General features: G+C 42.6%; 4 protein-coding genes across 6 annotated transcripts in view; 2 read left to right on the top strand and 2 right to left on the bottom strand.

The window, feature by feature from the left end:
• Window positions 1-5700, top strand: part of LOC308317858 (uncharacterized protein) — a 6462-nt gene extending 762 nt beyond the window's left edge. The window contains exons 2-7 of the mRNA XM_080767181.1: window positions 338-2311; window positions 2577-2740; window positions 2818-3038; window positions 4006-4150; window positions 4339-4445; window positions 4945-5700. Coding sequence (XP_080623307.1) covers window positions 2827-3038; window positions 4006-4150; window positions 4339-4445; window positions 4945-5140 — 660 coding nt within the window. The 5' untranslated portion in view covers window positions 338-2311; window positions 2577-2740; window positions 2818-2826 and the 3' untranslated portion in view covers window positions 5141-5700. The remainder of the gene's footprint in view (window positions 1-337; window positions 2312-2576; window positions 2741-2817; window positions 3039-4005; window positions 4151-4338; window positions 4446-4944) is intronic.
• Window positions 5701-5857: 157 nt separating this feature from the next.
• Window positions 5858-18863, bottom strand: dapk2a (death-associated protein kinase 2a). 3 transcript variants are annotated; one of them, XM_080767151.1, is made up of 11 exons: window positions 18818-18863; window positions 17057-17157; window positions 14237-14458; window positions 12601-12739; window positions 11616-11745; window positions 11086-11161; window positions 9190-9342; window positions 8889-8934; window positions 8385-8537; window positions 7027-7233; window positions 5858-6647 (listed from the first exon to the last, which is right to left on the bottom strand). In XM_080767151.1, exons 2-11 carry the CDS (start codon window positions 17116-17118, stop codon window positions 6327-6329), a joined length of 1509 nt encoding a protein of 502 aa, XP_080623277.1. In that variant the 5' UTR covers window positions 17119-17157; window positions 18818-18863; the 3' UTR covers window positions 5858-6326. The 3 variants fall into 3 exon arrangements, with proteins under 3 accessions (XP_080623277.1, XP_080623276.1, XP_080623278.1); XM_080767150.1 differs by having other exon boundaries at window positions 17057-17132; window positions 18818-18857; XM_080767152.1 differs by lacking the exon at window positions 18818-18863 and adding an exon at window positions 17783-17877 and having other exon boundaries at window positions 17057-17132.
• Window positions 18864-22772: 3909 nt separating this feature from the next.
• LOC308312719 (CD81 protein-like) lies at window positions 22773-59059 on the top strand. The gene is made up of 8 exons (XM_080759422.1): window positions 22773-22980; window positions 35024-35138; window positions 48211-48308; window positions 50663-50737; window positions 51527-51640; window positions 52289-52390; window positions 52908-52991; window positions 54707-59059. The coding sequence occupies exons 1-8, from the start codon at window positions 22915-22917 to the stop codon at window positions 54767-54769; spliced, it is 717 nt and encodes a 238-aa protein (XP_080615548.1). The 5' UTR covers window positions 22773-22914; the 3' UTR covers window positions 54770-59059.
• A 1013-nt stretch (window positions 59060-60072) lies between these two features.
• On the bottom strand, window positions 60073-62109 carry LOC308319453 (transmembrane and coiled-coil domain-containing protein 4-like; the record flags this gene model as incomplete). The annotated part of the gene is made up of 1 exon (XM_080769549.1): window positions 60073-62109. The coding sequence occupies one exon, from the start codon at window positions 62107-62109 to the stop codon at window positions 60073-60075; it is 2037 nt and encodes a 678-aa protein (XP_080625675.1).
• Window positions 62110-72089: the final 9980 nt, after the last annotated feature.

Raw genomic sequence — 72089 nt, 5'->3', positions numbered from 1 at the left:
AGTGCTGTGTTTTATGACAACTAAGGTCCTCTTATCGAAGTTCAAAGTCCAATGTTTTCTCTAGATAACAAGTGATTGTGTCATATAAGTAGGTTTCATAACAGACTTTGCACACTTTATTTCAATTGCAAGTACTTCAAATCAACCATGCTGCTTTCAGGCTGTACCCTGGTAGTAGTTAAAATGACCCAAAACAAGTTTTAATGTGAACTATACACTTTAGCAAATGTACACTTGGTTTCCACACTGTCCCATCTTTATCGAGTGTAGAGCTTCGGTTATATACATAACGCATACTAAATGTATTTAACTCAATGTATTTTTTTTGTCACCACAGTTATCCTGAAGCAAAGAAATGGATCTGCTTGCACAGGGCATGAATATTGAGTTCCGATTGGTTCCTCCAGGGACCACAGCTGAACCAAGAGAAACACATCCCATAATACAGCTCATTAAGAGTGGCAACCTCAAGAAGCTCGAGAAATCAATCAAAGACACAGACATTACTGAGTGTTACCCATTCAAGGAGTTCAACGATGATATACCTCTTTTGACTGCTGCTGTAGCATTTCACAAGGAAGACATTTGTGTCTTTCTTCTGAGAAAGCATGCAAACCCAGGTCATTTATCCAAAAATAACTGGAGCCCTTTGCATTATGCCTCTTTTTTCAAAACACCACTTGATTTTGTGCAGAGACTGCTTAAGGCAGGAGCAGATCCAAATACTCCCTTCGCTATGATGACACCACTTCAAGCTGCTGCCATCAATGACAGGAGTGACATTGTTGAAGTCCTAATCAAAGCTGGAGGGTTTTTAAATCAAATCCCTGCTACACATCCTCAACATGTTAGTTTAAATTCTAAACTATCTGAAACAATGGACAAGCTCGCAATCAGTGGTGGTGACCTTTATTCTAAAATAAAACGTTTTATAGACCTGGGCATTGCTGTACAACAGAAAACAACAAGAGAAGTTTTCAGCAACTTTCAGCATTATATGCTGGAAGAGAATCCTCAGACCCATCTGACCATGATTGACACACTCTTTAATGTTAACGGACCAACAGCAGAAGAGTATCGCCAGAGAACTATTAAGTGGTTGAAGGACAATGACAAGCTGAACTTCTACATTGAAGATGCAGACAAGCGGCTTCCAAAGGTTCCTAGTGCAAACCTGCAGTATTGTATTGCTTCAAGTCTACATGCAGTTTCCTGCACAGTGAAAGAGATACCCAGTGAGGTATCACTGTCTATGATCCCCAAGCTGCTGAAACTCCTTTCTGCAAGCACTCAATTTCCTCCAATGCAGCATCAGGTTCTGATAACTCTATATGTGATTGCACAAAAAACAAGGGTCAAAGATGACTGGAATCAGAACCTCATGCATACATTATGCACAACGATTGTTCCTTTTGTGAAGAAAGAGCACTCCTCTGAGATGAGAGTGTATACCTATGGCATACTGGCAAACCTGCTTCCATGTGAACGTGCCACTGAAATCTTTGCATCAGTGGGAATAGATTGTGTGCCTGGGGATATAATGGCTGCTGCAGAAATGAGGATGGATAATAACCTGAAAGAAGAGCTTACAGAACTGGAAAGGTATCTAAACCAGCCAAGCTCAGAGTGTGATGTTTCCACAACTGCCAATACAGAGCCATCAGGATCCAAAAATAAGAAGAAGAGAAGAAGGAGAAAAAAATCAGGAAAGCAAGAGGAACTGAATGATGAAGTTCATGTTGATGCAGATATGCCAACAACTGTTCTAGTTGAGGAATTTGGTCGTCTGACTGTAGGTTCATATGTGCAACCTATCCACCCCGTGGCCAGTGTGTCACCAAAACCACGAAAATGGCACCAAATCAGTCAAAGATGGAAGAAAGATTTAGAGAAGCTTGCAAACATAGATGAAAGTAAAGTGACCAAAGTTGGGAGTCTTGTGTTTGTTAAAGATGAATTAATCGCGAAGGGAAGTGATGGAACTGAGGTCTTCTTGGGGTTAAGAGATGACGGCACTGAAATCGCTGTTAAGAGAATGTCCAAATCCAACTACCAAGTGCTGAAGAATGAAGAAGGCTTTTTACGTCTTCCAAAGCTTGACAATCGTTCAATTGTACGATATGTCGACTTTGCAGAGGATGAGAACTTTGGTTACCTTGCGCTTCAGTTATGTGAATACACACTGGAAGAATACATCAAAGGTGACAAATGTGAATCGATCAGTGATCTTGCAAATCAGCTTCTCAATAGCTTAAGTGTCAGAATCCTCAAATTCTCCACCGGGATATCAAGCCCCAGAATGTCTTGATTGGTAAGATACTGAACAAATTAAGAGCAAACAGTTTCATACTGTAGATTGAAACAACATACATCTCATTTTCTTTCCATCGATCTGTGTGTGTGTGTGTGTGTGTGTGTGTGTGTGTGTGTGTGTGTGTGTGTGTGTGTGTGTGTGTGTGTGTGTGTGTGTGTGTGTGTGTGTGTGTGTGTGTGTGTGTGTGTGTGTGTGTGTGTGTGTGTGTGTGTGTGTGTGTGTGTGTGTGTGTGCGGCGCGCCCTACCCAATTTGCCTTGCAGATGTAGAAAATAAGGCGAGATTAGCGGATTTTGGAATAAGCCGTCGGTTACCCAAAGGACAAACAACCCTACGTACAAGCAGTGCAGGAACGAAATGCTGGAAGGCAAAGGAGACCTTGAACGAAGACAGTGATATTTCATATAAAAGAAGCACTGATATCCAGGTCTGTGTGAGACATTTGTAATAAATAAGCACAAAAAACAAGATAATCTTACTCATTTTCATGCTCCTTTTTTTTAGGTGGCTGGGATGTTGACGTATTACATCCTTTCTGGAGGACACCATCCATTTGGCACAGGTGTTGAATGTGAATATAACATCTACAAAGGAATCTACAACCTGGATCAAGTTCAGGATGTGGTTGCCAAGGATCTCATCGAGAGGATGATCAATGAAGACCCAAAGAAAAGACCTAAAGTGGAGGAATGCTTGGCTCATCCCTACTTCTGGACAAACAAAAAGTACTAGAAATAAGTATATATTTTCCATTACACATACAGTAGTAGTAGTAGTGTTATTACCAGTAAGACACCCTGAGGTCGCGTGCGCGCGTCCGCCTGAGTGACAGCAGACTGCTGGGCGAGTGCTGGTGCTTTGGCATGGGGGGTCAGATCAACATATGGAATGAATTCTGTACTGGTGAGTTACTCACTGGGGTGAGTAACTAACTGACAGACGGGAGATACATGTTTTCATAGTAAATGCGACCTAGGGTCGCTATTATTATTTCTTTATTATTATTGTGACTGTAGGTCGCAGATTTCTATGAAAACCTGCAAAACCCGTCGCTCAGTCATGTCACCATAAATGGCTGTCAGTCCCCCCCATATATGGTCGAATATGAAGATCCCGCCACTGACCTCATCAAACCCTGGATAGCCAATGACCATATTTGGAGGTGTGAACGTGTGATGTCACGAGGCATGAGCTTAAATGGAGGCGTGGGGTGACTAACTAACTGACAGACGGACGGGAGATGCAGGTTTTCATAGTAAATTATTATTTATTTATTACTTGCACAAGCAGAGCGCGCAACTACTAGTTTCGCCCTGGACTCGTATGCACCGTCGTCATGAGCGGGACTCGAACACTCGACACGCTGTCAGCCTATGTGGCATGCGCCTGGACCACTAGGCCAGCGGGCACCCCATTTTAACCTCTTAAGCTGTGGTTTCAACAGTGCAAATAGCCGATCTAGTATAAGCACAACGGCGGGTCACACATTGGGAGCATGTAGATCAGCTAATTTGGCTATTTATTTAAAATTTCTTACATTTCTCTTACATTTTCTGCATCATGCCCAAAATATGGAGTTTCTGCCAGTTTTAAAGTAAACATTTTGAACCAACAGTATAGGTTTTCTACCAACAGGATGTCTTTAAAGTGATGTTTTTTCAGTAAAATATTTGAGTTTGTAAATTCTTCCAGGAGAATTGATTTCCTGCAAAAGGTTGCAAATGAAAAGGAAATTGACAAGCACTATGAACTTGAAGACCAGAACGTCATGGCGGTATGGAACCAGTGTGCTGAGGGCAGACTGTTCAGCACATGGAAAGACACAATGAAAGACAAGGTGACAAAATCATGTTTGGTTCAGGTGTGTCTGTTAGACTAAATCATGTGGGGTTCAGGTGTGTCTTTGTGTCTGTTAGACTAAATCATGTGGGGTTCAGGTGTGTCTTCGTGGCCGTTAGACTAAATCATGTGGGGTTCAGGTGTGTCTGTGTCCATTAGACAACTTTAAGTTGTGTGTTTTTCCAGTTGCCACAGGAGGTGTTTGAGGAGATGGAGAAGAGGAGGAAGAAGTATCCCTACCATGATGATGGGTTTGGACTCCTGCGCTTCATACGTAATCTCCATCAGCACCAGTAAGTTGAATCGGATTCAAACAAAACATATAGTGTAGCAGCTAAAATTCACCCTCAAATCATATTATATTTTCTATTTGTATTACCTAAAGTGTGATCACTTCTCTGGGTGTGGATCCAAAAAGAAAAGTTCAAAGTCACAATCAAGAGACACAGAGGTAGTGTTGAAGTGCCCTTGAGCAAGGGGGAAGAGGACTAGGTCTAGGACGTGTGGAGTGTTGCCCAGTATATTTTAGGGAAGGGGGAAGAGTATAGGACGTGTGGAGCGTTGTCCAGGGTGTTTTAGGAAAGGGAGAATGGTATAGGACATGTAGAGCGTTGTCCAGGGTGTTTTAGGGATAGGAGCTGAACATAGGAGCTATAAAGCTAAATTAGATTTAATTAAATAATCGTTTGGATAGATGTGTGTGTTCATTACTTTATAAAGCAGCAGTTGGACAGATATCAGTGCGTTCATCCTAACATTTAGTGTTCAGTGACCACTGCTGTGTGTTTACAGTGCTGATGCTGCTGCTGACATTGACCTGATGAAGATGTTTCCTGCTCTCATCGTAACTGTCTACAAGTTTACTCTGAACCAAGACTGGAACACACGGATCACCCTGGAAGATTTTTATTTCACAAAGTCCACAAATCATAAGGACACTAGTGGTTCTACCTTTGATGCCCCCCCGGGCAAACTCTCCCTGTTGTAACTTAATGGGTTAGTCTTGCCCAAAAGGTAGATCTACCAGTAGATCACAAAGGCTGTACAGGTAAAACAAAAATCCTGTCAAGTCATTTTGATCGTAGTTAATCTACCCTCCCTTTATTCCCCCTAAACAAAATACACAGAAAGTTCAGCATTTGTTTGTTTATTAGCTTTCATTTTGTACGTTGTTTCACATGAATTGTAGATGAACTACACATATTTTGCATTACATTGTATACTTTATGAGCTATAAAAACTGTATATGTGATTCCTGAGTTGATGAGAGATGTGATGCTGGAGACACAACTGTTAATTTCTTTGTCAGAACAGGACCAACATTTGTGCCTTAATTCCTCAATTCCATTTGTTGTACATGGAATGTGTTGTTTAAAACAACACATTCCATGTACAACATTCAGTTAATGTGCTTAACTGAATGATAAAATAAATATTGTGTACAGATATCTCAGTTATCTTCAGTCATGTATACTCTACATTAAATATTAATGCTGTCAGGTGGAAACCGTGTATGTCCAAAACCTTCACTTTTTTTTTATTTTTATTTTTATTTATGATAAAAAAAAGTAAACATAACAGATCTACAGGCTACCCATGACAGTTATAAGAAGTATTCACCTCTGCATTGCAGAGAAGACATCATTGCACATAACCACACCAAGGGGCCTAATGAAGTACTGTCACCTTATAAATAAACACGTCCAAAAGTGCACCTTTATTTTATTAACTTGACAGAAAAGTGAATAACTATTGCTATTATTTACACTCTTAAAGTTAAATTAACAATGAGGATTTGATCAGTGTAGATCGGTGTGCCAGAAAAAACAAGAAAAAAAAATCGTATCAAATGGGGGTCCATGGTCTATTGCATAATGACCTGCTTTGTACTGTGGTTCTCAAACATTGTCATTTCAAGGACTAAATTGTATGTTATATATATTTGGCCGCGGACCTCCTCATCAGAAAATGTTTTGTGCCGGGGACCCCCAGAAGAGAAGATTTGTGTACAAGCTTTGCTGTGAGTTTGTACAGTACGTCTGCTTTTTCCCTTATTAATAGCCAACATATAGTGAGTATACTGTATAGTTTTGCAGAGGACCCCCTGGATGAACCCCTCCCCCATTGAGAATGGCTGATATAAACAATCATCAGGCTCCATGGATCATGCTTCATTATCTCTGCTGGCCGGCCTCTGTGAGGTCCAGGTTGATGCCGGACGACAGAAGTTCTCCGCCGCACGAGCGATTCAGCAGCTCCTTGAGCGCCTCGTTCACCTCGTTGTTGTTGAAGACCACCATGGAGAAGCTGCAGTTGGGCCCACCGCCCCCTCCTCCCCCGTCCCCCCCCGCGGGTGGGGGGAAGGAGCCCAGGGCCTCCTGCACCCACTTCAGCTCATTGCTGAGCTCCTGGCGCAGGGCGTCGAAGTGGCTCCGCCTCTCCTGGTAGCGGCTGCTCACGGCGCCGAGGCTGGCGCTGAACGCCCGCATGTCGTCCTATTGGCACATGATTCATATTGCAGAAGTATAGTTTCTGTTTTATAGCAGTGGTTCTCAAACCGACCCTCCAAAATAATCCTATTTGAACTGGGGGGCCCCCAAAAAAATTGTATTTTGAACTGAGGACCCCCAAAATAATCATATTTGAACTGGGGATCACACACACACACGCTCTTGGGAAACAATACATTTAGTTTGACTCGGTACTACAGCTAAAAATTGTGAAAATAGCCAGTAGATCCCAATAGTTATTTGTGCCTCTAATATTTGACAATTTGGCCAATGTTTGACTTTTTTTTTTACAGTATACCGGTACTTTGTTGATTTCTTTTTGACACGGTAATGGTGTAATAATCCATAGTTTGATCTCCATTACCTGCAGGCTCCTCTTCATGGCCTCCACCTTGCGGAACTCGTAGCGGATCTGGGAGAGCTCGTGGCGCACGCCCTCGCTCTCCTCCTTGTAGCACGCCTCCTTCTCGTTGTAGACGGACACCATGGCGTCCATGTCCTCCTGCAGGGCGTCGTGGGCCAGCGCCAGGCTGCAGAAGGAGCCCTCCATTTGGCCAATGTCCTCCACCACCTGCATTACATGGGTAATTACTACAGGTCCATTTGGCCAATGTCCTCCACCACCTGCATCACATGGGCACGTTAATGTCCTCCACCACCTGCATCACATGGGCACGTTGGGGCGTTTTGATGCCCAGTTTAGTCATAGTCTTTTTTTTATTACTTTTTTTGAAAAACAGTCTACCGTATTTAGTTTTTAGTCACATTTAAACCTACAGGTCCATTTGGACAATAAGTCCAAGTGGACCTGTAGGTCTGTATCTCTGAGTGGATACAGAGTGGATAATCGTGGGTTTCAAATAGAACCTACTACTACTTCCATTTGGTTTAATGTACACTGACAGAGTTAACCCATTCAATCTGGGAAAGCATTTGTCTCATAGTAAGTGCTCAGTGCATTCGCAATAATATATATATATATATATATATATATATACTTGGTCGTTTTAACTAAAATAATTTCTTTAGTTTGAAGTTAATTTGTTGATTATTGCTTATTTTATTTACTTTATTTTGAAAATAACTGTTCCTACGTCCAAAATGCACATAGCTGAAGCATGCAAGCTTCACTCACCTACTCGCCAGTGACAGAGGGGAAGATAAACCAGTTTTTATAATTTACTGTATACTAGAGCGGTGCCTGTGGGGCCTCTACAGCTGTGCGCGTTGGACACTGGCCCACCCAGATATTATGAGTTGCATGCCCCACCCAGATATTATGTCTGTGTCCATTTTATGCCCATATATGGAGTCTGGTCCAGGCAGAGGCCTTTTGAGACCCGGCAGAAGCCTTTTGTTGTGGTTCTGGACAACCCTGGGTCCAACCGACTCGACACCAGGCATTGCACTCCCTGTGGGGGTGTGGAACACGTGTATCGAATTTGAAGTCTGTGGGGCGAACGGTTCTCGAGTTACGTGGATTACAGACGTACAAGCGTACAGAGACTTGGTTCATTTATAGTTAGATATACAGTATATGCCATTTTTTTAATCGGCCTCAGGTCTAAAAAGTGCTTCAAATCTTCTTTGCACGACTATTTATGTGTGTGTGTGTGTGTGTGTGTGTGTGTGTGTGTGTGTGTGTGTGTGTGTGTGTGTGTGTGTGTGTGTGTGTGTGTGTGTGTGTGTGTGTGTGTGTGTGCGTGCGTGCGTGTGCACAACCTGGGCGAAGCGCTCCATGTTGACGTAGGTGTTGTTGGGGGGCATGCTGGAGTGGGACTTGATGGTGTACTCCCTCAGGCGCTTGGTCTTCAGCTGCCTGCGCTCACGTTTCTTGGTCTCGCGGGCCTTGGGCTCCTCCTTGCATTCGTTGGACTGTTGTTAGGGTCAGAGAAAACAGCAGAATATATCAGCACCACTGGCTTAAACATAGTCTCTGTCGGATGGAAACCTCATACGTCCAAAACCTTTGTAATTCATTTAAAAAAGAAGCAAATGTAGCATCAAAGCTCAAAATGGGGCATAGGGCATTAATTTCCCCAAACAAACAAGTTACAATATGGAGATCATCATGGAGATATTCGAGATAAGAGGTTTCTATCGGGCAGAAACGAGGCAGAAACCCGGGAGGAAGTGGACTACGAAAGGTGAGGAGCGAATGTTGTTTATAAAACTGCATGACTGATATGATGGACTCATGAAGGTGAAACAGTGTTGTGTTCATACCTTTATCCAGGGGTGATTCAGAGCATCTTGGATAGTTAACCTTTTCCTGCAGGAAACAAATGTATACAGTATAATGACCTCAATTACCATATTTATCACCAAGGGATGATTGTGTTCCAACAGTAAAATGTCGAACTATGGCTCCCTTCCTGTTGCTAAATGATAAGCTAGCTCAGTCGGTAGAGTACTCGCCTTTCGTAGACAATGCATTCAATTAAAACCTCATCATTTTCTCAGAAGAACACAGAATTAGCAGCATTATAGCCTACTACAGCTGAATTTGGTGTATTTAAGCACTCACATCTTGTCCCTCTCTAGCAGCTGCCTGATGAATCTCTTGGCCAGTTCGCTGGTGTGACAGAAGAACTCCTCGTCAAAGTCATAGTTTATTGCTGAGATGTTCTTCAGTGTGTCTTTCTTGGTCTCCCCGAGAAATGGCGACGCACCACTTAGTCTGAAACAGAAGAGATGGGGATTTTAGTATGATGTGCTCTATTTAAAGTGCTCACACACACATCATATTCATTCAGCTCCATAAACCAATGCGCAATTTCATGCACATGTACGCACCATAGGTGTTGCATATAGGTAATGACTGATTGACAAACATCAGCCTCAGCGTTGAATTCAGACACGCAATGCATTTGTTCATGTTTTCTGATTGGTTAGGTGAGCATGTTCACACAATAAACGTCTACGGTTTATGCAACCACTGAAAACAACTATTATTATTTTAATTCTAGTGAATGATGAAAACCGGGACATAGAAAGTAAGTCCTGAGTCCACAGGCTACATGCAGTGGCGGTGCGTCCATAGGGGGCGCTGGTGCGCCGCACCACCATGCCCACCCCCTGAATAAAACGTGAATAAGAATGACTGAGAAACGAAATCTACAGCCTGTAATTTATTTAAAATTAGCAATCCAGAAACGTTAATATTATATAATATAAGTAGCCACTAACCAAAGGCAGTGTTTAAAAGTTGTAATATGCTGCCACGTTAGTATTATGCCTCCATGAAATGTCAAATGTTATTTACGTTGTATGACGTTTCTGATTGGTTAGTGTGTGTCACGTGTTGGTGCGCGAGCGGCGATCATCTGGAGCTATATTCTCAGCACTGAAGAGTAATGCATTGCGGTACACAGGTCTTCAATACAAACTATAGGAAGCCACTGGGTCGCGAAATATGTGCGATCCATGACGTTATTTACACCACAAAACACTTGGGGGCAGCATACACATCACAGCACAGTTTGACATAGGGTTTAACACACAGCCACAACAACATACGCTAGAAAAACGAGGGATGAGACAGATGAATGGAGCCAGGTAAAGTCAATATAATAATAGTTTAATTCACTTGCATAATGGAAAAATAAGAGGAAAAATAAAACTCTGTGAAATCACTGCAGAAAACACCATTTGAGAGAAGGACACTGCAAGAAAGAGAGCTGGGTCCAGACAAACCTGATGTAATCATCACAAATGTATGTACAAAAAGTAAAAATTAAGCCATAAGGTGGCAGAGTCATGGCTTTGAGGGTTATTTTATAAGGACGTTTTGTTTATGTTTTTGTTAATGTTAAAGCCACTGTAGCAAGGTCATGTGGCTTTGAGCCATTGCACTTTTTTATGGCACTGGTCCTTCTGTCTCAGGTTTGTTTCTTTAACCCTATATGAACCTTTTGTTACATTTTGATGTATTTAATAAACCTTAGACAGGCTCCCTTAGTAGATATATTTAATAAACTTTAGACAGGCTCCCTCAGTAGATATTTAATCTATGATACCTAGTGCATGTTTTCTTGATTTTGTTATAGCGCCCTCCCTAGGACAAATGTCACCGGCCGCCACTGGCTACATGGTACCTCAGTTGCAACTGTCCGTGGTAAAACATTTTCACTCCACCCCAAATCTCTGCACCAAAAAGTGTTGTACAAGCGAGTTGTACAAGCTCACAACTGAGCTGTGGTTCAAGTGGTTAAGAATATAGCAAACATTTGGCCAATCAGATTCGACTATATAAGTTCTTAGTCGGAGACAGGCCTAGAGAGGTTTCTGCCCGACAGCAAGGAAGAGACATTTCTGTTAGTTTTATCCAGCTGTTTTATACAGATAAAAGGAAACTATTGTAACCATTATATAGGCACAATCAAATTATTATGATGGGGTGATGATGTAATAATAAACTCACAGGATGTAGGTGATGACTCCGATGCTCCACATGTCCGCTTCTAAACCCAGAGGCTCATAGTTGACGATCTCTGGTGCTGAGAATGGCAGATGGCAAGGACAATACACCATTTACATGACTGTAGAGTCTAGACAGTTATACTGTAGCGTCTGAGGTGTAGGGCTTAAGACTCTCTTTATAAAGACAAGAATTGAGGAACGTCCAGCAGAAAAGAGGACCCCCAAAAAGGATGGTGCGTATATCAAACCTGGACAAACAGACATTCAAAAGGTTGCATAACAATGCAAGAACTATTATATTACTAAAAAAACACTACTAATAAATAGTGCTGTAGAATAAAATGCAGTAGGAGAGGCTGAACAAACAACCAAAAAGGACACGCACATCTATATACAGTACCTATATAGGCTGTGTGCTGGATCAAAATAAAGTCAAATGAAGAAATGAAAAAATCCGCACACCATTTGATGCTCCCAATAATATTTACTGAAGTTGTGAGTAAAATGCATTTGTGCTGTATCATGACTCACCCACAAACTCGGGCGTTCCGAAGATGTTTTTAAATTCGACGCCAGCTTCTATCTTGTGGGCTAGTCCAAAATCAATGAGTTTGATCCTTGGCAAGGGAACGTTCTTGTCCAGGAGCATGATGTTCTCAGGCTGCGGAGCACAAAGCAATGACATGGTTTATGCTGAGCAGATTGATACACATGCGATGAGACTCATTGTGAGCTTGTAGATCTGCTATTTTCAAATTTGAAAACTTGAGATGGGAAATTCTCTATGAGTACTTTTACTTTTGGTACTTTAACCCATTTAGGCCTGACGTCGAAATAAAAACGTTCGCTCTGAAAGAAAATATATTCAAAGATTTGTGCCGCATTTTTACGATTTTTCAAAAATAGCAGACCTACAAGCTCGTAGCGCGCCACTCGGTGGCAAGCTATGAGCTTGTAGATCTGCTATTTTTCAATAGCATTTTTCAACATAATGCTTAGTTAAAACACCAGTACATTTTGAAGCCAAACCTTTTGTACTTTTACTCAAGTAGGCCTACGTTATGAATTCCTGGACCTTTACTTGTAACAGAGTATTTCTACATTGCAGTATTGATACTTTTCCTTAAGTAAAATATTATATGTTTATTTATTTATTTTTTATTTTTACGAATTTGTAACCCATTTTTTCCACCCAGTGTCAATTATCTAATAAGATCCTGGGCTACAATTCCTCTGCCAACCTGGGGGGGGGGGGGGCGGGGGCAGCGGACTGACCTCATGCTTCCTTCTATGCATGAGGAGTCCAAGCTGCTTCTTTTCACCTGACGGGGGGGCGGGGGGGTTCCCGGCCGGACGTAGCGCGTGAAAGGAACGCGTTATTCCGACCAATTCCTTTCCCCTCCATCAGGCACCCCGGCTGGCCAGGGGGAGGTGTAGTTTAGAGGATTACTGCATGTTTTTGTGAGGGTACCTACCCTAGGGGACACAGGGAGAACATGCAAACAGACAGACAGACCTTGAGGTCAAAGTGGGCGATCTTCCTGGAGTGAAGGTAGTAAACTCCTTCTAAGATCTGTTTGATGAACTGTGTGGCCTCCTCCTCACTCAGAGACTCCTTCTGGGCCAGAAAGTCAAACAGCTCTCCACCTGATACCCTGCAACTCACACATGCATCACGCACACACGCACACACGCACACACACACACACACACACACACACACACACACACACACATAAACACTATATCAAATATTGCTGTTGCTACCGAGTATACAATACATTTTGATTTAGGGTATTTACTATTTATTAATAATGTCCCATTCCGTAATGGAAAACGACTGTGAAGGAAATTAACAACCACAAATTATCTGTTGTTATGAGAATGCTTGCGCCGTGATCGGGTGGTCGTAGTTAGTGAGTTATTTGCAAGATTTTAGACTAAATCTACTACGGTTGATTTTGTGACTAAAATGTGTTTTGGCAGGCCTTGATGGTGTCGTAATGGCTGATTTTACACTTGAACTGCGAAAATAGCAGATCTACAAGCTCACTGACAAAGCGTCGCAAGTATGAAGTTTGGCTACTGGATCTCTTCTCCACTAGTCCCTCCCTAACATTTTAGTCTAGTTTTTATTTGTTGATGGAATAGAAACATATTTAGTCTTAGTTTTAGCTTAGTTTGTATTTAGCTTTTATTTAGTTTTTATTTAGTCTTTGTCAGTGAAGAAAGTAAGCCTAGTCGACGAAAGAAATTTGTTTAGTTGACAAAAACAAAACATGATTCCAGCGGCGCAACTCGTGCACCACGTTCAATTGCACTTGGCAGTGATGGAAAGTAACTAGTAGCCTACATTTATTTAAGTAAATAAGTACTGTACATACCGGTAAGTACAATTATGAGGTATTTGTACTTTACTTAATACTCCACTCTCTGAGGCATATATTGTACTTTTACTTCACTACATTTATTTGAACACTTTATTTACTAGTTACTTTGTAGATTTGTATTATTATTACAACACATAATACAAATACAAATCTACAAAGTAGTAGTAATGTACAGTGTACATTAACCACTTCAGCCCTATATATATATATTTCAGCTATTTAAAAATAGCAGATCTACAAGCTAACAATGTGTCGCATTGTGAGCTTGTTGATCTGCCATTTTCAAAATATTTGTATACATTTGAAAACTTGAATTTGGACAATCTGCATAGTGAGTACATTCTACCTTTGGTACTTTAAGTACATTTTGACACCAATACTTTTGTACTTTTAATCGAGTACATTTTGAATTCCGGACTTCTACTTGAAAGCTGGGAGTGTTTCTGCATTGTAGTATTGATATTTTTGAGTGGTGCAACCACTCCTACAAGCAGCAATGTCCGTGTACCTGTGTACCTGTGTACCTGTGTAAATGAGCACGAGTATGTGACTTATTTATACCAGTAGGGGGCACCAGAAACAGAGAGAGGGCTATTGCTGTGCCTGCTAATGAGAGAGAGAGAGAGAGAGAGAGAGAGAGAGAGAGAGAGGGGGGTGTGGGGGGGGAATTGCACCACTCAGTTCACACGGGTGTGATTTTTTACTTAGGTAAAACATGTGAGTACGTTCTCCAGCACTGCAGCAGCGGTGTCGTTAACTCACAGCTCCAGGATGAGCACCACGTCGGTGCGGTTCTCGTAGACGTCGTGCAGTGTGACGATGTTGGGATGCTGCACCTCGCGCAGGATGTCCACCTCCCGCTGGATCTCCTCGCGCCTCACCCCTCTCAGGCTGGCCACACTCTGACGCTTCTTTATGAACTTAGCGGCGAACTGACGCCCCGTGCTCCTCTCCACGCACTGCTTCACCATGGCAAACTGACCACTGTAGCGCACGCACGCACGGACACACGCACGCACAGACACACACACACAGCCAACAGAAGATTAACACAACTGGTTCTCAAAAAGAAAGTCTCCCGTCCCATTCAAAAGATTCCAAATATATATTTATTTCATAAAACGTATACATTTGTTTATTTTAATTAATCCATAAATTAGAAGAATAAAGAAAGAAAAGAAAAGCAGTGCAAATAGCAGATCGTGCATGCCTTTCCCCTTACCCCTAAACCTATATGCCTTGTTTACTATTTTGAAAAACATTTTTGTTTAGTTCAAATAGCTGATCTACAAGCTAACAACGTGACGTTGATCGGCTAGTTGAACAATTTTAAAATGTTTTTTTTGCCTAAAATACGGCCCATAAAAACGTTCTGGATGATTAGACTGATTAGAGAGTGATTCTCAACAGTGGGGTCCTTGTCCAGGGGATCCCCAGCTAAAAGAGGAACTATTTAAACTAGGCTGGGCACTTAAAGGGACACTTCACCCCTTTTGCAACCAGATCTTATTTTAATTATATAAATTAATTAAATATTAAAGACTTTCCTTGGGTTTTAATGTGCGTAATACGTGTTTTTAGATATTTGAGTATTGCAAAGTGTCCATGATGTCATGGACACGCGTATATCTATTCTACGTCCGAGCATAGACATGGTAACGCCCCGCCTGCCTCTGATTGGCCTACCGACACTGCCATGTTGTCTCAGTAAGACAGCCCTCCCCCTATCCACAAGGAGGAGCAGTGTACCAAAGCATTATGGAAATTGTAGTCCAGGAAGGAAGTGAGCCCAGTGTCATCATGAACACTTTGAAATACTAAAATATCTAAAAACACAAGTTACCCAAAAACCTCAGGAAAGTGTTTATTGTCTCCCAAACATCATTAAAATAAGATCTGGTTGCAAAAGGGCTAAAGTGGCCCTTTAACCAAAAACATAATAAAAATAAATATTCATGGACTTTAGCATTAATTCATTCATGTAGGTTAGCGTCGTTGTGAGCTGGGGAACCCCTTCAAGGACCCCCTGGGGTGTCCTCGGACCACACTTTAAGGACGACTGCTCTAAAGCTATACTTCCACCACAAGCAAACTAAGTGGTCTATACATAGTGCTGTGGTATTTCTGCAGCCAAATACTGGTGGGGTGAGATGAGAGTTGACTCTACTCCAACATCGCACGCACGCGCACGCGCACACGCACACACAACGGACACGGTTTGTAAAAGGTTGGATATCATTGCTGTCAGCCTGAAACCTTGTATCACCATATTTATACTTGTTGTTGTTTATGACTAGGACTAAATATTTTCTGGCAAATTTAACATTGCATTAAGACTAAAACTAAGACTAAAGACTAAGGTTTTTCAGAAGACTAAATAGGACTATGACTAAATTGTGTGTTATTCAAAAGACTAAGAGTTAATCAAAATATTCTGAAAAAATGAACACTGAACTAAATACGAACTACATTGGATATCGGAACACGTTTTCTTTCTTTTTTTAACCATTTCCTGAAAAGTGACAGTTTAGTACATACAAAGTATCCACATGACAGTGATGATACAAGCAACGGATAGCAGAAGTCAGCTGTGGTGTTTGGTTATGAGAGGAAATGTTGCCAGATTTTGCGAGAGAAATAAGCAACCATATATGAAAACAAGCAAAACAATAGCCAATCTACAAGCTCCTTGTGAGCTACATGTATGAATCGACTATTTAAAAAGAAATCACACTTGTGTGAAGTGAAAGCCGCCTCACTTCGGGTCGCGGTTTACTGCTCTAAACAAACATTAAACGTCCAGAGATGTGGCTGCTATATGACGTAATTAAACTTTACAGAAGAAACAAGCTCAGAATTGCTTGTTATAAGCAGACATGGCAAAGCAGGCATCAGTCAGCTGTATTGTTAGGTTGTCAGATGATGACTGTGTTGTGACAGCTGCATGCTGGGTAAGCCAACATTCACATTTTATACTTTATACGTGTCAGTGTCATCATGCTCGGAAATAGCCGATCTACAAGCTCACAATGCTTGCACTGCTCTGCTGCCACGCATGGTGTGAGCTTGTAGATCGATGCGAGACACTGTCTGTGAGTAAACAAAATATAAACAAGGCTTCCTTCGTGGTTCTATTTAGGACTCGTCTAAAGATAGGACCCAGAAGAGGGCCTTGACACAGCAGTGTGTGTGTGTGTGTGTGTGTGTGTGTGTGTGTCACAACACAGTGGTGGGAAAAGTACTCTTTTTACTTAAGTAAAAGTAATACTGGCTGCAACTGGCTGCAATATAAAAATACTCAATTTCAAAATGTACTTAAAAAGCCCAAAAGTATTGGCATCAAAATGTACTTAAAGTACCAAGAGTAAAAGTACTGTATGTATAAAAAATCTTTTGAAAATAGCAGATCTACAAGCTCGCAATGCATTGTGATCTTGTGGATCTGCTATTGTCAAATGTCTGTATGTTTTGTAATAACAATCTAAATCAACAAAGTAACTATAGTACTGAAATTCTGAAAAACTCCAGTAAAGTAAAAGTACCTCAAAATAGTCTGTGTTCAGTTCAAACTTTAATGATTACCTTCCCAATTCTTCACCAATGTCATAGAAGTCCTCAACGTTCTGTTGTCTGAACGACGCCATGCCTGCAGTCCTCACTGTATTAGCGCGAGGAAATGGCAACTAAGATCAGAGAAAAACGCTTTTGATGAATTGTCCAACAAAGGGTTTCCCAGTCAGGTTGCATTATATATATATATATATATATATATATATATATATATATATATATAAGAAACCACCTAAGTAACTCAAAAATGTTCATTTTTCAGAAAATGATTTTATTTTTATTTTTTTCTGGAAATAAAAAGAAAACAAAGCAATATTGCCTCATCAAAGTTGGTGTTGTGACTTTATATATTGTCAATTACTTGCATGAGAGGGGGAGAGGTGGTGGAGTAGATGTTTTAGCAGACAGTTTGAGGGTCCAATGGAGTTAATAGGTTTTGTCCGAAAAACACTTAGTTTATTTATACTTTCCATTGGTTCAATATTTTTTTTAACCAACGCAAACACATAAAAGGTGTTCAATAGAACTGATTTATGCAAATATGTAACTCCTCCTTGACACGGTTTCTTTATATACGTATGTTTCGGTAAAGAAAAGAAACATCCACAGTCTGCCATCAGAGGAAATAGCAAAACTAAAGAATTAAGAAGCTAAGATAGAGCAGCATCTTCCTAAAGGGCTAGCGCTTCTTTTGGAATTATCCTTCCATGTAAATGGTAAATGGTGCATACATCATACATGTAGCGCCTTTATCAAAAGTGCTTCACGCTGTGCCATCCACAGTTCCACACACTGACAGCAGAGGAACCCATGCACCAACCCATGCACCAACCCAAGCACCAACCTAAGAATCGGAATGAGAATATAGTCTTTATTGTCAGATCACAGGTTGAAACACCGTGGTTGAAATTAGTGCCATGCATCATTTTGATTGTTTCCAGAAAGCTATATATAGCTTTCATCGATGATGTAGTAGGCAGAACTGTCCACAGCCCAGCAGTAAGACACAAAGTGAGTAGGGGAAAAATGGTGCCATTTTAATTATGAAGTTATTGTGAAATCATCTGCAGAGGTCTAATGAATATTATATTTTTAAAGTAGCCTACATGGAAAGTTCCTCAGTTTGTTCAACTCTGAAATACTTAAAATGTATAACCAAATGGACCCAGTTTGTATTTATTTTATTTTTATTTGAGATGGACAATCACATAGACAGTGTTCTATAGCCATAAGCCTAGCAGCTATAGCACAACAAGTGCTCATTTTCAGCACCTGCAGCAGGCTTTTTTTCTAAAGGGAACAAATCTGAAAAACAATCAAATAGCCTACTGGGAAAGACAACATAGCCTAATCATAATAAACCACAGTCAAAATCTACTCATTTGAAGTTTCTTCTAGTTTTGATAAGTGGACTGAGTTCCAGAGTTTTACCCACACGAGTTCTTTACTGCATGGGAAAACAGACCAAATGTATTAGCCTACATTATTTTGTGAGCTATTTTGTGAGCTTGCATGCATCTATTTTCACTAGTTTGGGTCCCGGGTAGACAACTGATTTTATTTCTCTTTAGGGTCTTTCTTTCCGAGCTAACGGGTTTGGGAACCACTTCTCTAGAGATCTGACTATTGTCTATTGTAATTGTAGCCTAAGCCTATATATGTGTAGGCTATAGCCTAGCTATCTCAGAGCCAAAATAAATGTAGTAGGCCTACATTAGTTAACCCAACACAGGGGTAATATTGCAACAACAATAACAAATAATAGGCTCTTACCGTGGTGCTGTAGACGGACGGAGTGTCCTCCTGCTCGGGGACACACTTCGTCCCTGACTGTGACACACCAGCTGTTCCCATGCATGCGCGTCACCAATCACCATGCTGCGCTCCAGCGTCTTAGCTCCACAAGACACTGAAGATAGCACGCTGCACGTTCTATAATTATGTTCACAATGTAATTGATTGCTTAAAGTGCTTACAATATGTAGCCTATGTCATTTGTCTGATTTCGAACAATGTCAGTCAAGAGTCAAGACTATGTGACCGCTTTGGTCGAGAGAGAGAGAGAGAGAGAGAGAGAGAGAGAGAGAGAGAGAGAGGGATATCATAATAATGAAATGAATAATGTCCATGAGCCAGCTCCAAAATTGGTGGGGAAAACTAGACCTATATTAAATTGTTTATTGATCAATACAAGACAAGTAAATTAATACATGATAACATGATAACCCACAGTAGTAGTAGTTCCTGCATAATGCCTCATTTGCATAATTATGTAAAATTTGTAATACAATAAATCATTGTCTTCGTTACTCAATTGGGGAAGTTTCATGGTGATAACAATCTAATATAGGTAGGCTATGGTTTTTGCCCACTCAATTCATAATTAGCCCTTCACTAAGTCCCTCCCCAACCCATCCTTAGCAGCGAAGAAAGCTTGATCTGCATAGCAACTGCCACCTGTTGCTATTGGCATTGGACAATTGCTTTTTGGGGTGGGTTCCAATTTTGGAGCTCTGGCTCAAAAAAAACTGAACCGGTTCCCATTGGGAACCAACTGGTGGAAATGGGGCCTGTGTAGCCTACCACTACTTGGTAGCTCCTACTTGAGTCCCCCTCTGGTGGTACAGTAGACCTACACAGAGGAGTCGCCCAAAAAAGGAGAAAAAAAGAGAAAAGTGGAATAAAATATTTACTACAGGTAGTAAGTTCTAACCAATTAACCAATGAATGGAGTGTGTCTTGAGTGTACAGGGTTTTATGAGGTCAAATCAACATGTGGAATGTCAGAACAGGTCAGCTCCATATATGGAGATCTAACGGTGGCAGCGGTGTCTTGATTCTACAAGGTTTGATGAGGTAGGGCCATATGTGGAGCATGTCTTGAGTGTACAGGGTTTGATGAGGTCAGAACATATGGAATGTCAGATGATCTAAGGGTGGCAGTGCCCATCTAGACTCTAGACGGTCACTGCCCCTCTAGAGTCAAACTCTAGACTCTAGAGTTTTAATGGAGAAGTATCAGTCAAAAGGGAGACATCGAAGAGGAAGGACGGGTGGAGAGGGATCAACATAATTATGGAATGTCAGAACGGGGCAGTCCGTATAGGGAGATCTAAGGGTTTGAGGTCTAACAGTTGTTTATGTGTGGTAGGCCTATACAAAAATGGCCATCATTTTTTTTCGCAATGTTTGACAATCAGAAGTTGACATTTTGTAGAAGGATTGTATTGAAGCATAAATTAGATGCCAGAAAAATGACTTAATTGCTTGATTTAGGACGGTTTATGTGACAGCGCCTTTCGCCCTGCCCCTATGCAGCTTTCATCCTGCCAAAAGCGCTGTGCGGAAGTGATCACAAGATCACTTTACTTGCCGATTGCGTCCGACTCGTTTCACCAACATTAAAAAACACTGTGGGTAATGGGAGAGGACAAGTGTATCTTGTTCACAAAAAATTGTGGTTACTTGAAATTAATTAATTTCTGTGCAGGGAGGGAATTAGTAAAATGTGCGTCAACCGTCCTGGCTCTCCCCCTAGGCTACTATAACTGTGACTGGTGTCAACTCAAACAATGTCAGATCATCAGATGTATTCAGGATAATGGTTAATTAAACCATTCTGGTAACATGTTTCGATAACATATTCGGACTGCATCAGGCACTATAACAATGCAGTCATTAGTGACAAATGGTGACTGACTGTCTTGAGTGTCTTCATCAAGGCTAATTTAAATTAAACATATAAAAACTTTGAAATTAAACAAACATGTTTAGGCCTATACTTCAGCATCCTGAGACGAGCCCTCCATCAGCGTCTCCAGTCATCTCGGTTCTCCATACATCTGGCCAGCTCATTTGTGCTTTCTGCACCAGCATCTTTCTTTAGTACATCCACATTACCACGTAGGTCGGTGTGGGATGTCCTCTCGATCGATGCCTGTGTGTTGGTTCCCACAGTACAAGCTTTTTGGCTGGGAGTTCTTGGTGTTGGTGGCAGTGGCTAGCTAGTCTCATCCTCCTTACTGCTATCTTCTCTGTTACACTTGATAATGCCCCGTACAGACGCTAGTTGGTGATGTGCTCGTCCTGGTTGATGTTCAGTACCACACGTAACATTTAGTAGCACTCGTCCAACCAGGGATTTCTGTAGGGCTTGTGTTAGTGTCCAGCATTCACAGCCATAAAGGAGGACGGACTCCACGGTAGCAGAGAAGAAACTGATCTTGATGTACCCACACACTGGTCATACTAAGAGTGAAGCAGCAGGCAGTCATGTAGGTAGGAAGGTGCGAGACCATTGAGAGCTTTATATACAAGTAAAAATAATTCAATCCTAAAAACAACCGGAAGCCAATGCAGTGATGCTAAAACTGGAGTAATATGTTCTCTTTTTTTTATCCCACGATTTTGTAGCCCATTTTTCACCCCTGTGTCAATCATCTAATGTGATCCTGGGCTCTATACACCCTCCACCAACCTAGTCCCCATATATGGGGGACATGGGGAAAGCAACGGACTTGAACTCATGCTTCCTTCATCCCTGAGTGTCCAAGTTGCTCCTTTACACCTGACATGGGGAAGTTTCCCTGGTTGGATGTAGCGCGTGGAAGGAACACGTTATTGCAACCAGTTCCTTTCCCCTCCATCAGGCGCCCCGGCTGGCCAGGGGGAGGCAGTTTAGTGACCAGGATTACTGCATGTTTTTTGTGAGGGTACCTACCCTAGGGGACACGGGGAGAACATGCAAACTCCACACAGAAAGGCTGCCACATTTTGGACAAGTTGTAATCTGTCAGTTGTTTTCTTTGGCAGTCCAGAAAAAAGTGCATTGCAGTAATCAAGCAGAGAAAAAATAAAGGCATGGATCAGCGTTTTTGCATCGTCCAATGACAAATAGGCTCTGAGTGATAAGTGCAATATTTCTTATATATTTATTTTTGAAAAGATAGCCTGATAGGCTGACACGTTGCTGTTTCCCTATTAAAGTTGGTTCACTGCATTTGAAGACATGTGTGCAGGTGTTTGTTCCTTTTTCATTGTCGGGCACTTTACCCTCTCCTACGCACCTGTCGCCTGTAGGTGTGCAAAAGCTTTGCTTTTTTATAAACTGTCCCCTGTAAAACAGTAAAAATCCCCCCCTACCCCCTTCTTCTCCCTTTCCATACATGTTTTTTCCCCCCTTTTTTAAATTGTATATGATGATTTCCTTTGTTTCACAGAAGAGTGTATGTCATTAAATGTTCTGATGAATTGAAAATGGGGGACCCATGTAAACAAGTCTTTGTGCTTTTTCTGGTTCTTATCTATCCTCAAGTAGCAGTCTTTATATGACCTGTAGCCTACTTCCATTTTAAATGTACCCATTCTGCATACTGTGAAATACAAATTTCAATCAATCAATCAATCACGGACTGGGAGGAACACACTGAAAGCACTTTTTGACTTACCTGAATATTTCTACATTTCAATGATAGTATATATAGTAGGGTATATATAGTATTAGTATAGTATTTTCACTGCTACTTTGCCCACTACGACTCTCGAGCAGCTACCCAGAAGATGTCGCTGTTGTGCCATAACAAAGCAGCAGCTACATTTCTTCACAAAGAGAAGGGGTAAATAGAGGATAAGAGGGAGAGGGAAAGGGGGGGGGGGCATTGCGTATTATGTAGGTTCTTGAGGGGCGGGGGAGTAGGAGGGGAGAGGAGGACTTTGGGTGTTGCCTCCAGGCTGAGAGCAGAAGTCTAGCTTTGGTTTTCCTCTCCTTCTTTCTCCTTCCACAAAGAGACCTGACATCCAGGCAGCGTTGATCTGTTCTCCTTTCACACAGAAGAACCTTCTTAGACACGCCGTTCAACTAATCCACCGCCATGGGAGTGGAAGGCTGCACCAAATGCATCAAATACCTGCTGTTCTTCTTCAACTTCATCTTCTGGGTGAGACATGAATGAGAAATAACTAGGCTTTGTTGTTTTAATGCGCGGCGGCGCGGCTACATGTGGTGTTGTGGAATGGAAGGCTTTTGTTTTTTAGACTATGGACCGTATTAGCTAGGTTACATAATGGCTTTTTTGGGCTCTTGTTGTTTTGTGAAGTCTTTGTGGTGAAAAGAAAACATTTTGAACGGATTAACGGGGGGGGACGGGACGTCACGGATTAATTGTTTCCATATGTCGTAAAAGGAAACCCCGATTGGCGCTTTTTATTCATCCCTGCCTAAATTGTGTGTGTCCCCAGTCCCCTTTTAATAAAAATCTCGCAATACTTTCAAGATTTGTCCTCCCAAAAAATTGTTTTTAAACGGCAGATGTACACGCTGACAGCGCAGCACGAAGCGACGCGCTGTGAGCTTGTACATCTGCTATTGTGTTTTTTATAGGCAAGCGGCAGCCAATAACATGTGTAGCCTATACCTTCAAAATGGTCGTGCATTTGGAAACGTAGAAAAGGCGGCACACAACTTATGCCGTGTTAATTATTGAAGCTTTCGACGGTGAGTATGTGTGGTGTAAATCTTCAGTTCCAGTCGTGAGGGTGCGCGTATGTTGCTATAAACTAAAGTAAAGTGGTAGTCGTAGAGGTAGGTAGGCTAGACTATACTCTTGCCTGTGACCGTTAGATGGTAACGGTTTCTTCTTTCTTAACGGGACGCCCCATTCATTGTTGGATTATCCCATGGGCTGATTCGCCGCTGATATATCCTCCAAAAGCCTTCCTCCGTTAGCGCGCGCGTGTGTGTTTGTGTGTGTGCGCGCGCATGTTCGTGCGCGTGCGCATGTTCATGCGTGTGGGTGGGTGAATCCCAGTGTGTGTGAGTCAAGGTTTTCGCTTGGATGACGAATCATGGAAACTTTGAGTGTGTGCACACACACACACACACACACACACACACACACAGTGTTTACATTGCATTACGTCACACGGTCCGACACATGGAACCAAATGGACCCTTACAGGCCAGTCTGTAACTCTGAGAGTGTACAAATGGACCCTAACGGGCCTGTAATTCTGAGAGTGCACTTAAAAGGAATCTTATGGGTCTGTAACTCTGAGAGTGTACAAATTGATTAAATGGACCCTTACGGGGTACATTTGGGTCCATTTGTACACTCAAGAGTTTTGATGGTCCTTGAAAGTAAATAGTTAGAAAACCACTGGTATTGTAATTGTATAGCAGATAGCAGATGTGAAGTCGACATACCAGGTCTGACGCCTGACGGTTTCATAAAAAACCCGTTCCGGAACCGATTCCGGGTTCCTTAATATTGTATCCGGAAACCAACCCCAGACCCTCGCTAGTCAAAGGAAGGGGTGAAGATGAGGGGAAAAAATAAGAAAAAGTAAGATATTTCTTACAGGGAAGAAAGATTCATTCATTGTACAAAAAAAAGTAGCCTGTTTAATGGTAGCAGCTTTAAACCATGGAAAAAACTCATAAAGCTTTTTAGAGGTGGTCATTAAAACAAGCAGTCTAATAAAAAGTATTTTTGCATTTCTTTCTCTCCCTGCTTGTTTAAGAGCCAATAGTGTTGTAATGTGATGTATTGATGACATAGAAGGGATGTCTTCATTCTATGTGGGGATGTCTTGTAAATTAAGTAATGCAGATGTTTAACAATAATTTAACTCTTAATAGTGTAAACGTTTACGAACCGTCCATTTGGTTTCATTTTACGCTCTCAATTGTAAGTGTTCCAACTCTCCATTTAGCTGGGGACCACCTGGAACCACCTCAAGGACCACCGATTGAAAGCCACTGCAATATAGTATAGAGTAGTGCTGCACAATTATTCGAGACAAAATCGAGATCTAGATTCAGACACCTATGCATTATGCAATTTCATTTTGTGAAGAATCGTGCAGCACTAGTTTGCTGTCCAGTTCATTTTAGTTACTCTTATGTTTTTTTTGGGGGGGGGTTTTCATGGAAAAAAATGAGAATCGTGTGAGAATCGTGATCTCAGTTCTTGTGGAGGAAAATCGAGATTCACATTTGAGCAAGAATGGTGCAGCACTAGTAGAGTATAAATCAGTGCAATAGGCGGCTTGTGGGCCATTGCGTTGTATCATGTAGATAATTCACAACATGTGACTGAACCACATTTAGGCTCTAATGTGGAGGTAGAGAATCCACCCCTTCCTGAAGAATGATTTTGTATCCCTGTTGAGAGAGTCAGAGAGAAAGACATGCAGGTGTTTCACGTTGTTTTATCTCCATTTCTGAGACCTTGAGCTTCTGTTATGAATGAGAGCTCTGGTTTGTCTCTGTTTTGAAAGGGAGTGTCTGGCTTTCAACTTCATGTCCTCAAGTGCATTAATTTATCTATCACGGTCATTCACAGTTAAAGTTGCACTTCATCCAAATGGTACTCCTCACTAATGCTCGTTTTGTTATAAGATCATATAACGTTTCTGTCTGCTCACTCTGTGTCTCATTGGTGGGCTATGGACAGTTCAGAAACCCGCCTACCAGTGACGACATCGATGGTGAATACAAGCTAATATAGAAACGACGGCCTTTCTCTTCCTGGAAAGTTAGTGTGTTGAAATAGAAGACATTGTTGTGTTGAAATAGATTATTTGAAATGTCCAAACCTGTCTACTGATGACATGACAGATTTCAGTCATTTGGATTTCATAGAATTTACAATTTAGGCATTTAGCTTAATCCAGAGTGATTTACATTAAGCAAGAACAAAGAATAAAAAAGCACGATGATACATCAGATACATACAAAGTAGTTATCATGAATCATACATAAGAATAGCGGGGTGCGGGGCTATTGCTCAGGTTCAGTCTCTATCCTTTTAATACTCTATGGTAATAGCATAACACATTGAGAGCTTGTAGATCGAGTTGTAGCTCAAGTTCACCATGTGCACTACTGTATCTTAGGGTTATTTACATACCATAATATGACAAATGTCAGGTGGAATTGTTTGTAGGTGGCAGGTTGTTTACTGGCTTGGACAATGATAAGAGAAAGGGAAAGTGTCTGCATCCATAACCAGGGGATTTCTGGCTCCTGTCTCGTGGTGATAAAATGAAGGGAGGAAAGTTGTCATCGGTGCTGCCCAGCGCCAGCAGAGGGCCATTTATCATTTCATGTGACAGTTGTATGACTGTAATGTGGTCATTTGTCACACAAATGTGTCGACTGTATGAATGCAATGTTGTTGATGTGGTGTCCTGTCCTCTTGACTTCTATTGTACTGGAGTCGGACCACTTGACTTCTGTGTCAGACACAACCATCAGACAGGCCCACATGTAATGCCCAGGATTCCAACTGGGGTCTCCCACGTGGAAAGCCAAAATCTTAACGGAGAATTTCCCCTTGGCTGCCGGTGAGATATTGGTCTTTTAGTTCATCAGGCACAGGCTCTGAGGTACTACTGCTACAGACATATCTGACTATTTGAGGCGTGCTAGAAACAGCTCTGTGTGTTCTGACCGTGACGTCATGTGTATGATCTTCTATCGACTTTTTATGACACATTTTCAGGCCAAGTCAATGGCAAATTACATCACGTCACATCTTTGTGTGACATGTGGCTCAATATAAATATTTGATCATAAATGGCGCCCCTCACTTCACACAAGTGTGATTTATTTTTGATTGAGGGGCCCCTCCTATGCCCAGCTTTCCGGGTTTGTGTGAAGACAGACATTGGCTGATCACCCCATAGCGATGATTTGATTGGCTGAGCAAAGTACATATTGAAGATAAAAGTCAATCACAGTTCGATTCAACACAATTCCGTTGCTAAGGAAGGTTGTATGGTGAATTATGACACACACACACAAACACACACACACACACACACACACACACACACACACACACACACACACACACACACACACACACACACACAGCTGTTGGCAGACATGTGATACCGGTTAATAGAACACTGTACTGTATTTACTGTACTCTGTACCCCCCTTCCACACGCACACACACACGGTGCACCTGTGAATATGGCAGAGAACTTTTAACAGGTGTGAGAGCAGCGAGACAACAACTTCAACACGCTGTCTGTTGTTGTAATGTCCACCTGTTCTGTCCAGTAGGATGACCTAATGAACCCTGCTGCGTTCACATGGGCAGATGCAAAGATAGTCTACCCTTCATTTTCAATGGAAGCCAGCCAGCGACATGAAGATACAAAGACGCATCTAACGTTTGTAGATGCTGCAAATATTATAACCGTTATGGTGCGTTCACACTTCACACTTTACATGGGCAGACGCAAAGCCATAAAGATGAATGGGGGTGGCATTGTCACTGGCTTCCATTGACAATGAATGGTAGACTGCCCTTGCGTCTGCCCTTGTGAAGGCAACATTATGCTGTGTTCACACGGGCAGATGCAAAGACTACAAGTCTTGGAAGTCAATGGAAGCCAGCAACGTGAAGATGCAAAACGTAGCGTTTCAAAGCCACAAAAAAGTTGAGCTGGTTACAAAGATACAAAGCTACAAATACACTGTGTAGCTTTGCGTCTTTGTATCTTTTGCATCTGCCTGTGTGAACGCAGCAGCATGACGCCTCATCTACACAGGCAAGGAGCAAGCATTCCGACTGCGATATTGTGCAAAAAACTGTCCTGATATGGAGCATTGGCCTTTGCGTTGAACCAATCAAATAGAAATAACTATTAAATAGTAGCTACTAGCATGTAGATCTCAACCAAGTGTTTTGGGCCGTGAAACCTCAATTTGAGACTCTGCGAGCGAATATAGGAGGGGTGGACGACGTCGCTGCATGCTCGCAGTACGTCAGGACAGTCATTGAAGAACATGTATTCTAATGAGATTTCATGCTGTTACATAAGTCTAGACTAGTCTAGTCTTGTAATTGATCACTTCAGTTTAAAGCTGATATAGACAAGTTTCAATAGGCTTACATATTAAATCATGAACATACTATTTCACATGAACAATGTTGGTGAAACTAAGATATGGGGATAATATTATACACATTGCAATGAAATCGCAATTTTGCAATTTTCATTATAATACTGCTGGGTTGAACACACTGGGTTGAACACACTGTACAACACCTCAGCATCATAATATAGGGAAAGATAGAGGGAAAAAAGGCCCAAAAAATACATTTATATATATTACATTTTGGCTGAATTTCTTTTGTTTTGTCGTGATAATCCTCCCTGCTATAGAGTGTGCTGACCACATAAGGTATGTGCTGTTGGTCCTGCCGCATGTCCCCCCACTGTAGTGCGTGCATGTGCACGTCTTGTTACCGGGGCGGACCGGGGGGTTTTCCAAATCACCCAAATCACTGAATGCTCCATTAATAAAACAGACCTGAGCTGCACTGTACTTGGTGCGTTCCTTTTCCATCTACACCGAATCTCAAAGCTTGTAGATGAGCATTTTTTTGGTGAATGGGGGGTATCCCCCTCCCTCTGAATAGGGATGGATACAGGCATAGGTTCCGACATACTAACAGTCCGACCGCACGCGGGATGCAACGCATGTCGGGAGCAACGGGTGATTTGCGCATGTAGGACTGTTGTTGTGTTGTATGAGCGTGTGCGTGCACCCATGGGGATGCCGGGATTGAAGTGATTAAATGTATATAACGTTATTTTTCGATCTGTCCTATAATGGAAATGGATATTCTTTCCAGTTGTCCTGGACATAGTACGTATGTATGATAAGGTACGACTGTATCTTATGGGCAACGACTTACATATTTATGTAATATGACATGAATGTAAGGTGCTATAAAGTAACAATGTCATTCAGGGGTACCGGGCATGCGTGTACTTTTAGTGGGATATACTTGTAGATGGACTATTTTTTTGCAGACTGTTTGATCTAGAATAAGGGAACATAAATTTGGGGCTAAAATGCAACTTGTAGCTTCCTCTCCAACTCAGTCTCAGCTGTGGTGAAAACGTGTGATGTCACTTCCAGCCTCAGCTGTGGTGAAAACTACTGGTCACTTCCTGCCTGGTACGCTGTCCTGCCTTCCAGGAAGACAGTAGTCGGCACTTATCTCAAGTCGTGGTTATTGTTACCATAGCAACTGTCCTACTCCTCCCAAATCACCATGGTAACCATCTCATCTGGTCGCACAGACAACTGACTTACACTCAGGCACACATGCACAGAAATGCACACACACAAACATACACACACATGCAAGTCATGCAGGCTAGCACACTAATATCATAATAAAGAATATCATTTGAAAAAAGATATTAAATTATAGCTACTCATAAAAGAATAACAACAATCTAGAACAACATTTGCTTAGTTTGGTTTAGATTGACATTAAATATGGACATATTTAGTTAACACATACACTGTGTAGAATTTCAATCGTCAACTAGCCTTCACTGCTGAGTATTTCACTAACCTTTGAAGAATCACCCAGGCGCCCTGAGAACCCTGTGTGACAGCGAATTAAACGATGAAAACAAAAGACTGGAATGTCGTGATCCGCAGTCCAACTGTCAACTTAACATGAGTTGGTCTGTACTTCGGCATGCGTCCCAGGCTTGTTATAAGTAGAGATTCCCAAACTTTGTGAAAAGTGAAATTAGACGTTTGCCCCCATAGCACCTTTTATTTTTTGTTTTTTTCCCCTCTTTTCAGTGTGTTTTTTGTTTTCCCTTAGGCAAGGCATTTGGCCTGAAAAACCTACAAAAATTATTAGAAAAAGACAATTAATTTAAATAAGGGTTTCGGCTCTCGGCCCATGCATAATGCCTACAGTGTTTTTTTTTCCTTTCCTTTTTTTTCCTTTCCTGCATGCCCCTGTTTGCCCCCAGGAACCAGACTAGGGAAAATAGCAGATCTACAATCCTCTCAATGTTCGATCCGGTTCCTGGATCCCCAACCTATGTACTGTTTTGTAACTGTTTGTATATTTTTGTGTGTCGTTTTACTGTAGGTTTGAAGTCCTTCCAACGGAGACAAAGTTAACCTTCAAGTGGTTAAATTTCAGTTTACTGTGAATTTGAATTTGGTTCAGTTTCATTTCTTGTCGTGGCTGTACAGATTGAGGATTACTGTGTGGGCGTCATTCCACTGTAAACACACACACACACACACACACACACACACACACACACACACACACACACACACACACACACACACACACACACACACACACACACACACACACACACACACAGTATTCTGTAATATAAGATAACTTTATTTTGGGTGCACTTCCACTGTATAGACAAAAGAAATGAAACTCAGCTCAAATCATTAGTTCTAAGAAATGTCCAAAAATTGCAGATGTACAAACTCGCAGCGTGGCACAATGTCTCGTGTCACAAGCTTGTACATCTGCTATCTGCTTGTACATCTAAAATCTAAAATGACACGATGCTTTCCTGCTTTTAATGGTGTTATTGCTGCGTTTTCTTCATAGAACAGAATAGAATATAAATACTATTAATTGGCGAAGGGAACGCAAGAACTGCACATCATCAAATCACATCCAAGGCAATACATATTAATAAACAATTTAAACGGTGTCAGTTTGTACATCCATAAGCCTTTAACATACTAGCATACTGTATATGTGTGTGTGAAAAATGTTCTACCACTGATGGTACTAAGATAAACGACTATATCTCACTACCTGGTCTTAACCGACCACGGTGTCGTCGGTGCATGTGGTATGCATTGTGAACCACTGAAAACCCCTACCCCTTCCCCCATGGCCTGGCCCTGTCATATCAACCACTCTAGATGTGTGTGTGTTTGTGTGTGCACGTGTGTGTGTGTGTGTGTGTCTGTGCGTGCTTCCTGTGGCCTATTTCTGCTGTGACCCAATGCACTGAAGGCTGTAAAATGCTGGGCATGCTGACCCCAGGGAGGGAGGGGGGAGGGAGGGAAGTAGGAGTAGGCATGGAAGATAGTGTACTAGTATAAAGGCCAAACCGCACCATTGTAACTACTCGCAACCATTAAGCCCAATGGCAGTTGCAAGGAGTTGGTGTGGATTGCCTTAAAACTGTTTTGTGGCAAGGAGTTGCGAGGTGTTGCGCTGGTGCGGTTTAAGCCATTAGGAGTGATGGAAACTGTGTGTGTGTGTGTGTGTGTGTGATATACGGTAAAACTAAATAAGTAAATGTATTGAGTTACTTTCCTCCAATGGGAAGGAGACGGAATTGTGGGAGTAACGCACTCTTGTGCAGGAATGTGTGTGTGTGGGTTGGGACACACACACACACACACACACACACCAGTAAGCCCTCCCTCAGATCGAGGTGATTAATGTTGTTCATTTGGGTGTCTGCAGAGCGGTGGCCTGGCTGTATCTGTGTCCCGTTCCTCCTGTCCAGTCTAATGATGTGTATCTGTGTCCCGTTCCTCCTGTCCAGTATAATGATGTGCCCCTTTCAAATCACACATCGTATCCGCTTATTTATCCATCTTGTGCCATGTTTTGTCATACAATGGGCACCGCACCGCCATGTCAGTGTATGAGCAGCACGGCTTGGGTGCGGCAAGTCGTGCGGGAGGTACTTGGAGCTGATGGTAGGTGTGGCACTCCACCTCAGCATCCATCTCCTAGGGGTCTAGCGCATTGTAACGGGGAGAGACTCCCGCGTGTTACTGTTACCGGCTGATACCGACAATAAGCCACTCCCGACCTACTACTTACAGTATTTGAGTAATACTGTACTTTCCACCACTGCTCAGAGCTAATAGCGGAGAGTAAGCTTCCACCACTCCCGTCCTAATGGAGTTTAAATATACATCCGCTGTCTTCCTAGTGGATGGGCAGCAAAGTGAAGTGGATAATGCAATATAACGCATGAATCTAATGCGTTGTACCATTTAGGATGTGGTAGAAGGACATAAAGACACCGCGATGCACTCGGCATTGCACCAACAACCCTGCATCATGGTGACTGTGTGTTGTTGCAGCATTTGTATCCTGACTCTTATCTTTGGATACATAGTTCATCTCACTGACTCTTATCTTTGTATACATAGTTCATCTCACTGACTCTTGAGATGAGATTCAATTTATTGTCAATGTACAGCACAGTCAGAGGCTGTACAGTTTCCGTACCAGACTGTGGTGCAGTACGTGAGGATGCTCTCGACGGCACAGCGGTAGAAATTCCCCAGTATCTGAGGAGATAGGTGCTCTTTCCTCAGTCTCTTCAGAAAGAAGAGACGCTGGTGGGCCTTCTTGTTGAGGGTCCAGGAGAGGTCCTCAGAGATGTGGACCCCCAGGAATCTAAAGCTGGGGACCGTTCTTTGTATACATAGTTCATCTCACTGACTCATAAATGGTTTCATGTTGGTTTCATGGTGGTCATAGATACGATCTGAGGTGGAGTGTGAAGAAGTGTGTTATGATGACGAAGGGACCACATACCACATCACAGGGCAGTCCCCCACAGCACAGCCTGTCTCAACCTATCTGACACTTTTTACTTCCTGTTTGTGATGCGAAAAGAGGAGCTTGTTTCTTTCACAACAATTCCACATGATTAGGAAATGATTATGCTTTGATTTTTGTTCTAGTGGTTGGGGGGGGGGGGGGGGGGGTAGTGATGTATGAATCAGCATCATGTTCATCATCACGTTATTCGTCTTACCTTTAAAGTAGTCACAGGATATTTATCCCCAGTACGATCGATCCCCCGACCGTTGATCAACAGAGGTTTTCTCTGTGCTTCCACAATAGATTTTTTTCAATATTTCAAAAAGGGAAAAAATTAGCTACTTCTAAGTCAAGTCACCTTTGTACTTAAAAACATACAGGAGTTATTAGTTATTGATTGATTGATTTCACATTTTTATTAATTTTGAGGCCGTGTTTGTGTAAACACAAACATCATTGAAGCCAAAAGTGAGGGCAGAAATATGAAGATGACGATGCAAATTGTGACAGGCCGGAATGACATTTCATTTGTGATGATTTGATTGGTTGAGCACGGAATGTGATGTATGATGATGATAAGAGCGCCCTTCACTTCACACCGGTGTGATTTTTGACTTTCTTTTTTACACACCACTATAAATTTCTTATTTTGATCATGATACCCTTTTTATTTTATTTTTTACAAAAATATCCACCAACAAGCCAGCATGGCGATGGTCACATTCCACATGGTAGTGGCAGCATAGTAGAATGCATTGTTCCCCGTTTTTGAGCCGAATTTTGGGGGTAAAGGGTCAGTTGATCTCCTTAATTCTGGTGTTCTACAGATCACTCACTTAGTTAAACCATAATATGTTCACTTGTTGTTCACTTGTATCTTAACGAAAGGAACTCTTTGAGGTTGTACTGTTTGTGAAGGTCGAGAGTAGTCTGGAGAAAACAACAACGTGATCTCTTCCTGAACTCCTTGACAACGGAAGAAGACATAAAATAGCCCAAAGTACTGTAGTTCCTCCTGAAACACAGTTTAGAGCTGATCGCTCACACACACACACACACACACACACACACACACACACACACACACACACACACACACACACACACACACACACACACACACACACACACACACACACACACACACACACACAGTCAGAGAGGGCTAGCCTCTCTCTGTGTGTATTTCTAGACTCTCTGGGCCTCACCCTTTGGCATGCAGCCTCTCTGTGTTGATGTGGTTGCTAGGCAACCCGCTCTGCAGAGCTGTGGAATGGACCTCTCGCTCAGAGGGGGGAAGGGGAGGGGGGAGTTCTTAAAACCCTCATGGTCTTTAAGAGGACCGAGGCTTTTTCTCTTTTTCCACTGAAGAAAAGACTATTTTGTGAAGACGGTAAAACGGGTCGCACTTTTTGTGTCAGCGATTTGAACTAGCAGCCATGTGGTGTCAAAGTCAAAGCACATTTACTCAAGTACTGTACTTAAGTCAAATATTTTGAGGTATGTTTTACTGTATTTCCAATTTTCTGTACTTTTACTTCTACACAAATACATCTCAGAGACGAGGCCACCACGACATGCCATATTTCTAATGTCTAATGTAAGAACAAACAGCCGTACACTGTCTTCAAATGCAGTGAAAAAACTTTAATAGGGAAACATGGCAACGTTTCGGCTTTCATCTTTAGATAGTTCTCATAAAGATAGCCTGATGAAGGCTGCATAGGCCGAAACGTTGCTATGTTTCCCTATTAACGTTTTCTCACTGCATTTGAAGACAGTGTGCGGGTGTTTGTTCTTTTTCATTGTCGGGCACTTTACCCTCTCCTACGCACCTGTCGCCTGTAGGTGTGCAAAAGCCTTGCTTTTTATATAGTTCTAATGTCTAAAACTTGGGTCTTAACAGGGGGGTCCTAAAGAGCCAAATGTTCAGTGATAGGAATTTTTCTTATGACCGATATTATCAAAGTATTCTGCTGTACAGACTGGTTGTGGGTTGTGGCAGCAAATTTATTCATGTTCTATAATCTTTATGCATAAATAGGTCACGCAGTAACTCAAATCTACAGCTCATGCTATCTTAAATGTTTGATTTCTAAATGTGCTCATGTTGTGCATTACAGATGAAATGCTCTTACGGGAGGAGAGCAACACGTCACTGAACCATAAATAGGACTGTCACAATAATTCCATAATCGTCTAATCGCAATTATTTGAGATAATCACAATTATTCTCTCATCGTTTCCATGTTGAAAAACTTTCATACATAAAAATGTAATGTATTGGTATATTTCAGTTATTTGTCGTATCTGCCCTGTGCACGTTTTGATTACGAAGCCTAGAAGTAAAAACAAATGTAATTTCTGTTCATAATGTTCCAATTATTTATGTGACAGTTAACAGATCGTTAACTTAAATGTGTAATCGTGACAGCCCTAACCATGAACTGATTATTACATTTAAAAATAAAATAAACGCCCAATTATGGTGTTACAGCTTCAGGAGTGGGGCTCCTGTGAATGCAGTATATGGCTGAATATAAACTAACTTTCTGTCTTTGCGTGCATGCGTGTGTGTGTGCAGCTTGCCGGGGGTGTGATTCTGGGCGTGGCCCTGTGGCTCCGTCATGATCCCCAGACCACCAACCTCCTGGACCTGGACTTTGATGGAAACAAGGCCCCGAGTACCTTTCTGATCAGTGAGTAACAATACTCTTATTACTTTACTCTACCATGAGTCCTTATCAGTGAGTAATAATTCGGCCCCTGACGGATGGAATGGACGGACGGACTTTATTGATGGCATATTCAGCATTATATAATCTATACCTCATGTGCATCATCCCATAATGTAGATGGCAGCATGACCATAAATAATCTATTAAGCAGTAATAATAAATATTATATAATAATTGATCTGCTTCAATTATGGATAAACAGAGCAAGGGGAACTTTTATCACTTTGACTTACATATTGATTGTGATGAATATGAAATGAATAATTCATTGCTGGTTTTTCAGAGAGCACATTATTGGCAGGATATTGACATTGTGAAACATGTGTTTAGAGAGTACTTCTACATCAGTCTGAAATGATAATATTACTGGAGTTTGACTGGCTGTCAATATGAATATATAGTGTATTATAATACTGTCACGCAAATGTTCAGTATGACTTATTTTCTATCAAATTACACAGCCCATGAAGCCTTGAATTCACAGAGATTTATTTTGTTTGTCGCATTCCTGAGTCAATCATTTTATGACCGACAGAGTCTGGTAGGAGACTCAATTCAATTGAGTCTCCTACTGAGTCTCCTATTGACCGATGACCCGCTCATCAAATTATTGTCTCGGGAATCCATCCATCCATCTTCAACCGCTTATCCGTAGTCGGGTCGCGGGGGCAACAGCTCCACCAGAGATCTCCAGATTTCCCTCCCTCTCCAGAGAAACTTTAGTGACTTCCTCCTGGGGGATCCCGAGACGTTCCAAGGCCAGTGAGTCGATGGCTCAGGAATGCAACACAAAAATCTCCATGAATTTCAAGCCTTTTCTGGAATTCCTCAACTAACCTAGTCTGGATCTGGATCTTCAGTTCTACACCAGATAAATTCTAGTCCGTTAGTAATGGAAAAAACTGCTGTAGTATGTAACGGCTGCCGGAGGCAGGTTACATTCATTCACCCAAACAAACACTTAGAAGGTAAATGCCAAGAACTAATAAAGCATTTAAAGTGAGGGAAACGCTTTTGGTCTGAAGGCGAGGCATGTGTTGTCTTTATGTCAGGCTCTCTGCAGAGTGACCATAGTGTCACATGTTACTAGAGCAGGGGTCATAAATGTGTCCACACACGGACTAGTGTGTCCGTGGCAAAACGTGGCCGTGTCCATGGAAACATTTATTTATTTTCTTTTTCTTTTTTGACATACTGTACTTATTTTGATCATAAGACCCAATTACTGCATGGCAGTGTCCAGGTTCTCCTAAGAATATGACACTGATTTGATGATCGTGAAGACACGATGGCAAATTAGGAGTCTACTAGGAGGGACAGTTGTTATTTTTAACCCATTTCGGGCAGAGCCGGGAACCCCTTTTGGTGTTTTAAGCATTATGTTATACTTTAGCTGTTGAGTGCCTTGCTATGAGCTTGTAGATCTGCTATTTTTCAACAGCTAAAGTTGTAGGTCTGCTATTTTTGAAAAATCGTGAAAATGTGGCACAAATGTTATGAATATATTCTTTCAGAGCGAACGTTTTTAACTCAAATCTTTGCTTCTGGGGGGTCCCTGGAACAACTTATTTTCAGATGGGGCTCGGTGGGCAATTACATATATTTTTGGGGTCCTTGACATGAAAATGTTTGATAGCGACTGACGATGCGATGACCCCATGCCCTGCACTAGAGCAGTTGTTCTCACTTCACTTTTTAGCACGAGACCCAAAGGAGAAATTAGACATTTGCCCAGGACCCAAACGAGTGCAAATGGCGTGCAATACAAGCGTATTACAGACCTACGAGCTTGTGCATCTGCTATTTTCACTAGTGGTTCACCAAAAATTTACCCATTCTGACCTGAGATCGGATTCTAAAAATGTCTGTTTGAAAATGACAGTTTTCTGAAAAAGCTATGTTTCTGTCAGTCGTTCTTCGATTTTTCAAAAATAACAGACCTGCAAGCTCGTAGCGCGCCACTCGGTGTCACGCTATGAGCTTGTAGATCTGCTATTTTTCAATAGCTAAAGCATAACATAATTCTAACACCAAAAGGGGTTCCCGCCCAAAATGGGTTTTAACCGGCGGAGTCTACTCAATGGAGACTCCGCTTGTCATCAAATTATTGTCAAAAACCAAATATCCACGCAGGGACCCCCAGGGGTCCTTGGTGGAGGTTCCTTCCAGGTGCCGCAGCAGAGCAGGAAGTAAAACAATGTGGTGACTTTTGACCTGATTAAAGTTCTAATGACTTCACCACACCTCGACCTTTGACCTTCTGCCTTCTAAACCTAGATGATGTCCCCTGACCTGTGTGTGTGTCTGTCAAATAACAGAACAGCATCAGGACTAGCTATAAAGGTCCACAGTGTTAAACAAAACGTTCTATGGAATGTGTGTGTGTGTGTGTGTGTGTGTGTGTGTGTGTGTGTGTGAGACTGTGTGTGCGTGCGTGCGACAGCTGAGCTGAGTAGTTAAAAATGGTGACAGATGGTGTATGTGTGTTACTAAGTTCTTACTGTAAGTGTGTGTACAGTTAATAGTTACAGTAAAAGGAGTTGGGTCAATTCTGGGATTGAATTGTTTCACAACAGAAGTTCTGTCAGGTCAACTCATGAATGGATAAAACATTTAGAGAGCCGAGGTGGGGTCAGGATAGTGCTCAGCACGTATACAGCGTGCACGTACAAGCATGCACGGCTCTCCCTATTGACCAATACAGGAAGTAGCAAACCTTACAGGACATGGTGACATCATGTAGATGCTTAACGAGGATGGCGCGGGGGTGTAACCAGCAGCAGCACACATTCATTATGAATCAATCACATTGCTTAATGTACAGCACTTTCACATAGTTGATGTAACACTGAGACACTTTTATAACCTAGACTAGAGAGTGTCTGCTTCAGAAATATTCCAGAGTAGTGGGGGATGTGCACTACAGAGTGTTGAAAATATTTCGCATTACTTTACACATGTTGACACGGTGAAAAATCAACCGCGGTTCAAAAAAGAAGAAGAAAATATCTTCGGGGATGGGTTTAAATGTCGGTTCTTCATGTCCAAGTTCATGTCCAAGTTCAAATATGATTATTTTGCAGGGTCCCCAGTTCAGATACTGTATGATTATTTTGAGGGGTCCCCAGTTCAAAAATGATGATTTGGAGGGGTCTCCAGTTCAAATATGATCATTTGGAGGGGTCCACAGTTCAGATATGTTCATTTGGAGGGGTCCCCAGTTCAGATATGATTATTTGGAGGGGTCCCCAGTTCAGATATGATTATTTGGAGGGGTCCCCAGTTCAGATATGATTATTTGGAGGGGTCCCCAGTTCAGATATGATCATTTGGAGGGGTCCCCAGTTCAAATATGATTATTCTTAGAAGATTGATAACCGCGAACAATCCCCTCCTGACCTTTCACCCGTGTGTGGCGCCTCTCTTGTTGAGTAGCAGTGGGTGTGTCTCTTCTCCTCCTAGCAGACGTCTGCTAGATGGTTTGGTTGCCTGGGGCGATGCAGAAAGCATGTGAGACGATATGTTTTTTGTATTTATTTATTTTATTAAGCACTTGAACCTTAGCATCCCTATTCTGAGGAGAACTTTAGCCAAAAATAGCAGATCATTGTGAGTTTGTAGATTGGCTACCTTTGGCAAAGAGGTTTGTTGTAGAGCCTGAGTTTGAGAAAAAGTCCAGAGCCGGGTTTACTAAATATTTTGGAATGGGCACTGATGACAGGGCTGTCAGACACGTCTATGAAATCTGTGAAAAGGTTTCATCTGCAACACTATTTATTTATTTATTTAAATTACACAAATCTTATCTTCTGGGGATTCTGTAACACATTTTTAGATGGGCGTCTGTAGCCAAATGGACATTAATTTGGGCGTCCTTGGCGTGAACCTGAACACTCTGGGTCCATTTGGTTCCAGTTGTACAGAATCTTTGGAGTTAATGTAACACTAACCATTTGACATGTGGTGCAGTGAGTGTATCTTTCTCTTAAGATCACTATCTGCAGATGATCGCAGCCTGTTGTTTAGACTCTGTGCTGAGTTGAATAAATGTTTAGTTGGTCTAATGAGACGGTGCTGCAGAGGCACGTAAAAACACAGACATGTGACACAGACACATTCAGAAACCACATGCCAGTGATGGAAAAAGTACTCTTTTTACCTAAGTAAAAGTCCGGAATTCAAAATGTACTTGAGTAAAAGTACAATAGATGTACAAAGAAATGTACTCAAAGTACCAAAAGTAGTAGTAAATTTCTTATTTCCTTAAAATTTCCAAATGATAAAAATGCTTGACACTCGTCACACTCTGTCAAGGTCTGTGGCTTTTTGCCAGTCAGAAAGGGAGAGAGATGGAGACAGACGGACAGACAGACGTGGGTGGGGGTGATACATTAAAACGACCACCCACTAGACCAGTGGTGTCAGAAGTAGACCTACTGATATTTTGGACTGAAAATACTCCCTTGCAAGTTAAAGTCCTGCTACACGTCTCTCCTTCCTAGCCCTAAAGCTATTATAGTTAATTTACCTCTGTACGTGCCTGAATGCAGGGACTGCTATATAGATTACAGTGATGACAAAGATGAGATTATGTTTAAAGCATGTGGACTGAATAAGATGTAATTCAGTTCAGAGACATACCTCAACTCTGTTTATATACATGGCAAAGCAGCAGTTGCCATGTTGTGGGGCGGGACGGGGGTGCTGTACTAGCGAAAAGCCTGCTGTACAGTATCGGAACAGTGTGAAGTATCGATCACATGGTTATGGGTCACACATTAGGGCGGAGCTTCAGTCAGTGACTGGGTTACTTTAGGACAGTGGTCACCAAGCTTTTCGAGCTCATGAGCACTTCTTATTCCAATGTGTGAGACCAGATATGCTATTAAATTTAAAAGAAATGGGAAAGACATCATATAACTTTTGCAATTTCTTGACCGGCTCAATCCATCTGCATACATCCCTGCAAAGCCTAAATATGAATAAACAAATTATTAGGAAAACCATTATAAAAATACCAAAATATTTAGGATTTCTTTGTATTTTTTATAAAGTTGAACATTTTTGGGTTACTTTTTTAAATTACGCACAGGGAGTTGAAATTAATCTGTTATTACAGATGCGATCTATATAATCTTCAATACACAATGTTGACTTTCTTATTAATCATATTCAATTTAATATCACTTTATATTCACATTCAGATATTCTGTTCAATTCATTATTTTAGCTTTTATTGACATTTGGCAAAACATGACCATATATTTGACATATGTGAAGACAGATACCACTTGGTGCTTTTAAGATCATTTCAGACAGGAAGCGACTGACACGCCTTGGTAATTCATTTTCAATGAGAGGCTGGCGATTATTTTGGACGGGCGGAGTGTTTGAAATTGAGTGATGAAATTGTCGCTTGCGCCTGTGGGCGACTAGACCTGAATTGCGGTGAGCTACCTTTTCATGATACGTGTCCCTCGTGAGCAGACGTGTCGCTGATCCCGGCGAGAACGCCTGCAACACTCACTCCCCGTCTGAAAAGCCCTTTAGGAGTTCACACACAGATGTGTCACAACCTCACTGACGTTCAACTGTCTCTGAACGTCACTCGGTTACAACTCATCTGTCTGACTTGTGACTCACTAATGAGAGAGAGGGGGGGGGGGGGGAGATTCTTGCTCATGTGGGGAAGGACTTTCCAAAGGAAAGTTTTAACCAGACAAAAATAGATAGACATTACAGTGGAAGAGAGAGAGAGAGGTGACGTTACAGTGGAAGGAAGAGAGAGAAGAGAGTTGGAGAGAGAGAGAGAGATAGATAGAGAGAGGTGACGTTACATTGGAAGGAATAGAGAGGGGAAAGACGGAGTCATAGAGGAAACTTCCAACCAGTTGAACACAGGAAGTCTCCCACGGGATTTCAAAACCACACTAGAGGAAAGTGCAGCGTGATCACTCCTTCGTCCTGTCATGTACACACTGGGATCAAGTTTAAAGGCAGACTATGCAACTTTGTACCGTGTTTACATAACAAAACAATAAATGCATTCTTTACATTGTATAATTAAACAATATTACACGAGAGGGTGTGGGTTAACGTGATTATTGCCACGACAGTGATGCGGTCAGGAACGAGACGAGACGGAGTCGAGTTCCGCAAGCATCACTGAAGGAGAAGAGTCTAGGACGTGTGGAGCGTTGTCCAGTGTGTTTTAGGGAAGGAAGAAGAGTCTAGGATGTGTGGAGCGTTGTCCAGGGTGTTTTGGGGAAGGAAGAAGAGTCTAGGATGTGTGGAGCGTTGTCCAGTGTGTTTTAGGGAAGGAAGAAGAGTCTAGGATGTGTGGAGCGTTGTCCAGTGTGTTTTGGGGAAGGGAGAAGAGTGTAGGATGTGTGGAGCGTTGTCCAGGGTGTTTTGGGGAAGGGAGAAGAGTCTAGGACATGTGGAGCGTTGTCCAGGGTGTTTTGGGGAAGGGAGAAGAGTCTAGGATGTGTGGAGCGTTGTCCAGGGTGTTTTGGGGAAGGGAGAAGAGTCTAGGACGTGTGGAGCGTTGTCCAGGGTTATCAAACCCCCGGGGGCTTGACATTTGTAAAAAAAAAAAAAAGAGAGAAAAAAAAACGTTTTACATTCCGTGTTTTTACTTTCTTTCTTTCCATCCGTGTTTTCCCCTGGTGTGTGCGTCTGTCATGCGGACATAGCTGTGGTGGAGAGTCTCATCAGTGCTGGGTGGGTGGTGATGTTGTGTTGATGCCAGCTCACTGGAAACACCCTGACACCACACATACACACACACACACGCACACACAGACACACACACAGAAGAGAGACAGACTTTCTCTCCTCTGAAAAACCCAAACTATTACATCCTGCTTCCTTGCAACCCCCCCCCCCCCTCCCTCTCTAGCTCTCTCTGGTCAGTGTTAGGAAAGAATTCCTCACGGCCCCTCCCCCTTCTCTCTCTCAATCTCTCTCTCTCTCTCTGCTGTGAACAGTGTTCCTCTAATTTTGTTTGTTCTTTGTTTGTTCTTATTTTCTTTTTCATTGACTCCATCTGGATTTGTTTACTGTCTGTCTATTGCTCTGTCTGTACCCTCCCTTACACACACACACAGACACACACACAGACACACACACAGACACACACACACACACACACACACACACACACACACACACACACACACACACACACACACACACACAATAGATCCAAGAATATCCCTCTGTTTGGAAACCTTACGTCTGTGAGACGGTTCCATCAAACCGTAACTTTATACAGAATGTGGTGATAATGTAGTACTTCACTGACACACACACACACGCACACCCAGAAGGCCACCATTTTGACTGGTATAAACCACGCCCCCAGAACGGCTGACCAACGTTGAAGCCGCCGAGCCTACTGGTCAAAGCTGCAACTGCAGGCGGGCCGAGCCCTGCACAGCTGCGGTTTAACATTGAGCGCTCGTTTGCACTCAGATTGCACTCGCATTTGCCAACCAAAATTTGGTTGTTCCGCATGCATGTCATGTGTAGATTGTACATGCATGATCTACAGATGACCAGTGGCACTGGCAACCAGTGTTCATTTTGACTGCAATTTTTTATTTCGTTTTAGTCAGTCTGTTCAATACAATTTAGTTTTTGTCATATTTTAGCCATCTGAAAGTTTATAGTTTTAGTCTAGTTTTAGTTGATTCAATATCATAAGATTTTAGTCGACTAAATCTACAGTTGATTTTGTCAACAAAAATGTGTTTTGGTGGGCCTTGGCATCATAATGCCCGATTCATACTTGGTTGCATGCTGAAAATAGCCTGCGACGTGTTGTGAGCTTGTAGATCTGCCATTTTCAGAGAGCAACACCAGAGCGCAACCAAACCGTGCCGTGTCTTTTAGTTCCACTGGATCCCTCCCTAACATTTTAGTCTAGTTGTTATAGTTTCATCTCATTTAAATATAAAAACTTTGAAATTAAGGCCTACTTCAGCATCAAAGAAATTAAATTGGTAAATGTAGCCCTATATGAAAACACTACTGTCCCATTGTGCAAGTGAATTAAATGGAATAACATTTGATTGTGGGTTAATAAATATACAGTAGGCCTATACAAGGAGGTTAAATGGGAGGCTATTGTGCAGTCAAAGTTACCAATACAAGCTAGTTAATTCAGCATTCTTTTATTGACCGGTCAGGCCGGTATGGTAGACCATTACGTGGCACATCTATGCACGGAATATCTACGTTCACAGTGAAAGGGGGTGTTGTTGAGAAGAACCACACACCCACTCACTATGCGTATTTCCTTTGGGAAACCCAGCCATAGTCAGTCACCAGAAGCAGGAACGTGGTTTTTATTTCAGTTTAGGCAACTTCACAGAATTACAGGTATACAGGTATGTTCTTATAACAGATTTTTTTTCTTTTTCTTTTTTCTTCACAACCTCAGCTATATACTTTCACAGGATATATAAATGATACACTCATACACACAAACAACTTCATATACATTTACAAGTATTCACAAACAAAAAAACAAAACAGAAAGACAAGGGAATAAAATACAGGTATATAGCGAGACAAAAACGACAGAGCGACGGCAACAATGGGAGGTAAACAATACTGGGCGGAACGTGTTTTTAAACGAGGTTAAAATATCAAATGGCTAAACATTGAAACTAACTGTCTTGTGTGAAACACAAAAGCCATAGCAAAGCCAAGGTGAATCATCAACTTCTTTCATTATATGAATGGCGAGGTCAGAGTAGTGAAGCCCAACGGATGCCAAGGTCTTAAAATGTCCCTGAACTGCCTAACTGTACGACTTGTAGAATACAGCAGGAAGCACCTGATGACACCACAGGATGCACCTGATGATGGCACAGGAAGCGAGTACTGATTTTGCCACGAGTTTGCATCAAATGGTCACGGCACTCACGGCTTGGGAGCTTGACAACCACACTTAGACTGGTAATTTTTCTTATGGTTACGGTGATCCGACCAGTCTTAACGGGTCACTAATAAGATATGACGAAATATTAATTATTTTGTGTTGCTTGAGATGATGACATCATAACATAGCTGTTGTTGTTTCGATGAATTGAGTACAAAGGACCCCAATGGAAAAGCCATTCCAGGCTTTCTTGGGTTCAAATCCTCATAGCAGACCTTGTGTTGAACTGTACTTTCCTGTGCTTCTTTCTGCAAACGGCTAATTAAGTATTCAATCAATCAATCAATAGCTTGTGTTTATAAATGAGCTTCCATTTAATATTTCATAGGACTGGCTATGACTACCATGTTGTTGCCTTTGAGCAGTGATCTACAGTGCATTTTGCTCTACTTTACGATGCGATACAACGGACCGTTTGACTCAAACTTGTAGCGAAATCAGTACTACATACAGGAAGCACCTGACTATATAGGAAACACCTGCAGGATTCAGAAGCAGGAAAAGGAAAGGGTTTTGGAGAAACGGTGACTGAACATTAGAACTTGTGAAGAATACTGATACTTGGATGAACTCACATTTTAATGGATCACAAAGTTTACTTGAGGTGACGTTGTGGCCAGTACTCATTTGGACACACGGTACCATGGCGTCCCGCCGGCCATTTCAGCAGAGCACACATGGAACTTTGTTCCAAAACTAAAAATCAGGTATATGACCCTGTGTCGTTTGAAATGACTCAAATTACTGGAAGAAATTGTGCTATTTGGGAATTTAAAAAATAAATAATTATAATTAAAAACAAAATTTAGATGGATAGAAACAAAAAAATAAAGGTGAGAGATGTTTGCTGTTTATGTGACCCATACAAATGTGTCTGTGACGTGACCCACAAGTGGGTCCTGACCCATTGTTTGGGAACCAGTGCTCTGCAATCTACATGCATTTCCGGATATTTCAAGATGGTGGATTTAAAACGAGTCTGTATAGAAACCAATGGGTGACCGCTCCCTTCATCCATTGTTTCTTACAGTGTACGTGCAGAGCAGAGATGCTTCTTGTGGTTTAGACTTTGTGAAAGGACTTTCACGTCGGACACACACACACACACACACACACACACACACACACACACACACACACACACACACACACACACCATCCATGCAGTACTAATACAATAGCACTCCTCCCAATAGAATCATATTCTACCAATCACATTGTGGTAAACTAATCATATTGTGATGTGATTTTCCTTTCAATGGAGCGCAGAGGAGGAGGAGCCTGGAGGCTCAATAAACTGTCTGAACCTATTAGACTGATCAGAACAGAAGCCAGGGATGGGTCTGTCCAATGAGAGCCTTCTGACCTGTCGAGGCTAGTTTGTGCTTTAGCTTCTGATTCTGAAGCAGAATGTAGACTGTGACTGTGCTTGACCCTCAGTGCTGTCTGACAAGTAGTGAATATGTGTTATGCATGCAGAGAACCACAAGGTTCCCAGTTCGATCCCGGCCGTGCTCCCCCAGAGTTAGTGTCTTAAGTGTCCTTGAGCAAGACGCTGAACCTGCTCATGATGACCAGGTTGGTGTCTTGCATGGTTTCCTCCACCATCGGTGTATAAACGTATGTGAATGTAATGCACAATCTATGTAAAGCGCTTTGGATAAAAGCGCTAAATAAATCCACCATTTTACAAGAGCGAGCGAGAGAGAGAGAAAGGCGGGGAGGAAAGAAAACGTGCGCGCATATATATAAAATAGTGATGTAATGTTTAGGGCAAACAGCCAATCGGACGACCCCAGTTTCGAAGTGGTTTCAGGCCGTGTGTGTGGGAGGGGCGGAGGAGGGCGGAGGAGGGGGGCAACAGACGCAATTAAGGAAATGGAGGCCTGTCATGGCTGCTCGCCAAGACATCGATTTATTAATTAAACCTTGTAGTGAGCTGGGTGTGGCTGGGTGTGGCTGTGTGTGTGTGTGTGTGTGTGAGAGAGAGAGATTGAGGGGGGCTAGACAGGGTCAGGGGCGTGGCTGTGTGTGTGTGTGTGTGTGTGTGTGTGTGTGGGGGGGGGGTAGTTAGTGGTCCTGAATCTGATTAGGTGTGGTGGATGACATTACCCAGAATACCCTGGCTGGGTCTCACTGCTAAGAGACGCACACACACACACACACACACACACACACACACACACACAGTCACACACACAGAGACACACACACACACACACGCACGCACAGAGACACAGACAGAGAGAGGGGAGTGGTCAGAGGGAGGGGCGAGGAACGGAGTGAGGGAGGAAGCAGTGGTGCAAATGCACCATTTGTAAAGTAACTAAGTACATTTACTCAATTTACTTTTACTTTGACTGGAGTCCGTTTTTTGATAACTTTATACTTTAAAGCCCTGTCCAATCCAGACCAACGCAACGCAACCAGACTGATTTAGAGACCGTCGCCCAAAGACAACAAAACAAAACGCCGGCGTTCATTTTAGTTGAATATATCAACTGTAGATTTAGTCGACCAAAATCTTATATTTAATTTAGTCAACTAAACACTACATTCCAGATGACTAAAACATGACTCATAATTGCCTAATTTAAAAAGTATTCAAAAGACTGACTAAAACTAAATCAAAATTTGCTGTCTAAAATAAACACTGGGCGAGGCATGATATTTGTAGCTCCAGACTCCAGAGCGCCCGCCATGGCCCCCCAGCAGACCCACCCCCTTTTAAGCCCCATTCACACGTCCTTGTACGACAGTGTCGCGCACAGAAAATAGACGTCCACACGCTACGTTCAAACGTTGTGAGCTTTGTAGATTGCCTATTTCCGCCGCGTGATACCGGCTGCGTAACTAAGTATAAATCAGGACCTAATGGGTCCAATTTGTCAACCCACACACACACACACACTGCAGTCCAGACTATTGCTATAAATAACGCCTTGTTCTTCAGTCCACACACTGTGTGTGCGCGCGCGTGTGTGTGTGTGTGTGTGTGTGTGTGTGTGTGTGTGTGTGTGTGAGAGAGAATATAAGTCCTTCCTTCCTAGATGTTCTCTTTGTTCTTCCTGCAAACCAAACTCCATTAATCACGTCACATGTGAAAGTATTTAATGCCAGGCCGCCACCGAACAAGATTTGTGTTCCTGAAATGTTCACGAATTGAAAAGATTATAATTTATCTTAACACACTAAGACTTGATACCGATTCTACAAATGCCATATAATAATGTTAAAATAATTTCTTCTATATCAGTTGTTCTCAAACTTTTTCGTGCCAAGGACCCCCCATTAAACCCATTTAAAACTCACTGTCCGTTAGATAGCAGAACTACAAGCCAAGCTCAGCTTTTTCTATTTCAAAGAGCCAGTGGATACACGGGTTAAAGTTATTTTTATGCTGCATTAACTCATTTTAGCTGGGGACCCTGTGTGGGTCCCCAGACCACACTTTGAGTGTATAATACTGAAAATGGAAGTAAAAGTACTTAAGTAGCTGCAATTGAAAAATTTACTTTGCACCACTGGTAACATGACATGGTTGATTTGGGCCTACTGTACATTTTGGTAAACGACCTGCTGCCTCCTGGTGGCGGTGCAGCGCCACTGCAGCTACTTGGTCCCAGTGTGTAAGTCAGTCCATTACAATTTAGGGATTTAGCCAACGCTCTCTTACAGTAAGCAAGAACAACACATGGTAATATTTGGTAATATCCATTTGGCGCTGCACTGCGGCGGCATGGACATAAGGGCTACGCTTATGCGGGCCCTTTGTCTAAGACAAATTTCTTCCTCGGGAGACAAATGATAAAGAACCTTGAACCTATTACATTCAATACATATAGTCATCAAGAAGTCAATATTACACATTGCAGAAGTTATGAACTAATGTTCATCACAACCACACTACGAATCAGCAGCAGTGTTAGGAGAGTAGACTTATGCACATAATCACAATCATGGCCCAAATACGACTATAGACAATTATGTTATGAGGATAACAAAATCATTAATGTACTCTCTCTCTCTCTCTCTCTCTCTCTCTGTCTGTCTGTCTGTCTCTCTACCTGTCTGTGTGTCCAGGTGTGCACATCCTCATAGCGGTCGGTGCTGTGATGATGGTTGTGGGGTTCCTGGGTTGCTACGGGGCCATCCAGGAGTCTCAGTGTCTGCTGGGAACGGTGAGTACGTCTCACACACACAATGAGAAAGAAGGGTTGTCTGCACACCGTGTATTTTATTTTTTATTTGTACGTGTATTTAACAGGGACAATACAAAAAAACAATGTATCAAGTTGTAAAAACATGAAACCGTTGCAATGTATATGGGTTTGTAGCCAAGGCTAATTTGCAACCCCAGTCCCTGTTTAGGCCTTTCTATATATCTATACATCTACCTAAAACAATATTTTACATACAAATACTAATACATCTAATAAAAGTACAAAGCAATAACCGTGTGTGTGTGTGTGTGTGTGTGTGTGTGTGTGTGTGTGTGTGTGTGTGTGTGTGTGTGTGTGTGTGTGTCGCTGCTCAACAGTGCCATCCAGCGGTATTGCTGTGGTACTTCCCTTCTCACGCACACAGTCACGCATAGGAGTGGCTAGCAGCACTAAAACAAACACACACACACTCTCTACATGCTCACAAGCTGCTCGGCGAGCAACGCCATTTCTATGTGTTCTCAAAGTGAGGTCAAGGGACCCTCAGGGTTCCTTGAGGGGGTCTGTGAGAGTGTACGAATGGAACCAAATAGACCCTTACAGGTCTGTGACTCTGAGAGTGTACAAATGGAACAAAATGTACCCTTACAGGTCTGTAACTTGCAACCAAATGGACCCATATGAGTCTGTGGGCTGGATTTTGAAGGTGCGTTTTACCATGTGGTAATACATAAATTGGCCTCGCTCTGCGCACAATCGTATTATGAAAGCCTTATCGTCCCGTGTTGAACGCACACACATATGGAATACGACGTTGCTGAATATTTTAGCATTGTGGGAGTGTCCATATGTTAATTATTTTCGCTTTGCGCAATTTGCTATTAAGCCCCTTGACCTGCGCATAACGATTAGACGTGGGTCTAGGCACCTCATAAACGCAAAAGCAGATAAAAGCACTGTTTGATTTTACACTTGAGCGGCTCTGGGACGCTGCTGGAGTGTTGCCAAGTCTGTTTATTATAAGCGGCTTCTTTTTCTGTAAAGTTGCTTGTAAATATTGGTAGTTGTGGTTGCTTTTCTTGTTTCTAAAGGTTTCTCTCCTAATGTTGTTTAAACCAGTGATCCTCACACAGCACATTCCCATGTCAGGCATCCCCAGATGAATGCATTTGCCCAACTAAGGACGGCTAATACAAAAATGTAATTACATTTTGAAAATAGCAGATCTACCAGCTCACAATGCATCACATTCATTCATTAAAACTATGAACTCTGACTGCAGGCGGATATATAATGATCATTATAACAATGTGCAAGAAAATATTTAAAAAGATGTAAGAACTTTATATTTGTGGACAATCAAAATATGTTTTTTATTTTAATGTGGTGTCATTAAAATTAATCTGGATATGGCAGACTCAATATCTAGAAAATAAAAACATGGCACTTCATTTAAAATAGGTTACAGACCCCTGTTATATGCGCTTATTTTGGGATTATTTTTATAGACCTATTTACTTGTTTCTCTGAGACATGGCAACAGCGTCTTTTTATTGCGTCATTTTATTGGGAATGTTGAGATTAGAAACGGCCATAATTCTTTCATTTCTCAACCTTAAAAAAAAAAAAAAACATATGCATAATCCTTGGGAAGTTTGCTTTCATACGCTGTATCACACTTGATTCAAGTCTTCTTCAATAAAATGCTACGAGCGAAGACCATACCATCACGGGACCATACCGCATCACGGGCATACGCACCAGGCATTCAACTCATTACTCATTTCAAATATAATATAATTATAATTTAAATTAAAATATAATTTTACTGGTGTTTCTCAATAGAAACAACTTATTTTGAGGCATGAAGGTGACAGCATGCAGTGCAATAGGAATAATTAACCCAAATGTGACAAAGTCATATATGTCATGTCTTCTATGGTGCCAGCCTGAAGAAATGTAATAATAACGATCCCCAAAGTGCGCATTCCGTATGTGACATCAGCTGACTGGTAAAGAAAATAGTACGGACATGTTGATTGGGTAACTCTCAAACACGCCTTAAACACTCCCATGACTAATTCAAGGCCGTTTTGCGCACTCCACGGGGTGTCGAAAGCGCTTCTTAACATGCTTAAAATTGCAATATGACATACCTCACGCCCCCAGCTCATATTACTGTAATAGGTAAAACGCACCTTCAAAATCTAGCCCTGTAACTCTTGAGAGTGTACAGATGTAACCCAATGGACACTTATTGGTCCATTAGGTTAGCTGTACTCTCTCAGAGTAATGGAGGTGGTTGAAAATGTGTAGACTTTACATGCTCTGTTGCTTCTGTATCGAACTCAACATGTTTTGTCTCTCTGCAGTTCTTTGCCTGTCTGGTCATCCTGTTCGCCTGTGAGGTCGCTGCTGGAATCTGGGGATTCATGCACAAAGATACTGTAAGGACACGCACGCTAGTACTGCCAACGAATATTCGATATTCGAAAGAATATTTGGAAATAAAGAATAACTGAATATACAAAATGAAGGTTCGAATTTAAATAATAAAAAATGCTGTGCGAGTTCTCGCGAGACTCTGGGCCACGTAACGCGAGATCACAGAACCCTCAGTCAGAAGTCTCCCCTAAGCTTTACTTAATACGACGGTGCCGTGTGTAAACGAGAGCCGAGTTAAAGGTCCACAAGGCGTCGTTGATGCAACACTTTGTGAGCTTGTAGATTAGTTATATTTGCCATGTGACACCGGCCTACAATGAAGAATAAATCGGCTGCCTCGCACCGCTCTGCACAGACTTCACACTGACCACAGCGACACACTTGGTGCACCGCCACCCACACAGTTGCCTCCGGACTCGAAGCATAGAGTTATAAGCCTTGGAGTCGCTAGGCTTTTGACTTTAACTTGCTCGGTATTCCAAAGCACACAATGTTAACAGGTCAAGCTGAAACGGTGATTCATCTGGTCGTGAAGGCACTCAAGGCAGACAGTTTACAGTGAGACTCGCTGACCGACAACGCAATGTAAAAACAATGCTTGGATTCTTGTCTCTCGCGTTAAAGCTCCCTCTGTGACACATTTATCTTGTAGCCTACCTTAATTTGATTTAAACCAAAACAAATGCATTGCTTATTATTTCCCGCAGGACTGGCGCATATAGAGAAAGTTTTACTGCATATTAGGCTGCAATATTTGATATTAAAATTATATGTTATTGTGCATTCAACAGGTATCCAAGGAGATGACCATCTACTATGATGCCATCTATGACAAGGTGAAGACAGAACTTGACCCTGACAAGAAGCAGGCTGCTGCCGGAGTGTTGAAGGTCTTCCACGAAACGGTGAGAACCCTTAGAATGCAAAGTAATGATGCGTAGATATGTTGCGATGTTATTTCAGGCAGCATATTGTACTTGAGGGGTTAATACGCTGCATTATGTGGGTGTATACAGTGTTATGCAAAACCCATACAATGCATCAGGACTAGCTATAAAGGTCCACAGTGTTAAACAAAACGTTCTATGGAAGAACAAATACAAAAAAAAGATAACTTTGGAATGTGGAAATCAGCTGACCTGGGTCAGCTGGGTATTTAAGCTCACCTTAGTTTGCATTCTTTCTCCGTTCCTTCTGCATATGCGTTCCAGGTTGTTGTTTGCTGTTTAGTTATGTTCCTCATGGAGGGGTTGTTATTGTAGATATCTCCCTGCTCTTAATGTTTAATGATGACTGTCTTATTGTGCTGAGCAGGGAGAAAACAATTTAGCAGAGCCGAACGCCAAGATTAAATATTATTTTGCTTACAATAAGCAACTTTTAAAGTTGTTGTTTCTTTTTTTTTGGGGGGGGGGGGGGGTAGTTGCAGTTGCAAGTGTAGTTTGTTACTTTCAATGCATTCAGATTCATGACACAAAGGTAAAGCTTAGCCAAGCACAAACCCCGGTCACAAACACGCTCTCAACCAATATATTTTGTTAATTGTGTTTCAGCTGAACTGCTGTGGGAAGGGAATTGGGACATCCATTTTTGACAAGTTAACAGACACACTGGGAGTGACCAACCTCTGTCCCCAGTCACAGAGCCTCAATGTGGTAAGAAATAGTTATTTATTATTTAAATGACGTTTTTAGCCGCTACCTTCATCACATGTATAAACGTGGCCGCCACATGCTGTGGGGCAGAAACTAACTATGTCCAAAATATTAACTTTTCAGGAAATTAATCAAATCCAGTAATCAACACAATAATGCCTCATCAAAGTTGAATTTATACATTGTCAGATGTCTTGAATGTGTCCTAATGTTATCACCACTTTACCCAAATACAGCTCAAGTGGAGTTAGGGTTAAGGTTTGACAGTTTAAGGATCCAATGGAGTTAGGAGAAGTGCTTTTTAAATACTTTTTATTGGTTTAATATTTGTAAAACCCACACACGGATGTAAAGGGTGTTCAATTGCACGGATTTATTAAAGAAAATAAAAAGGTTGAAAAACGAGATCTTTGCCCGAAATGCTCATTATAAGATGATACCATTTGTGTCTACTGACTCTGTGACTCTCCTCTCCTCCTCTCTGTGACTCTCCTCTTCTCCTCTCAACATCATGTAGAATTGTCATGACAGGATCGAGGAGCTGTTTTCCACTAAGATTTATCTGATCGGTATTGCCGCCCTTGTGGTCGCTGTCATCATGGTGAGTACAGGTTTAGAGTAATAGATTACATACATTACATTACATTCACGGTACGTAGGCATATCTGTGTTAAAGTATAAACACTGACTAAGGTTACCGAATATAGTGGCAATCTGAGTCCTATTATTTGTATTATTTATTTGTGGGTGGGCCGATATTTGTGATTTTATTTTCCAAATGTAACCGGCTGCCCCGTCGGTACCATGGCCATTTCTGTGTTGTCAATGCTGTTGTATCCTACTGACTCACCTGCCAGTGAGGAGCCCCTACTGGGAGGACATAGAGCCTTTGTCTTACTCCATGTTCCATGGTATTCCACTGAGGAGTAGTGTTGTCGGTCATGGTGAACGAAACCGACCCGGTCACTTCCGTGAACGATCCGTTAATTCGCAAATGCGAGGACGGGGATTCGCCGGCTGCTTTTCTCATTCAGCCTGGAGGGCGAGGCCGTGCTCTCCCGGCTCCCACAGCCATATGTCTATGACTGAATGGCCGAGAGAAGAACGAAATGCATGTGTCGTTCTCCGTTCAAAGTGCTGTGACTGGTGACTGAGAGACGGACTAAATCGTTCTTCCTGCGTTCTCTGAACGAAGTGCTGTGTGACCAACCGACCGGTCCGCCAGCCAACGAGTGTGAAGTGTGAACGAATGTCCGACTTGGGTAAAGTTGGGTCTGACTGACTGTAGCCCTCTGGTTGCAACATGTACAGTGCAAAATAACGCCATGATGATTAGCGTCTAGAAACATTAAACAATAAAGCGGAATAAGAGTGACTGGTTATCTAAAATTCTAAATAGCTATCTTCTGTTTAAAGACACCACTATTATGGTGATATTGTATCACTTCCATATCAATGGAAAATAAACACAGGCTAATATGGAATTGAATTAATAGCATAGAATTAATAATACTATAATTAGTTAGTATAGAGTAAATTGGTATAAAGGGAATGGAGTTAATCGATGATAATATTTTGATGATCGAAAATTTATTTTATTTGTGGATATAATTTATATATTTAATTTCCCCTCCTATCTTAGTTTTACCAATATCGTCTGACTCTGCCATAACGCAACAGTTACCCAGGAAGAGTAGCTGCTGTAAGCTATTATCGGCCAATAGAGTTCCCTCAATGTACGTTGCATGGCATTCTGCTGTTGTTTATGGAACGTGAATGATTGAATGACTGGCTTGCTGTGCAGGGGAGTAACCAAACGACCGAAATGAACGGATCTTTTTACTGAACGACTGAACGATGACCCAGTTTACTGAAATTAATGAAAGTTCCCATCACTACTGAGGAGCGAGGATTAGATCGATGTAGATGGGGCACTCAGGTGGTGCAATGGTAAAGTAACTGCCCACCACCATGGAGGTTGTGGGTTCAAATTCACCGTGGTGCATCCACCTGGTTTTGTCTGGTGTCTACATCAACACAACTGGTCCGTGTTTGGGGGGGGGGAGACAGGCGGGGAGGGTGGGGCGGGAGGAGTAGGACGAAGGCTCTGCACCTTCCCGGTGGGGGCTCCTAGGATACAACAGCATTGACAAGTGACAACACAGCAATGAATGTGGAGAGGAATAAAGTGGCAAAACGACCTAAATTGTGGAGAAAAAAAGGGTAAAAAAAAGAAAAGAAAGATAGATCATCATCTCTCTCTCTCTCTCTCTCTCTCTCTCTCTCTCTCTCTCTCTCTCTCTCTCCCTCTCTCAGATCTTCGAGATGATCTTCAGCATGGTGCTGTGCTGTGGGATCCGCAACAGCCCTGTCTACTAAAACACCACCAGGGGGCGATCTCTGCCCAGGACACCAATGACAGGACAACCTCTTCTCTTCTCTTCTCTTCTCTTCTCCTCTCTTTTTTTATACAACTCAGTCATATCTCATACATCCCGGTTTGCCAGAATTAGTCTCTCAAATTTTGAGAAGAAAGTTCTCTTTTTTTTGTATTTGTTCTTCCATAGAACGTTTTGTTTAACACTGTGGACCTTTATAGCTAGTCCTGATGCTGTTCTGTTATTTGACACACACACACACACACACACACACACACACACACACACACACACACACACACACCTTTTAGCGTTTATTTCTTACGTTTACGGTTTCTTTTTTCTGAAGTCCATACAGTTTTAATCTTTTGTATGATTATTTTTGTTTGTTTAGTTTTTTCTCACTGTATTATGTATATAAATACAATACCTGTATATAAATATATATATTAGCAGTGCTTAATGAAGCATGGATGTGGCATTTGCATCTCACCTCTATTTCTCCGCCCGCCGCTTGTTTGCCTTTGCCTTTTTCGGACAGAACTGACCACTAGAGGGCCCTAGAGGACAGGCGTGTCAGAGGAAGAGCGTAGATGTTGTGTTAAAGATATGGTGGTGGCCAGCCTGCTCCAATGAGACTAACAGTTCAATAACATGCTCCTTTCTGACATACGGACGGTCAGTCAGAACATCTGGGGTGCAAGTGTGTCCGAAAAAAAGTCTGAATGGCGTCAATTTGCAGTTATCAAAAAAAGGAAGAAGAAAAATCTGAAAGATGTCAGAAGGAGCATGTATTGCGCTTAACTTTGGTGCTTCTGGGATTTGTAGTTTTTTTTATATATATATATATATATCTCTCTCACCATGTAATTGACTACATTAACCCCTAACGTCCCTATTCTGAGCATGTCACCATAGCCCAACAGCAAAGAGATAGGTGTAGAGAGAGAGGGGGGGAGGAAGGAAGGAAGGGTACAAGTACAGACTCCTGGGGAACCCCGGTAATGAAGTATAGTGGTTAAACTGCCATGTATGTGGCCTGCTGACCCCAAGTCACTGCTGACGTGAGCAGGACACCAGGCGAATGTAGAAAATGTTTCTCTGTTGTTCTTTTAAGGATATTAAAGCAGCTGCACTATATATAGGGGGCGCCCCCGAGAACTAGGTTTGGGAGGACTACACGATGGAGACCTATTTCGGAGCACTGTCAGTCTTAGATAAGCCATAGGAAGGTGAACGCATTAACGCCTTATACAGTGTGTATATATATATATATATATATATATATATATATATACAGTATATATAGTACCGTTCTGTTGGTTCAGAAGCATCTTACACAGTATTATCATTCTGTTCGTTCAGGAACATTTCGACGCCTCCAAGGAAAACGTTGGAAGCGCAGAGAGATGAGAGCGATTAGGACAGTGGCTCTCATACTGGGGTCCGGAGACACCCCCCCCCCACTCTGAGAGTGTACAAAATGGTGTTCATTTGTACACTCAGAGTTAGGATTTTATAGTAAAGATCGGGGGGTCCCGGAGATAGAAAATGTAATTCAAATGGAGGAGTCTGTGGGCCTAATCCATTACTAACTGGGGTTTTAGGAGGCATGACGTCGTAGAAGGAGCCAAAGATTTGATCGTTTGTACAGTTTTGTTTTTTCCCGGGGTGTTACATGCACATTCTTTCCTTCGTGGAGATTCCTCGTCCCCTCCTTGTCTGTCCATGTGTGGCGGAAATCGACCCGTTGTCTGTCACTGCCTGAGAGAATTGTCCCAAATTATCGCCCATAGACTACAAGCTTTTTTTGTTTGTTTTATGTCCTGGTTTTATGTCCTGGTGTTTTCAAAATGTCCAGGTGAAAGGAGTCTGCTGGGTTTTAGCTTGTTCTGAATCTGGTTCTGATTCTCGTTCTGCCCTTTTCGTCTCGTTCTGCTCTTTTGTCCGTTCCAGTCCGGGCCAGTTCATGGTTCTGTCCGTTCACACGTATTCCTACTATTATTGGATCTTTGTACTAACCCTTTTATCGTGGTCATGGTTTATATGGTTGCTGTCCGGCCACAAACCCTCTTATCTCCATATTTGCTTGACACACAACGGCATCAAGGAAAAGTAGCAAAAATTATGTTTGCTATTGTGGGGGAATTTGAACCCAGGAAAGTAACAGTTTTGGACCCGACAGCGACAATATAACTTGAGCGCATATCTAACCCCCCCAAAATACCTGCCTTTGCCTCCAATTGTTTGTATCGTCTAAGTCAGCTTCCTGACTCTTGTTCCGCCCGTCTTTTTGTGCTACGACGTTGTAGTCTAGTGCTACGACTTTGTAGTCCAGTGCTATGACATTGTAGTCCAGTGCTATGACATTGTAGTCCAGTGCTATGACATTGTAGTCCAGTGCTATGACATTGTAGTCCCGTGTGGAGGTGACAGTAGTGTTTATATGGCTGACTGCTGGATGAGGCCATTGAGGAGCAAAAAAACTACAAAGATGCCACATTATCCGTACTGTACAAAGCAACGAGAACCACGGATGTGTTGAGTTTAGTGTGTGTTTGTGCATGAAAAGCAAAGGGTGCTTGGTGTCTGTTATGTCTCTGGCTGGCTGGCTGGCTGTGTGCCTCCACTGCCATGATGCAGTGGCACGGTCTTCCCAACAGAGGGCGGGCGTGTCACACTGCCCAACAGGCAGCATTTCATTTCTGACTTTTCCCTGTCAGCCCCGCTGTTACTCAGCTACACCACAGAGGGGAGCTGTTGTCACTGCCTTTTAATAACCAGTGGATATCCATCTGGGTGGGAGGGAGTTGTACACCATCTGTAGCCGTGGCAACTAGACTCATTCCTCCACCCACCCTGAACACTGCCTTGCCAAACGGTTGCTCACACACACACACACACACACACACACACACTTGTATTACTATACTTGTGCGAAAGTCTCATTTTCCTTTTTTAACCTTAAATGCCAAAAATTGCCAAAAGTATAACTCGGCCATAACGCCAACCCTTAAACCTATAAATGTCTAATCCTAATCCCAACACCAACATGTATCTGTTCCTTAAATGTAAGCGTAAAGTAAAAAAATAATAATACATTTTCACAATATAGCAACCACTTCTCTTGTGAGGACCAGGAAACAACGTCTATTCACCGAAGTATAGAAATACAAGTATACACACACACACACACAGACACACACACACACACACACACACACACACACACACACACACACACACACACACACACACTTTGTACTCCTCGCACACCTCTGTACACACCCTCACACATGTCATCATGTCATCGTCCAACTAAAAACATTGTTGTCTTGTTAACACGTTATGCCTATAATATTAATACTGATAATGATGATGATGATCTAGACAAACAGAAAGTGTCTTGTTTGAAGTGTACAGCTGCAGTATTATAGTATTGTACTAATGATTGATGACCCCAACAGTGTATGAAACTAAAGACAATGTTATTAAGCCTTTTTATTCTCATTATGTTATGTGCGGTACGTCCTCCAGGGGGCACGTGGTTCTCAGTTTTACAGTTTTTACAGTGTACAAATGGAACCATTCCATTTGTACACTCTCATTATGCGAGGGGGGTGTCCGTGTGCCCAACGTGTATTTAAACGGGTTGGGGGGGCTCCCCTGAAATGGTAAAAAGGTTTGAGAAGCACTGCCCTCTGAAGGTGTGAGGGAGGGGGGAGGACTGCAGTTTGACTGACCGGCAGCAGAGACAGATGTCTGAGAGGTGGTCATCTCTAAAATGAAGACGGTATTTCAGTGGTGGAAGAAGAAGTGTTCTGATTTTTGTTGTCAGTGAAAGTAGAAATAGTACAACGTAAAATACTGCTAAACTGTTACTGTTGACATTGGCATCAAAGTGCCAAAAGTTAAAAGTATCTTGCGTGGGGTTTTTTTCCCCACACGTTTTCTAAATGTTGCCAAAATATTATGGCATATTGGTTAATGTATGTTTTTGTAATAATTATCTAAATATGCAAAGTAACTAAAGCTGTAAAATTGACTATACAATATTTGCCTCGGTTGTGTAGCTGCTCATGAGTACAATGGTAAAGTAAGTAAAGCTACTAGATTACAAGTACTTTCCACCACTTGGACAGTGTTTTTCTCATTTTTTTTCGTATTAGTCACCTTGAGCAGAACGTTCAAATTATATAGCAGCCTGCTGCCGGTTCAAATCTGAGTCCTTTCTCCTATTCTCGACTTTGGTTTGCCCAAGTACTAAGGGATTAAATGTATTTTACAAATACTCAACGTGTACTGGTTGTCTTTTCTTTGGCCCTTTTGTTGTTGCTTCAAACTGTTGATGTTTTTGAGCGGCGCTAGCCCCTTCAATGCATGGGCTGCCATAATTCATCAAAGTCCATAGACTTACAATATTTGTTTAGAGCACTTATGACGTAATTCGTTTGCCAGCCAAGTCTGTGGACTTTGAGGATAATACAATGTTTTTAGAGCAGTTATGTCATAATTTGTTTGCCAGCAAAGTCGAGGGTCTTTAATGTTTGTTTAGTGCACTAAATGACAACGTAAGACGTCATGTGGCCGATATCAATACAGTGGGCGCCCCTAACTTCACACAAGTGTGATTTTTTTTCTTCCCCATACCGCATGATAAAATACAGATATCTGCAGGATACCAGGACCTTTACCATTGTGTGATACAATGTTCAGGTAAATATTGGGAAGAATTGGGACATTTACATTGTTTTGCTTCACGATCTTTTAACCACTTGAACCATTAGTTTATACTTTGGCTATTCAAAAATAGCAGACACAAGCTCAGCACGTCACTTTGTGCCACAATATGAGCTTGTAGATCAGTGGTGGAAGAATTACTCACATTTGTTAAGTGAAAGTATAAAGTATTGGTGTCACAGTCAAGATGTACTTAAGTACCAAAAGTAGGACTATACTAATTGTGCAGAATGTCCCATCTCAAGTTTTCTAATTTATAAAAAGCCAAAATGTTTATAGGGCATAATCAAGATCTACAAAGTAACTACCGGTAGTAGGCCTTGGAATGTCTCGGAATCTAGGTCATAAAGGTCGGTCTATGTTTGGCTATTTTTGTCTGGGTTTTTTATGGCGTACCTCCATTTTCAAGGCTGATTCTTGTTTTAATTGAACATGAACAAAAAATCAAGCCAGATTCTGGGTTTATCCTTCCTAGTTTAAAGAGGGTGGCAACGGCTGGACTCTAATTCTCCACCATCAGATGCTCCTGTCATTCAGGGAGTCGTCCAGCAAGTCAGAAACTTCTCATCCGTTGCTCACTCCTTCCTCTGCCTCTGTCACCTCTCTGTGTCCTCGTGTGCCAGTCTCACCCGTTTCTACTTGTGTGCCAGCCTCACCCGTTTCTAGTTGTGTGCCAGTCTCACCCGTTTCTAGTTCTACTTGTGTGCCAGCCTCACCCGTTTCTACTTGTGTGCCAGTCTCACCCATTTCTACTCGTGTGCCAGTCTCACCCGTTTCTACTTGTGTGCCAGTCTCACCCGTTTCTACTTGTGTGCCAGTCTCACCCGTTTCTAGTTGTGTGCCAGTCTCACCCGTTCGTGCGGATGAGTGCTTCTCGGTGACTTGCTCCTCGAGGTATTCATCATCATCAGGGATGTCTTCGGCTTTCCCCTCTGTTATGGTCACCGTCTGATGAGGTAGAAGACCCTCTGTTATGGTCACCGTCTGATGAGAAAGACCACCGGAGTCTCCTGGGACTCTTCCGGTGGCCACGGCCACCGCCACCAAGATGGCGTCCATGTGACGCACGTAGTCCAGGTGTCCCTTCACCACGGAGCACAGGTCCACGTTGACGACACGCCGCCCGTTGCCCGCGTCGACCGGCTGCAGCCCGGCGACGGACAGCCGTATGGCCGAGCCTCGGTACAGGAACCCCAAGAGGCGGTCCCCGCCGCAGTAGCCGTTCACCATCCTGCCCGCCACCACCCCGGAAATCCTCTCCCACTCCTTTCCGGAGCCTTGGACGGGAGCGCCCAGCAGCACCGCGTCCTCCACCAGGCCTCGCTCGCCATCATCTGCGAGCTCCTGCAGGCAGTAGTAGACGACCCTGGCTCCCAGGCCGAAGCCTACGAGGCTGACGGGACGCCTGCCCTGGCGCCTGCCCCGCAGGACGTTGGCCAGGTGTTTTCCCGCCTCGGCCGAGCGCGCCAGGCAGACGGACCAGGGATTGTCAATGACACCGGCCACCGCCAGCACAGATGCCGGCCACGCCAGCGCCGTCACAACGCCCGCCAGCACCGTGTACTTCAGGGCCTCCTGGGCCGCCATGCCGAACAGGCCCTCCAGCAGCGAGGTCATGGCTGAGCCCAGGTCCCGGAGGAAGCGGGACTCCCACGCCAGGCAGTAGCGCTCGCCGCAGCCATCTCCCAGGCTTCCCCACGGCGCCTGGAACGAGTCGCATTCGCCACCGAGCCAGCCGCTCACTGCCACGGTGAGGTGAAGGTGCTTCCTGGATGAACTCAGGGGGAGGAACCGGAACTCCTCTATGGCTCCCACGCGGTTGTTCATCTTGTATCCGGTCAGTCCGGCGCCCGCTGCTCCGAACAGGGAAGTCATGACGGCGATGCCGGCAGCCGAGCCCAGGGCGGCGGCCGCCCCCGCTCCCAGCACGGCGGCCGCTCCCGCCGCCACCAGGGGCGCCGCCAGTCCGCCCGTCACTCCAATCGCGGCCCCTCCCCCCACAGTGGCCAAGCCGACCAGGAGGTACCGCCGGAACCTTCGTCCTCTCTCCCTTTTCAGCCTCCGAGACGACTCCTCTTGGCTATCCTCCTCGACCGCCTCCCGGCCAAGCTTCTCTCCCAGGGTGTCCTCCAACTCCTCCAGTCGCTGGGGAGACACTCGCAGCAGACAGCAGACGTGACGGATCAGAACCCTGGCTCTGGCGTCGTACTGACCGTCCCGGACGGAGTAAGACACCAGGTCCTGTACGATCGGCGTCGCCCCAGCACCCAGCAGCAGCGGGTCAGCCTGGAGGATGGAGTGGAAGGTGTCAGAACCCTCGGAGCCCAGGCCCGACATGAAGGCCGTCATGACGGGCATGATGGACCCGTCCAGGCCCAGCCAGCTCACCGCCAGGCCCTCCACATACCGTTCCACAAATGCTCTGTTTTCAGGCCCGCCAAACAGCCGACCCAAGGAAACAGCGCACAGCGCAGCGTAGGCGAAGCGCCCTGGTTCCGACAGCTGTCTCCCAATCATCTGGCTGCCGGGCTGCAATGCTGACGACCCTCCTCCGTCTTCTGGAGTCAAGTTTCTTCCTGTGTGTGTCTCTTTTTCATCCATTGTTGTCGTGGTTTGTTGACTATTCTTCTGCACAGTGTAAACGTTATTTGCAACTCCGTCATGGCGTGAAGTCTTCTGCTGCTGCCGTGGGACAGAGCTGTGCTCGAGGCTGTAGAAAAAAAGTTTTTACTGATGCCGCCGCTGTTATTTAATGCGGGACGGTGCCGCTTGCCAAAAAGAACCGATCTTCTTGTTTGAACCTCATGGCCACATCACGGTGACGTCACGCATGTTGTCACACAATACTTTGCAAAGTCTGTATCTTCACTGCTGTGTTGTCATAGATGTCTCCCCCAGGGACCAAATGTACAAAAATACATTATATCATCCCTGTCAGGCAGAAACCCGACAAGGATGATATAATGTATAAAAAAAATCTTTTTCTTTTACTTTTTTTGGGGGGGGGGGGGGGGGGGGTAGCCCCTCCTATGGCCAGCTTTCCGGGTTGTTAGTGAGGTTCATTATGGAAATGTTTTGATTTCTTTGGAAACTTCCTGAAACTTTTGGGCCGCTACGCAAATCTCACACCTACGTACGCCACACCGTCAATGATCCGTCCTATACTTCCATATATGGTCGTATCAGAGGCACCCATGGGACGCGCACAAATCGGTGTTGGTCATCATCAACATCAGTAGCATTCTTTATGGATGAATAAATAAATATATGGACATCTGTCTGTCCTTCCTTGTCCCTTTAATACTTGTAGGGCAGCTAGGGCTGCTATGTTTTATTAAGTCTACATTTTAATGCAGCACTGCATTGATAAAATGTACCAGAGATGCAACGCAATGTGAGCTTGTAGATCGGCTATTTTCAAATGGCCAAAATGTATATAGGAATAAAGTGTATGTTTTGTAACAATAATCAAAATCTACTAACTAGTAACTGTAATGGAATACAAGTAAAGGTATTGACAATTAGAAATACTCCAGTAAAGTACCTCAAACATGTAATTAAGTACAGTACTTAAGTACATAGTACTTAGTTACTTTTCACCACTGATCTTTTTCAAATCCTTGCTTCTGGTACCGGGAGATTCCCTGGAACAAAATCTTGCAGGTCCATGGCCAAATACATACGGTATACTTTTGTGGGTCCCTGAACACCACTGATATCATATGTTTTTTTGTTAGGATTTAGAAGACATTTGTAGAATTGGCCTCAGGTCTTAATTGGTATAGTACAGCCCCCCTTTTCCCTCTATCGATAAATCCCCCCACGGACACTTGTATTACTATTATGATCATATGGTGCATGTGACAAAAAAGTCATATGGCGTGACAGGTATACTGTCACACCATGTTGTGTAAACCTTATGCTATTATAAGTTCACATTATAATAAGAGAAGGAGAGCGTGTGTAGTTCACTGTTTACTTCAGGTTGGGCGGAAGCAGAGTAAGGTGTTGCATTACATTCCGGTCCGTCTAGCAACACTAACATGTCAATCCCTTACAGGACACCTTCGCCTTTTAGTAAGAAATATCACAAACCATGCAGTATTAAACCAAAATAGGCAAACAAATGCAGTTCCCAAAAAACACATACAATTCACCTTTTCCCCTTCCCTCTGTATCATTTTTCTTTTTCTCTTCTTTCAGAAAAACTATTCACATAATCAGAACATCACAATCTTTTATTTTATTTTTTTCTCTCCAGACATTTACCCTTCCCCCCAGTCTCTCACATGTCCATTGTCCAGTCTAAGCGGAGGGCGTGACACTCTACCAGAGGAGGTCACATAGGGTGCGTTGTTGTTATCAGAATGTCTGTCATTTCTAGTATCTCTGTCACTCTGAGCTGGTTGGCAATGGCATGCGTGTGTCTCTGTGTTACGTTGTTCCACGGTTGTCCCAGGTACCACAGGTGTTGTCGTCTGTGGAGCAGGTTGCTGAAGAGTGCGCAGATGGGCGCGGTTTCTCCTCAACTGTCCGTCGTCCGTCTCCACGATGTATGACCTGGGCGTTGTCACCTGCTGTACGACAGTCCCTCCTCTCTTCTCCTTGGGGAGCCATACCTTTTGGCCACACTGCAGCGTAGGTAAGGGACGGGCTCTGTGATGCAGGTTGAAGCGACGTCGTTGATTCTCCTTTGCCTGCATCTCTGATTTTCTGAACTCTCTGATGTTTGGCCAACGAGGAAGCAGGGTCTTTGGGTGCTGCTGTGTTATGTTGGAGCGAATCTGTCTCCCCATGAGGAGTTGTGCAGGGGAATAAGCACTCTCCAGGGGTGTTGCACGGTACGCCATCAGCGCCTTTAGTTTTACCTTGTCGCCTTTAACTTCTGTCTCTCTCTCCAACTCCTCTTGCGTGCCAGTGTGATATCATGGACCCCTTTTCCTGATCTGCATGACTTTGCGAAATGTCCTTTTTTATGACACACTCTACACTCAGCATCACGAGCAGGGCATTCCATCAACATATGTTTTCTCATATTTCCACATCTACCACATCCTGAAGACTGTGTGTCAGACTTGTATAGTGCTTTCTGCCACTTGTGTTTTTGTATCGCCTCCACCTGTGCAGCTGCCTGCTGCTCAGTGCCTCTTAAGGTGGGCTGTTGTTTCTTTATTGCTGCACTCTGCCTCACTCTGGTCATTGCCTTTTCCAGAGTTAAATCTGCATCCATTTGCAGGCTTTCTGATAGCTTGGCATCTCTTATGCCTACTACAATTCTGTCCCTAATCAATTCTTCTCTTAGGGCTCCAAACTGACAATGTTCAGCAAATGTGTGTGCAGCAGTGAGAAAGGACTCAACACTCTCACCAGGTTCTTGGTCCCTTCTGTTGAAACGTGCCCTCTCATATATGACGTTCCTCTTACCGAAACAATGTGCCGTGAAAGCGTCCGTGACGTCCTTGTATTTTTGTTTCTGTGCGTCTGTGAGCGGCAACACACTTACTATGTCTTCGGCGTCATCCCCCGCTGCACACATGAAGGCATTTACTTGGAATTCTTCCGATTGTCTATCCAATCCAGACGCTATTCTATAGCGGTCAAATCGCTTCATCCATCTCGGCCAGTCATTAATGTTGCTGAAATCAAACTTTGGTAGCGATGGCAACGGTGCTGCGTCGTCTCCCATCCTGTCGTCTTTTTCTTTATTTTCTTTTTCTTATATCTTAATCAATTCCGAGCTTCTGACACCATGTTGTGTAAACCTTATGCTATTATAAGTTCACATAATATAATAAGAGACGGAGAGCGTATGTAGTTCACTGTTAGTGTTTACTTAGGGTTGGGCGGAAGGAAGCAGAGTAAGGTGTTACATTACATTCCGGTCCGTCTAGCAACACTAACTAACGTGTCACTCTGACTCAATCCCTACGGGACACACCATATCATGTTTTCTGCACTTAACATAACGTTGAGGCTACTAGCTACACAGTATGGCCTATATACTGTACGTATACCCATACCCTATGTCCCCATATGGTGAGTAATCATTGGAAAATAAGTTATTTTGGTGGTGGTGAACTATCCCTTTCATATACAGTCAGAAGAGAGGGCACAGACGGCTGAGACGGACCAGGCTCTAATAATAACAATAGTGTGTTCAATTTGTACATTCAGCCTGCAGGTAAAGACTTTGATTACAGTCGAACATGGTCTCTGCTGTCTTCTTCCAGGATGTCTCCATCAAATCACCCAAAACATGCAATTTTCAGGTCTAGTAACTCTGCATGTCTGTGATTGCAACAATATTATATTATGTTGGTTGCACTAAACTGTAAAAGAGGGCTAAAAGCATTTGAATTGGCTATATAGCCTGACAGGAAGCTTATCCCATAGCCAAGAGGGACAATTTGCTCTGCAATTATAAATACATTTCAAGAATGACATGGTTGTCGTTGACCAATTTAAAAAATAAAAGATTTGAGGTCCTACTGAAATATGTACACACACACACACACACACACACACACACACACACACGCACCAACAACACACAAAGAAAGACAAGTACACAAAAGGTTGAGATTGAGAACCCCTGGTCTAGAGCAATGGTTTTAAACCTGTGGTCGATTCACTTTAAGACCTTTAAAAATAAAATAAAATGTGTAAATACCATTACTGCATCAAAAGTAACAAACTATAGGCTACTATAAAAACTGGTCGAACATTGGAAAGAGGCAAACATTTTGGAAATAGACTCACAACGCTCACAACGCCTCGCAAATATCAAATATGATTCTTTTGGAGGGTCACAGCCTGAAAATGTTGAGCACCGCTGCTCTAGAGCACCTTGTGTGGTTTAGCAACTGGACTCTCACACGTTACCATTTATTATTCAGTGTGTGACTTGACACCCACACTAAACTAAACTAATATGGAAACAACACTCTCAAAGTAGAAACAAAAGGAAAACAACTTACTCAGTCCAATATAACAACAGTTTACCGGCTGTACAGCTCAACGTGACTCGGATGTGTAAAACAACTCCCAGTTCTCCGAAGTACTTTGTAATGATTTGAAAATGAAGGGGTCAGCAATATGACCGTAGTCACTAGTCTGTACACAGACGTCTGTGGCAAAGACTTTCACAAGTCTTTTTACAACTCATTATAATGTTGTTTTGTTCTTACCGAATTATAGTGACGTCTCTATTGGGGCCAGATCAAGTCAAATCAAGACTAGTTTGATCTGGCCCAGAATATCACCTGATTTCAATCAACATAAATTCTGCCCACTAAGACGGATGTCCTGGATGAATCAGAGAGAGGCCGATCGAGGCCAGATCAACTTAAGTCATATCATAATTAGTCAGATATGGCCCAGAATAGGCTATATTATTTCAACTGGTGAAGACGTCCTGGAAATTACGTAAAGATTATCCCCATATGGGCTGTGATCTGGCCTAGTCCATCATAGCGTCATTTGGCTTGCTGGGTATTAAAGACCCAATTACTGAATGTCAAGTCTCCAGGTTTTCTTCAGAATGTGTATGACACTGATTTATTCTGAAACTATGGCACAATTCTGAGTCAACTATAGTGGTTCTCAAATGTTTTTGTTTTTTTTAGCTCTTCTGGTAATAGTATTGTCCGGTGTATTGTCCATGGCAAATAATGGATGACAAAAATGTCCACCACAAGTCAGCATGGTGATGATCACTGGAACGGACCCTGGTGTCAAGCAAGCCTTCTTCAGGTTTGCTCAAAAGTGAAACAACAGGAAAACAAAACTCTCAAAACTGTTGTGTTCACACTGGACAATGTACAGTGTACAATCTAGGCTACCATTCATCTTTGTCAATGGAAGGCAGCAGACATGAAAGATACAGACATTTGTAACTGCTACAAAAGCTACAACTTGAACTTACAGATACAAAGTGTCAGTTCTGTGAGTGTCAGTTCTGTGCTGCATAGTTTTGTTGTACCTTTGTATCTTCTGTAGCTGCCAGTGTGAACACATGTCATATATCATTTTGTAATCTATTAATCACAGAAGTATGACATGGATTACACTTGGAAACTTTTGTCAAAGTCTATTCACTAACGAGCTAATTAGGGTTCACGTTGTTGACTCCAGATATGTAAATTAATGTCAGAAGATGGGAGCGATTCCATTGGCTCCTCTGACTGCTATTGAAGCCAATGGGACTACAGAGGCACACTCAAACGCTATTATGTAAAGAAAGTAAAATCCAGTGATGGAAAAAGTACTTCGATTTTTTTACTTAAGTAAAAGTATCAATAAGGCAATACGGAAATACTCAGCTGTTAGAAGTCCAGAATTCAAAATGCACTTGAGTAAAAGTACAAAAGTAGGGCTACTTTAAGTACCAAAATGTAAAGTACTCATTATGCAGAATGTCCCATTTCAAGTTTATAAATGTATAATTGTGAGCTGTAGATCGGCTATTTTCAAATGACCGAAATGTATAGACTGTATGTTTCGTATAATAACGCGCTGTGGCACGCTGTGAGCTTTAGATCTGCTATTTCCAGCATGCAAGTGTCAAAAACAACCGCACATTTAGTCGACTAAAATCGTATGATATATAGTCCTAGACTAAAAAACTAAAACATTTCAGATGACTATAATATGACTAAAACTAAACTAAATTTAAACTAAAACTAAACACACTACAACTGAAACTAATTCAAAATTTGCTGTGAAACTCAACAGTTCCGTTGACCTCCTGGCCTGTCTTGTGTCTGCAGAAGCGTAAACAATCAGATCCATATGAGCTTCATAAGTCCTCCTGTCAGAGGAATGTCTTTGATGATGTACACACCCTGACACACACACCCTGATACGCATGCACGCAAGCACGCACACTGTGTGTGTGTGTGTGTGTGTGTGTGTGTGTGCATGCAGTGTGTGTGTGTGTGTGTGTTGGCTGTTTTTCAGCGGGGATGTGTGTGCCTGGTACCCCCCCCCCCCCTCCTGACGGCCTGTTGTCTGTCTGTCTGTCTGTGTAGATCAGAATGATGTCAACTAAAACTTCATGTTTGGCGAGTGTGCATGTTGAAAACCTTCCATCACACAAATGAAACACACACACACACACACACACACACACACACACACACACACACACACACACACACACACACACACACACACACACACACACACACACACACACACACACACACACACAACAGAACAGGAACAGATGGGAACCACATGCACGTGGACAAAGCACATGCACAGCACCCTTATATGTGCATGCATGCGTGCACATATAAGTGCACTTTTTTTAGATGCATTGTGAGCTTGTAGATCGGCTATTTTCAAAATACTTTATACATTTTTATTCATTTGCAAACTTGCGAAACGGGACATTCTGCAAGTACATTTATTTTTGATACTTCATGTGGCCAATACTTTTGTACTTTTACTCAAGTACATTTTGAATAGCGGACTTGTACTTGTAACACAGTATTTCTACATTGCAGTATTTTAAGTAAAACATGTGTGTACTTTTTCCCACCACTGGTAGTTTGATAATACATGTTAATATTTGGGAGTGTTCATGGCTATTAGCAATGACACAACAGTCACTGACATCATCTTCAAAAACAGCACACGTTTTATATTTGTGATGCAGCATCTGAAACTCAACGCAAGTGCAAGAAAATGCACGACTCATCACTTTGTGCAACTATTCTCTGTTGTCTGTTTTCACAGTGTGTGTGTGTGTGTGTGTGTGTGCGCGCGTGCGTGTGTGCGTGCGTGCGTGCGCATGCGTGCATTTCGTGCGTGCGTCCCCCACCTGGGGTGTGGTTCTTATTACCGTTCCCAAGACAATATTGCAATAATACAATACACTGCATGTATCTGTCGGACAGAAACCTCTTATCTCCATTTTTTTCCTTTTTTGTAAATTAACACCCAACGCGCCCTGCTATCGCAGTTAAGCCCATATATGGAGATCAACTCTATACATCTGACCTCAATCCCTTAGATCTCCATATATGGATATACCAGTATATCAGAACCTGACATTCCATATGTTATATATAAATCTCATGCACTATTAAGGCAGCCAGCAGTTCCACGCGCCGCACAAGGTGCCCTTTTTTCACTTGAGGGCCTGCCCCTCAAAATGTCGGTCTACTGCTTCCACGTGGACCTGCCTACCAGTGAAAGTGACCTTTTTATGGATGATACTCTTCTCTCTTGTACATCACGCTGATTTATTTTTTCACCATCATCTTTGCAAAGGTGCTGACTCCTGCCGAGGCATGCCGTCTGACTCTGAAGGTGACTTGAGCCGGTGCCGAGCGACCTTAGGCGAACGAATCGCCGTGAACAGCAAGAGGGGCGGTGAACTCGGAGAAAACAAGCATTCCTGGTTTTCCAATCGAACTGTGACATCCTCTTATGTACATGAGGTTAGACATATAACTTCTCCTTGCTCCCCCTCCGCCTTTCTCTCTCTTCCAAGTCATATTTCAAACTCAGTTTTACAAAGATGATTGTGACTGTGAAGTCTGTGAGTGATGTTACAGTAACAGTTTGTTGATGACATGTGAAGCAGTGGTATCACATGACAACAGGAGACGCCCTGAGACATAGTGATGTCATGGCTTCCTGCCGCCTGCCTGAGTGATGACCTCACTGTGTTCCAGAGCTGTGATTGCAGGACACTGACCTGCAGGGAGCATGACATCACTGCGGAATGTGTTCAGATCACGCGCGCACACACACGTTTTTCAGGTCAACTTGGACCCCTTAGCTGAGAGAGAGAGAAGGAACAGTGTCCCCCCACTACATGTTGTTACTTTTTCCATACATTTCATAGATAGATTCATATTACATTTATGTTAATATGTTAACTTAATTTAACCACTTCAACCCTCAATACCTATACTGTAGTAAACTTGACCGTTGGCTCTTTACTTGGTTTGTTCTCTTTTCACTCAAACATCTTTGCCAAAAATAGCCGATCTGTTGTGATCTTATAAGGTCTGCTATCTTCAATGAAAGTGGCCCGCTGTAGTAACTCTGGGGACCCCCTAGGGGTCCTGGACCCCCTGTTGAAGACCCCTGCATTATATATCTCCATATTAATGGTCAAAAACCTCTATATATATCGACTTGAGCTGTATAGTAAAGTGATGATAATATAATGATGACACATGTATACTGACAATGTATAAAATCACCATATCAACTTTGACGCACTAAGTTAATATTTTGGACATACCGGTAGCTGCTTTCTGCAGAGACAGCCGAGATATTTTGTTTATCGCAGTCAGTTCTTTTTTTTATTATTTAAATTTTTATCCCACGATTTTGTAACCCAATTTTCTTTTCACCCAGTGCCAATTGTCTAATGTAATCCTGGGCGCTACACTTCCTCTGCCAACCTGGGGGGGCAGCGGACTGACCTCATGCCTCCTTCTATGCATGAAGAGTCCAAGCTGCTTCTTTTCACCTGACAGAGGGGAATTTCCCCGGCCGGACGTAGCGTGTGGAAGGGACACGTTATTCCGACCAGTTCCTTTCCCCTCCATCAGGCGCCCCGGCTGGCCAGGGGGAGGTAGTTTTAGAGACCAGGATTACGGCATGTTTTTGTGAGGGTATCTACCCTAGGGGACACGGGGAGAACATGCAAACTCCACAAAGAAAGGCCCTTTCGCCAACCCCCGGATCGCAGTCAGTTCTAATATAATTTCTATATTGAGTATATTCTAACCGTACAGCTGGAAATGCTAGTGGTGGTAAAACGTTATGAACTACTGTATGTAACTACACTCCCTCATGACAAATACGGATATCAGATGACAACAATCCTGTTGTGCATGCGCACATGCACGCACATGTGTACGCATGTGTACGTGTGACAAAAACTAGGCTACATAAAGATTAAATATAAACTATGTGACTAAAACTAAGACTAAAATATTAAATTGACAATTTCATCAACAAATAAAAACTATAGGGCTACTATAATATTAGATAGGGACTAATGGAGCAGAGATCCAGTAGAACTCAAATTATTTTCTTTTTGATTGCACTGCAGTCTGGAAATAGCAGATGTACAAGCTTGCGCTCCGACGGTTTTTGAGCTTGTAGAACGGCTATTTTCAGCATGCTGCAACCAAGTGTAAAATCTGCCATTATGATGCCATCAAGGCCTGCCAACATCCTTTTGAGTCAACAAAATCAACTTTATTCAACTAAAATCTTATTTAGTCAACTAAAACTAGACTAAAACCTTTCAGATGACTAAAATATGGCTAAAACTATTACTCAAATGACTGCGACATGTGTAGGCCTACCATAATATTTCCTAACTGTAAGGCTGGAAATGCAAGTGGATGTGAAAGTTTTTAACTATCTTCAGGTCAATGTAACTTCCAACCTCCATGATGTCATCTACATCAGATGCCAATGACTCCTGGTGTGAAGTGCGTACATACGCATGCGGGCGTACGTGCATATACGTGCGTGTGTACATATTGCTGGGAGGGATCAGGGTGAGGTCAGGTCAGGGGGTCAGGCGATCAGTCAGAGGTTAT

Source organism: Protomyctophum bolini (assembly GCF_963924005.1).
Source record: "Protomyctophum bolini genome assembly, chromosome: 1".
NCBI lineage: Eukaryota > Metazoa > Chordata > Actinopteri > Myctophiformes > Myctophidae > Protomyctophum > Protomyctophum bolini.
This window is presented reverse-complemented; position numbering and strand designations above follow the sequence as displayed.

Bases quoted from the DNA above. Each gene is read 5' to 3' on its own strand.
- dapk2a (XM_080767151.1), bottom strand. From the start codon at position 17,118: ATGGCGTCGTTCAGACAACAGAACGTTGAGGACTTCTATGACATTGGT. The intron at 8,538-8,888 runs GTATGAACACAA...CCCTAACAACAG, and splicing joins TGAATCACCCCTGGATAAAG to TCCAACGAATGCAAGGAGGA. The intron at 6,648-7,026 runs GTAATGGAGATC...ATGTGCCAATAG, and splicing joins CCATGAAGAGGAGCCTGCAG to GACGACATGCGGGCGTTCAG.
- LOC308312719 (XM_080759422.1), top strand. From the start codon at position 22,915: ATGGGAGTGGAAGGCTGCACCAAATGCATCAAATACCTGCTGTTCTTC. The intron at 22,981-35,023 runs GTGAGACATGAA...GTGTGTGTGCAG, and splicing joins TCTTCAACTTCATCTTCTGG to CTTGCCGGGGGTGTGATTCT. The intron at 35,139-48,210 runs GTGAGTAACAAT...CTGTGTGTCCAG, and splicing joins CCCGAGTACCTTTCTGATCA to GTGTGCACATCCTCATAGCG.